Source organism: Microtus oregoni, unplaced genomic scaffold, assembly GCF_018167655.1.
Source record: "Microtus oregoni isolate MIOR12 unplaced genomic scaffold, Mior012 000007F_ref0000211, whole genome shotgun sequence".
Classification (NCBI taxonomy): domain Eukaryota; kingdom Metazoa; phylum Chordata; class Mammalia; order Rodentia; family Cricetidae; genus Microtus; species Microtus oregoni.
Window position 1 is genome coordinate 52556028 of NW_024543066.1, and position 70198 is coordinate 52626225.

General features: G+C 50.0%; 2 protein-coding genes across 11 annotated transcripts; one reads left to right on the forward strand and one right to left on the reverse strand.

Moving 5' to 3' along the window:
* The first annotated feature begins 469 nt into the window (after window positions 1-469).
* On the forward strand, window positions 470-29394 carry Mef2d (myocyte enhancer factor 2D). Of its 10 annotated transcripts, none has more exons than XM_041655800.1 (13): window positions 470-760; window positions 1072-1376; window positions 13099-13276; window positions 13771-13974; window positions 15469-15606; window positions 16564-16774; window positions 16962-17018; window positions 18508-18698; window positions 19133-19153; window positions 20313-20442; window positions 24990-25209; window positions 25509-25815; window positions 26095-29394. In XM_041655800.1, the coding sequence occupies exons 3-13, from the start codon at window positions 13223-13225 to the stop codon at window positions 26104-26106; spliced, it is 1545 nt and encodes a 514-aa protein (XP_041511734.1). In that variant the 5' UTR covers window positions 470-760; window positions 1072-1376; window positions 13099-13222; the 3' UTR covers window positions 26107-29394. The 10 variants fall into 10 exon arrangements, 9 of the variants coding, with proteins under 9 accessions (XP_041511734.1, XP_041511733.1, XP_041511737.1 ...); XM_041655801.1 differs by lacking the exons at window positions 470-760; window positions 1072-1376 and adding exons at window positions 7405-7898; window positions 8284-8360; XR_005974630.1 differs by having other exon boundaries at window positions 755-1376; window positions 25509-25932.
* Window positions 29395-44090: 14696 nt separating this feature from the next.
* LOC121450961 (PEST proteolytic signal-containing nuclear protein-like) lies at window positions 44091-44944 on the reverse strand. The gene has a single exon (XM_041656379.1). The coding sequence runs from the start codon at window positions 44938-44940 to the stop codon at window positions 44404-44406; it is 537 nt and encodes a 178-aa protein (XP_041512313.1). The 5' UTR covers window positions 44941-44944; the 3' UTR covers window positions 44091-44403.
* Window positions 44945-70198: the final 25254 nt, after the last annotated feature.

Here is a 70198-nt window from a genome sequence, read left to right on the forward strand (position 1 = left end):
TTACAATGCAACATGAGGCACTGTGCTAGTCTCCTGGGAACTAAACTCACACCGGATTCACAAGTTAGGTACTGTCCTCACAGCCTTCATCTTAACCAAGAGGATGGAGAGTTAAGAAATGTGCTCTGCTCTTCATAAACAGTGAAAAGATTTGAATTAGACATCTGACCCAAGTTGATGCTTCTACCCCACCACTTGTTGCCTCTCCCAGTCCCAAAAACCCAGAACAGAGACTTTGTCCAGAAAACCAGACTCTAGCTTGTCAAGAGCCTTGTGCTTCTCTACTGCCAGGCTTGGTTTAGAAGTTCAAGCTCCAGGTAGAGCCAGCGGAGGCCTTGGAAGTGACAGGATGCTGGACAGAAAGTCTGAAGGGTCCGTGTTGAGAAGCAATGGTATACACAATATTGTGAGCATTTAAAAATTCGCCACGCCCAGAGGCCACAAGGGATTTAAATTTTTTTTTCTTTTAAAAAGAGTTACTGTTTCTTCTCTACGACGAGGCTTCTGATGTTTCCGGTGAGGTGGTGGTGGTTGGGGTCCCGCCCCTTTAAATTGCCCCCTTGATAGTTAAAAGCGCTGGGGCCGCAGGCACCGAACATTAGGTCACCCGAGAATTATGCACTGTTGCTTTAAATGTCTGGGCGTCAACCGAGCAGAGCCAGGGGAAAGGAGGGGACCTGTCACAGGTAGAGGGAGCAGCGGAGCTCCCCAGGTAACCCCGAGGAGAGAACGCGATCTGCCTTCGGAGCTTTGTCACACAGTAAGTGGAGGAGCTGGGGCCTCCCAACACTCTCGTCTCCCCAAAACTTATCTACTTAGACCTCTGCCAACTCTGGGCCGGGGTGCTGAGGTCCCGCGGCCGCGCTCTGTCCCGTAGGCGGAGGGATCTGGGTTCCACGCGCCGCAGTCGCGCGCCCCGGTGGGGTGGGGCGCAGGCTAGGGCAGGAGGCGTGGCTGCGCCCAAGGCCGCCCCGCAAGGCCCCACCCCTCCCTACAAGGCCCTCCCATTGGCCCCCCGCTTGTCCATCACCCTCCTCTTCCCCTCCCCCTCCACCCCATCCCGCAAGCTAGGGTGCGCGGTGCCTACGTCGGCCTCGAGTCTGGGGCTGGAGGAGTTGCCTTTGGAGCCCGAAAGGAGGAAGGAAGCAAAATATCAACAACCGTCGAGGCGGCTTGGGCGCTCAGCCGCGTCCCCGCCGCCCGCCGCCGCCGCCCCCGCGCACACCAGGGGGTCCGGATCCTGCGGCGCCGCCCAGGCCGCGTGGACGCGGCGCCTCCGCTGTTCCCCGCCGGAGCTGCTGCTTCGCCAAGCCGAGGATACCGCGGGCCGGGCCGAGGCTCCCGGCGCCGTGACAACCCCGTTCCCCCGCGGGCTGGTGAGTCGCGACGCGCGCCGGTCCCTTTAAGAGCCCCTCCCCCACGCCGCGCGGCAGGGCGCAGGGTGGTCTGGAGCGCGAGGGGTGCCAGGGCGCCCAGGCGCGAGAGTCCCGGGCCGGGCGGGGCGGCGGCGGCGGTGCTGGGGTGTCTGCTGTGACAGACGCGCCTGGCACCCGAGCCCCCGCCGCCTCGCGCTCTGGCGGGCGCAACGCACGTGGCTCCGGCCGCGATCTCGCACCCGTGGGGCCCCCGGGTCGGGTGTGTCAGCGATGCCAGCTGGAGCACCCCTAGCCAGGAGTTTGCAGCTGTTCACATCTGGCAGGACCTCTCCCTCCGGGGCCTCCCTTGGTCGGTGCTGGCCGAGCCGGTGCGAGTAGGGTTCGAGTGGTGAGGCTGGCCCAAGGGACTAGGGTGCTCCTGGCTTTCCATGGTGGAGATGGAGCAGCAAGGCCTCCTAGAGATTCCGCCGAGCCCTTGGGGTTCCCAGTGGCCGTGGACTATCCAGGTTGTCCCGAGTGCCAGCTCTGCCAACGACTGACCGGCGCATTAGGGCCAGGCCAGGGGAGTACAGTGGGGTGGATCCGGTACCCTGCCCTCGCCGTGTGAGTTTCCCTCCGAGGCCTAGCTGCTTTGGCTGAGTGAATGGCGGATCTTCTCCCTCCCCCTAACCCTCAGTGGGCCTGAGCTGTCTTGACTGTGGGAAGTTTGCCGCCTGGGACGGTGACCTTGGGCTGCTCTGGCCGGCTCGGGGAGGGGAGCCTACTGAGTGCGCTAGGCCTTGGGAGCTGTCCACCTTCTGTTCCCCTCCCAGCTCTAGCGGAGGTGTCCGCGAAGGGGAGTATTGGCGAGGTACCTGTCAGTGTTCCCAGACACCCAGCTTCTGGCCACTGGCCACCAAGCCCCAGTGCTCAGCCTGGCCGTCCCAGCTCTCATGGTCTTGCCTGTGAATGAATTTCCTTCCTGCGTCTTCCAGGATGGGGGTGGGGTGGGATGGTTGTGGGAGTGGCTGAGAACCTTATTATGTGGAGTGGTTGGGGAATACTGGAGCTTCTGTAGAGTTTTCCCATGTACTCCAGAAATGGACGCTGGGACCTTGGGATCTCAGTAGTCATATTCTTTATTATGACTCCTGTGCCCTTCACACAAACCCTGTGTGTGCTTGCTGCGTGTACTTTTGTAAGAAGATTCACTTGGAAGGCATTCCCGTATATACCTACCAGAGTGGACAAACATTTTACCAGAGATCACACAGCCAGTCTGTATCAGTGTTTGGTTTCCCCTCTTCCACAGATTTCATGCAGGGAGAGACTCTTAAGGTTAGGAATGAAGATATACAAGCCTTGTTCTTGCAGGCATCAGGACCCAGCCAGAAAGTATGGGAAGCTTTGTGTTGGGGGATGGGCACAGGGCTTGTGCCTGGAACAGGGTGTGGGGGACTTGGGCAGGAGGCAGGTACAGGCTGCCTGTCCCCTCTGTGTGGGACCAGGGCTGGAGGACCCAGCTTTCTCCTCTGGCCCTCTGACTTCTTAGTGCTCATAGGCTGGGCGATGTGACAGCCTGGCTGGTTGCTGTTATATAATCTGTCTCCAGTAGGCTTTTTTCTTTCTTCTCCCTGTCTTCCTGGGTTAGTATGATGGGAAAGGCGGAGGAAATCTCCCCAGGTTGGGAGCTAGACCAGGGGATGGGATTAAGCTCACTGAGGCCCCATCTGACCCTGCTCTGGAAAGGGGCCTCTGCTGCAGCATCCTTGGCTCTTCTGTCCTTGGCCTGGACCTCTGCCCACCTTCCCAGCTTTGTCTTCCTTGCCAGCTGAGCTCCTGCCCTCCATGGATGGCCCTGGCCTGACATTGGTCCTTGTTGGACATTTTGCCACACACTGGAGTTGAGTGGGTAGGCTGGCTTTTCTCTGTTGCTTCCACTTCTCTGCCCCCCTGCGCAGACAGTATGGCCTACAGAGGAGCTGCCGGCAAGGAGGACACTTTGTGTCACAAATACAGTTGGCGCTATCCAGGTTCTTAAGGGGGGAGATCTAAGGCAAGCCCAGAGCCCACTGGCAAGGGTCAGAGCAGCTCTGTGGTGGCGGGCTCTTGCCACCCCTTTGGGGCCATGGCTGGGACTTTGTAGACTCTCTGAAGCCAACTGGCCTGAGAAAATTATCTCCCTTTACAGGGAAGCGGGAAGGAGGAATGGTCGCATGCGGTCCAGCCTCCGCATCGCTGTAATCACTGGTGGCTTTTATGAGGTAGTCATGGGGCCAGAGTCCATCCAACCCTCTCTATCCTTCTGTCCCAGTTTGGTGACTTACTCTTGGGGGAGAGGTAGCATTAGCTAGGAGCCGTGCTATAGAAGCGGACATCTGGCTGTGCTGTGGCTGACAGTGCCCTCTACACAGTTAGGAAAGCTGGATGGAGCCTGGATATCAGAAGGAACTTCCCAGAGAAGCGAGGGGGAAATCTCAAGCATTCTCCAGTGACTCTGCTAAAAAGGCTTTGACCTTTGGCCTAGTGGGGCTGGTGCTGTTTGGCTCCTGGAATATTTTCTCATCTCTCCCTTCCTAGGACAAAACATATTCTGAGGTGTTGTCCTGGAGCTGTGGGAAGACTCACCTCTAAGCCCCTTTCCCCAGAAAGCAAGCTGGCGGGGTCCTGCAGCCCCAGCTGCACCTGGCAGTCTGCAGCAGGTCATGGGACACATGCGGGAAGGTGTACAGCGCACCCTTAGGGGTGTGACACCCACAGAGCAGCTGTTGCTCTGCGGGGGTGGGGGCAGCAGTGGTAAAGATGATTAAAGGATTGGAGAGTGGGGGGTGGTGAGGGACTAGAGGCAGGAAGGGAAAGGCAGGCGCACAGACCCAGAAAGCCTGTGCTGGAGCAAGGGTTGAGGTCAGAGCACAGATGGGCAGGCAGGGCCTGTCTGTGGAGAGCATGCTTTGTGAGTCAGGGAGCACTGGCTGACTTCCACCCTCCCTTGCGGCTCTGATCCCTGGCTAGCCACTGTCCCCCACCCTGGCCTTGGGTAAGTTGCCCCCTCCCTCCTCAGCTTTCCAGGTGTGCAGGAGTCTCCCTTTAGGTGACCTGTGTGTTTGGTCCCTGCTGTTGGAGCTTTGTACCCGACTTCCATGAGTGAGGCTGCTCTGCTGCATTTGGGGGCACATTCTTGGTTCAGGAGGCCCCCACGGCTTTCCATGCCCACCTTTCCTTTGTGTCGGCTCAGCCCTCGTGCCAGCCCCGCTCCGGTTGCCAGTGGCAGAACTAGGCAGGACTGCTGGTGTGGCGTGGATTGAGGGGGCTGACTGTGGCTGACAGCCCCTTCTGTGTAGGGTACTGGAGGGAGTGGCCTGCCCCAAGCTTTGGCCTGTGGCAAACCACACCCAGGCGGGACCATATTTACTCATTTAAACTTAGCCTCCCAGGAGGCCCTGAGCTCTAGGCTTGGTCACTGACCTTGGCGTGGTGCCCCCGGCTGTTCTGGGGCCTCTCCCCTAGCACTCGGCAGACAACACGCCACAGGGAAGGCGTGTCCTGCCTGTCCCTAGCTCTCCCCTCCAGCATCACCCATTCACACCCAGTTTAACAAGGTGCATGGTTCAGAGTCAAAAATGAAGACTTTTGAGATCCCCAGAACTGATGTTGTCTGTGAAGAGTCCTAAGCTGGTCAGAAATCTGTCCGCAACTGGTCATTGGTATTGGGGAAACTGAAGGACTAAGGATTTATTCAGTGAAGCCCACTGTGAGGGGTTCAGGGCTCTTGTCTAAGAAGGCATCTCTCTGCAGGAGGGAGGGTCCAGGCCACTCTTGACCACAGTGCAGCACTCAGAGGTCTCGGAGGGTTTGGTGGCACTTTGGGGGTGTATTGCTCTGACTCCGGAGACAGTAATTCCTTCAGATTTCCCCACCAATGCAAAAAGCCCCAAAACAAGGACTAGAGCAGGAGCCAGCAGTACACAGAGACCCCTGGAACTCTGCTTGAAGGAGACAGGAAAGGGATTGAAGGTAGCACAGGGACTGGGCAGCCTTATCTTCCTCCCCTGGCCCTGCCTTTCCTAGAGGAAGAAGGTTCAAAGGCAGGTAGGTGTCACAGCTGCACCCTCCCTCAGGACCCTCAGCCAAGACCTGAGGTGTAGGGATAAGGGCTTGAGAAGGCTTTGAAGACCAGACCCTGGGGTGGCATGAGAAACGAGATCTCCTTCCCCTGCCATGCCAGGTGCCTCCCAGCCTCAAGACCTACCCAGCAGACGGCCTAGGTTCTTTGCTAGTCTTTGCTACTGATGTCCTCCTCCCCCCAGGCTGGGTTTGAAGACTGGGAGAATAAAGACTAAGACATGAGGGTCCGTGGAGTGGGGGAATAGGTCTCTTTTCTAGATTCTTCCTTTTCCATTAGATGAAATATGATGTAGGGGCTGGAGGCCCCTTGGGACTGGCTGCTGTCCTCTAGGTGTACCATGGTGAGGGTGGTTCTTCTTGCTCTGTCTCCCCTTGACATCTGGACCCCTCTCTTTTTGCCCTCACACCTGCCTGCCTCTTGGCAGACTCCCCGTGTGGTCCCCAAGCAGGCCCTTGGCCAGGCATGGAGTGGAAAACAGGTGTCCTGGCCAGCTGTTTCTACTCTTCTCCCCCACCTGTCAGCCTGCAGTTGGGGGTGGGGAGCTGAGGAGAAAGGAAGCCTTCACCTGTTCCCAGGGATAGATAGGTCTTGCTTGTAAAAGCCCCTGTGAGCTTCCCCTCAGAGGAAGGAACCCTCTGGGTCATGCACAAACAGCAATCATTGCTGACAAAGAGGGGCCTCTGCCGCTTTCTGATCAGTGAACCCTGTTTGATGAAGGTGTGTTTCGATGAGAGTATATGTTTGCCCATGGGTGCTCAGGACCCACAGTCTAGGCACCCATCCTACCTAGCCTCTTTCCTTAAAACAGTAAGATAATCCCCCACAAGAGCCACCTTGCCACCTTCTGTTTAGGGCTTAGAGACGCAGCCACTGCCCAAGGCTCCTTTAAATCCTTGCTGCTCCTTGAGGTCACAATACCAGGAGGATTTGCCTTCCCTGATTGGATTGGCCTCTTTCTGGCCTGTCCTGTCTGAGTGTAGGTGGCCCCAGTCTGTGCAGTACCTCCCATTACCCCTGTGCCAAAAGCCCAGCAATTAGGGCTCAGCTCTTGGTCTGTTCCTGGATGCTTGAACAAAAAATGGTGCCCTAGGAGAAAGCTGCTCTGGCCTAGGGCATGCTCAGAGCTCCCTACTGTTTCCATTTCCCTGGAAGTCTCTCCACTCAGCTAGCTATCATCCACTTGTTGCAATAGCAGGCATCCCCCAAACCAGCATGAATGGTGGCATGCTCATCCCAACGCTTGTCAAGATGATCTGTCCTCAAGGCCCAGCTGCAACTTTCACTTCTGTCTCCTGAGACCCCAGGGGGAAGTAGGGTAGGGAGGTGGAAGGTGACACACTTAACGGTCCCAACTGCCCCCACCTCTCCTCAACTAAGGCTTCTGATGGCCAAGGTCACTATTCTTGTCTAGATGACAGCCATGACAGGAGTGGCTGTGCGAGAAGGATGGTCGTTAGATACCAGAAAGAACTTCCCAGAGTAGGCAGACTCAGCGGGGCTTCGGTTCAGAGAGTATGACTAGTAGCTGAGCAGATGACAGACTTCCACATTCTCAAGGGGCTGGTTGTCTGCCCACACCTGTAGTAGGAGCACAGCTCCTTCATGATCCCCATATCTCCCCAGCTGCCTGTCTTGTTTGTTTAGCTTCTGACAAGGTGAGCTTGAACCCTAGAGTCTGCTCTGAGTAGGACCCAGTCTTCAAAGTTCTCTCTGTAATCTAACTCATGCCCACTGTATTGGACTCACTCTGCACAGTGGCGAGTGGACTCCAGAAACAGGGTAGGAGCACCCTGCTGCTGCTCTCCCACCTTGAGTCCTGTTCCAGAGGCTCCTAGCTGGGCTGTGCACTGCTGCCCCTCTGTCCCTTTCCCAAGGGTGGGTGCAGCATGCTGTCCTTGGGCCATTTGTGCACCGAAGAAGATGATGGAGCCAGCTCTGAGGTCCTGAGTGCCACGGTGCTGGTTAGGAGCCTACACTGTGGAGTGGGAAGTTGAGTTTGGAGGAATAAGGGTGGAGACACTATGCAAATCACCATGCAAATGAGCAGCAGTGAGTCACGGTTACTTGGCCTGCTAGGCAGCGCCAAAGCAAAGCACAAGCTTGGGTTTCCAAAATGGACCACTCCAGTGACAGTGACCTTGGGCCAGCCAAGACTAGAACCCTTGGAGGACCCAAATTCTGATCCTGAGAGCTGCAACTGTGACCAGGGCGTCCTGCGCTCTACCGCTCTACCTGACAGGAACATCAACAGAGTGGCCCAGGGTGACGCATCAGACAGCACATCCCAGGAAGTGCCTGGGGCCTTGTTTGTTCCCCTCTGGCCTCAGGAGGGGCCCTCCTCACCAGCTACCAGTGAAGAGGGCTAGACTGCACCCCTCTTTGGAACTACATGGCTGACTTTCTTCCTGACGAGCAGAGTAAGGCCACTGATGGATTTGGGCACACAGCAGGGTCTCAGTTCAGGCTAGAGATGCCCAGACTCTGCAAACCATCCCCTCACTGCCTGACCTCACTCAACCCTTTGCTACCAGGGTGTGTCCTGTAGCTGGAAAGGTTCCTGATACCCAGCAGTGGCTCTAGGAACTTTCTTGTGGGTGGGAGGGGCACGGGGAGCCCCAAGGCCTCGCTGCTACAGGAAGAATGGGAGCTAGACCGCAGGAAGGACAGGGAGTAGGACACAGTTGACAGTCCCTCAAGGAGAAAACAGGATGAGGTGGGAAGCTGAGGGTGGAGTATGGGAGAATTGCTCAAGGGAAGTTAGCACCTGCTGGGTGCTCCTCAAGTCAGTTTCTGTCTCTACAGGTCACAGTGCCTAGGACCACCCCTTCCTGCTCTGCTTTCCTGGACTGCCCCCTAGCCCGCCCTCAGGTCCCCTGTTGGTGAGTTATAATTAGCTCACTGCCCAAGCTAAAAATAGCCCCTGCCCAGCCCCAAGCTGCTGACTGGGGGAGGGGATGATGGGACATGGTGGGAACCAGGGTTTTTGGTAGTCAGCCTGACAGAACTTAGAAGGCGTGGGACCTGCGCTTTGGTGTGCTGTTGGGAATTCTGGAGAAGGGAGTTAGCTTGGGGCAGGGAGGAGAGGAGAGGCCTGAAGGATGCCCCCAGGGCAGGCTGCTAGGGTCCCCTCAGCTGCCCAGCCCAGCTGCTCTCCCAGCCCCTTGCCTTTGCCTCTCTGGCCCTTTTCTGTCTCCTTCCTGTGTCTGTGCATCTGTCCTCACCTTGCCCACGCCTCCTCCCACTAGCAAGCAGGCTGCCCGACTATGGGGATGACAGGTGGATTGGATTGTCGCCCCCTCCCCCAGCGCCTGCTGCTTATTTCATGCCCTGCAGCCCTACGGGGAGAGGGTGGAGGAGGGTGACAGCTGTCTGCAGTGCAGCCTGAGGCCCCCCAGCGGCCTGGAAGGGAGGGGGAATGCCTAATGGGAGCAGATCTCTCCTTGCCTCCCACTCGCTTCAGGAGGAGCCCAGAGCTTGGCCTTTCTGGCCTCTGCTCCATTGGAGTCTGCTGGTATTGGACTCCAGGGTCAGATGCAGCTTTTTAGAGCCTCAGGCAACCAGGACACAGTGCTCAGGGCAGAAGGGTCTGAGAAAGCAGACAACTGGGCTGTGTGGCTGAAGAGCCGGGGAGGATGGAGACTGTGGAGAAAGAGTGCTCCTGCCTGGCCCTTCAGCAGTGGCTCAGGAACCCAGTCCTGACCCCACTCCCATCTCCACCCAGGCCCCTCACACAGGAACTGAGATGCCTGATTCTGAAACCTCAGAGTGGTTTGACTATTGCTCAGGTACCAAGAGGTGTAACATTAGGGAGACAAGAGCCTGTTCTCCCATGATCCTTCACACCAGTGCCCCTTCGCTTTTCACCTATCCCTCCTTTGCGTATAAACAGTGCACAGTTGCCATAGGATCCTAGCTCCCAGACTTCCTGCCCACCACCATCACCCTGTGTTGGCTTTCCTATAGATCCCACCAGCCAAGGCTTTCTTCTTTCCTCTGCTGTTGTCATGTCCTGCTGGGAATACCACCCTGCCCAGCTAGAACCTACTTAGGGGCGCTGCTGTGCACAGCTGTGGCCTGAGGTCGGGATGGGAAGGCCTGGGGCCCCGACACCTCAGCGTGTGTGCCAAGAGCTGCAGACTAGGCTTAGAAGAGCAGCAGCCCAATCCAGGCAGTGGCATGTGCCTTTAGTCCAACCATGGGGAGGCAGAGGCAGGCGGAGCTCTGAGTTCAAGGCCAGCCTGGTCTACAGGATGAGTGCTACACAGAGAGACCCTGTCTCATCTCCACCCTCAAAAAGAAGAAAAAGAAAAAGAAAAAAGAGCAGCCCGAAGGCCAGGACATGAGAGAAGAGGGGCTGACGAGGCCAGGCAGGAGGAGAGCCTGCATCAGGAGAGCAGATGCCCAGGCCTCTGGCTCCTGGCAGTTAGTTAGGTTATTGAAGAGAGGACTGATTAACAGGTCCAGGTGTTTGTTAAAACCTTCTGATGAAGTGGGAAGGTTGGGTTGGTCCTTTGTGGCCATCTCTGCCCAGACACCACCCTTCCAGAACCAGGACTGAGCTCACATCCTTGCCCCAGGGCTTTCAGAGAATCTGTAGCAATGTGCAGCACACAGCAGAGGGTACAGAGCCTGCTTTGTAAAAGAGCTTGTGGTTAGCTGGGAGGAAGGACTGCCCACAGCAGGGTCTGAGCAAGACCTGGGAGGCATGGGATTATTATAAATGGCTGAGCTAGTATAGAGGGAGTGAGGGTTGCAGGGGCTTGACATCTTAGACAGATTCCCTGTCGAAGGATACTCACTGGGTCTCTCTGACTTCCCTGCCTTCTCAGCCATGATCTCTCTCATATCCTAGCTCCCCCAGCATGCGGCATGGATGGGGGGGCAGTATAGGAGATCAGCCAGGGAACTGGTTGCCAGGCGACAGTTGCCTAAGCAACCCCATCCTCTCCATCTCCATGTGCTCAGGGCTGCTCCTTAGAAGACTTAGAGTCTCACCCTCTGCACCAGCCGCGCTGAGTGTAGAGAGGGATGAGGGTGAGAGCGGCAGAGTCGGTTGGAGGGTCAGTGGTTCCCAAGCGGTGGCTTGAGGGCAGCTGATAGAAGGTTCTAGTCCTGCAGAGGACAGTGAGGACAGCAGGATGGACAGAGATTAGACTGCAGGAGGGACTTCTCACAGGCTCATATGTGTTTGCATGGGTATTTTCTGGGTTCCTCCTTCAGGCAATAGCATAGTAAAAAGACAGATCTGGTTCCTGCCTTCAAGAGGCTCCAGCCTTGGGGAGCTAGGCACAGAAGAGAACACAGTTATTTAGAGACTGTAATGCTAGAAAGATGGTTAGATTCGCTGTTTGGAAAACTGAAAATGCTGGGACAGTTCACGTCCCCCCGCCTGAGGAGCCAGCATGGGCCATAAGCAGGAGACAGGTTCTGTCATCAAGAATCTGTTCATGGGCTGCAGTGGTGAGAGGAGATAGGAAAGAGGACCCTGCACTGTGGGTTTGGATTGGAGTTCCCAAGGCTGGGCTACACAAACCCTAAAAAGGCCAATTTACCATAGCCCTTGCCCCAGTGTGCTGCCCTACCTGCCCAGGCCAGTGAGAAGGCAGTTTGTGGATGGTCCTAAGAGTTAGGGGTAAAGTCTGGAAATTCCAGCTGGGCCTCTGCAGTGAGTTGGGCAGGGATTCGTGTTAGAGGCCAGGAGAGGTGACTGCTGCTTGTTTGGATCACGCAGGGCTAGGCTGCTGGCGGTCTGAGGTGTAGAGAGAGGGTGGGCAGTAGGCCAGGGACTATGGAGCTCCTCTTTTGGTGACCTTATGCAGACAAGACACTTTCTTCCAGGGTAAGGGAAGGGGCTGGGATACTCTCTGTTGATATTTAGGCAGAGTTGAAGCTAGACAATGAATCCTGAGATATGGTCATGTGATCTGTGATGATCCTAAGCAGGTCAAGACCTTCCACCACCCCCACCTCATCCTAGTCGGGTGCCCAGTGAACTTCGCTTACTTTGTAACCTCCAGGCCTTGTAGAATAAGCTAGAAAGGCACAGGTTCGAATGCTCAGAATCCGCTGGCACCCAGCTGTTGCAGAGGAATCCCTTACCTCCCTGCCTGTTAGTATGTCTTTTTACCATGTATGTGCAGTGCCCGTGGAGACCGGATGACTGGCTTAGATTCCCTGGAACAGGAGTTAAACATTTGTAGGCCAGGTGGTGATGGTGATGGTGGTGGTGGTACACACCTTTAATCCCAGCACTTGGGAGACAGGCAGGGGGAATCTCTCCAAGTTTGAGGTCAGCCTGGTCTACAGCTAAGGTTCCAGGACAGCCGGATCTGTTACACAGAAAAACCTTGCTCACCCTCACTCCCTCCCCACCCCCAGAAAATAAAGAGACGTTTGTAACCCTCCAAATGGGTGCTGGGAACTGAACCCAGGTCCTTTACAAAGACCAGCAAGGGCTCTTAGATTTGAAGCACTCTCTTTAGTCACCCAGAGCACTTTTCCTGCTGCCCCCTTCAGTAATTTATTTTTATGTTTGTTTGTTTGTTTGTTTGTTTTGAGCCAGGGCTCTCACTGGAGACCAGGCTGGCCTCAACTCACCGAGACCCACCTGCTCTACCTCCTGAGTGTTAGGATTGAAGGTGTGCGTCACCACCGCCTGTTGTCTCCTTCATGTCAGCCAGGCTCCTACCGTGGAGCTAAGTGGCCACAGAGTTTACAGGCTGCAGTGCTGATTTCTGGCCCTTCACAGAAACACTGCCTGGATTGGGGTGAATTCAGTGCTGGAGCACTTACCTAGAAAGTGGGCAACCCTATGTTCCAGACTTAGCTGTGGTGCAGGCCTGTCATTATAGCTTCTCGGGAGGTTGAGTCAGGAGGATCACATATTTAAAGGCAGTCTGGGAAACTCGGCAAGACTTAACTCAGTCAGTGAAAGTGGGGCTGAGGATGCAGCTGGGCAGAGCTCTTTCCTAGCCTGTGCAGGGCCATTGGGTTCAGTCCCCAGTACGAGGTGAGGAGTCAGGGAAAACAAGTTTGCTGCCTCCGACCTAGAGTAGTTAGTTTGTGTCTGAGCAGCAGGACATCCTCCCTTCAAACAAAAACCTACTTGGGCTCTGATTGGAGTGGGCATTCTATAACACCACTGTCCCCAGGTTGGTCCATGTAAGGATCCTGCCACCAACCTTAACTGGGGCAGCAGACATCCTCTCTCTGCCTGCTGCTTTCAGTCTGTTCTCACTGTGGCTCAAGCATAGCAGCCTCCACTGGTCCAGGGGGTGGGGTAGGAGTTGGCGGGAGGAATACAACAGAGTACACCCAGAGTCTACAGAGAACAGGGCATGGGTGCTCTGGACCTTCTGTGTGACCCAGAGCTCAAGAAGAGCAGTGACTTGGGGAAGCAGTCTAGACCAAGTGCTGGTCCAGGGGGAGCCCAACTTACACTTGGTATTGGGGGGGGGGCGCGTTTCCTCTCTCGCAAATATTGCCACAATTTGGGGATGGGACAGAGATGCCACTAGCCTCTTACGGGTGTAGTGAGCCTGGCCCACATCTCAAGCAACAAAGCTGGGGGCTGGGGGCTGGGGGCTCATTAACAGTCCTTATGACTCTCTCTCCTAGGAGCCTGTTCACAGGTGTTCTACAGACCATGAAATAGTCCCAGACATTCATGAGCACAGTGTGAGGCTCCTGACCACCACCCAGCAGCCCTTTCCTTTCTGGCACTAAGGACCCCCCAGAGAAGATGGGGAGGAAAAAGATTCAGATCCAGCGAATCACTGATGAGCGGAACCGCCAGGTGAGGAAATCTCAGAGCCCCATGTGGTAGGAGAGCAAGGGCAGGGAGCCAGCTTCTGTCACCCATGACCAGTTCTACAAGAGGGCTTTCTTGGAAGTTAGGGACTCCTGGAGGCTGTGACAGAGAGGTGGGTCTGAGTGGAGAGAGGGGCACCTTCGTGTGCCTCCTTCCCTCTGCCGCTCTGCAATGGGCCGGGGCCCTAACCCCACTGCCGAATCATCCCTCTCCTCACCTGGGAGCTCTGCTGCTCCTCTCAGCCTGCTGCACAGAGATGCGGCCTCCTGGCCATCGAAATCCTTTCCCATCTGAGGCTGGTTCTGGTGTGTCTTGGCTGTGGTCTGGCCAAGGGATGCCATTTTCTTTTTTAGATGAGGGATTCCCATAGAGAGTGGCTGAGTCACCCTGAGAGTGGAACTCTATGGTAGGGACTATGTCCAGATATCTCTGGGCACAGGGACTCTTGTCAGACCTGGCCGCCCTCTACTCTCCTGCAGGTGACGTTCACCAAGCGCAAGTTTGGACTGATGAAGAAGGCGTACGAGCTGAGCGTGCTGTGTGACTGTGAGATCGCGCTCATCATCTTCAACCACTCCAACAAGCTGTTCCAGTACGCCAGCACCGACATGGACAAGGTGCTGCTCAAGTACACGGAGTACAACGAGCCGCACGAGAGCCGCACCAATGCTGACATCATAGAGGTGCGCCTGTGTGTAACCTCCCTCTTCTCCTGAGCCCAGGCCCAAGGGAGCGAAGGCATGAGACATGTAGCCAGTACCAGGCCTCAGCTCGACTTGGGCAGTCTGGCCTGCTGGGTCTAAGGGGCATCCTGCTGTCTTCTGCTCTCTCTTTAATGCCTCCTTCCTTCATCCTCTGGGATATTCCTTTTTGTGTATCCCTCTTTGTTCCCATATCTCCTTTCTGTCCCATGACTTTATGGGTCTGTGTGGCTCTTGCCTTCTGTTTCAGAGTCAAAATGTGAAATGTCGAAGGGCATGAGCTTTGGGTTCATCCCACTCTCCACTGGCCGCACAGCCATAGGCAGGTGCTTTGACTTCTGAGCTGTGGCCTCCTCCATAGCCTGAGCAGTGCCGGCTTACAAGGGTGTTCTGTGATTGAATGAGACAGCCAGCTCATGCTCTAGGGTGCCAACTTGGAGTACAGAGATTAAGAGCACTGGCTGTTCTTCCAGAGGACCGCAGTTTGATTCCCAGCACCCACATAGCACCCTCACAACTGCCTGTAACTCCAGTTCCAGGGGCGCCAACCTCTTCTAACCCCGCAGACACCAGGCACTCATTGGTAAACATACACGCAGGCAAAACACATATACACATGAAATAAACTAGAAAAAATAAAAATAAGCTGGGCGGTGGTGGAGCATGCCTTTAATCCCAGCACTCAGGAGGCAGAGGCAGGCGGATCTCTGTGAGTTCAAGGCCAGCCTAGTCTACAAGAGCTAGTTCTAGGACAGACAGAGATATACAGTGAAACCCTGTCTTGGAAAGAAAATAGTAAATAAAAGTTAAAGTGAAGCAAGGGCTGTTGAGATGGCCTAGCAGATAGAAGCACTTATTGCCAGGCCTAATGGCCTGAGTTTAATTCTTAGGATCCCTGTGGTGGAAGGAAGAGAACCAATGCCTGCTGGTTGTCCTCTGACATGCACTCATGTGCTATGGCATGTGCACGTGCACACATGTAAATAAATAAACATGATTTGAAAAAAATATAAAAACAGGTATCTTTAAAGTTTTGAGCAACCACAAGTACTTGCGTCTGCTGCAGGTACACTTTAAGGCCATGTGCAAGGCTTTGGTCTCTGGGTAGTTTCCGGTAGTATAGAGCAAAAAACGCAGTAAGTGCAGGTCCTTTGTGCTTTCCTGTATCATCCTTTCCTGTTTCCATCCAGTTCTCTCACCTAAGTAGAACCCGGGGGTTTGGATAAACAGGGTCCCCTGCCCCCTTCTTCCTAGATGGAGCTGTGGAACATACCTGCCTCGTGCCTAGGTTAGGTCCCACTTCACTCAGGGCCCCAAAGAAACATTGTAGGCGGGGAGGATGGCTCTGAGGGAGGGACTGGAGCTTCTGGGAGCCAGGGGAGGACAGGTTGGAGAAGAACTTTGGGATCCTTGGGAGGAGCTTGGAGGAGGCAGGAGGACCATTGCTGGCTGGCTGACTGAGTGGTGCGGTTGCAGACCCTGAGGAAGAAGGGTTTCAACGGCTGTGACAGCCCAGAGCCGGATGGGGAGGACTCACTGGAGCAGAGCCCCCTGCTGGAGGACAAGTACCGGCGGGCCAGTGAGGAACTGGATGGGCTCTTCAGGCGCTATGGGGTGAGCCCTCCTCACCTTTTCTTTGGTCCCCTTCCGGCCCTTCCCCCAGGCGCTGCACAAGAAGCACAGGGAATGTGAGAGCCCTGAGGTGGACGAGGCGTTTGCCCTGACCCCCCAGACGGAGGAGAAGTATAAAAAGATAGACGAGGAATTTGATAAGATGATGCAGAGTTATAGACTGGCCGTGAGTAGTCGCATGGAGGAGAGCCTCCTGTGCTGCATGGTGTGGCTTCACCCAGCCTTGCCCGGCCCTCGGCTGCCTCTCATGGGTGTACTAGGCTGAGCCATCCTTGAGCTGGTACTGACCACTGAGAAACTCCTGACCTTGGTCTTGATAACCCTCTTTTTGTAAAGTTCTTGCCTAAGCTAGAGAGATAGTCAGTGTCCCTTCACCAGCAGAAAGTCTGCAGATATCATGAGTCTTGAGAGGGCGAGGGAGAGTATGATTTTTGTCCTGTTGTTTTGGGCAGAGGCCCCCTTGTGCTGTTTTGGCATCCCTGCCTAAGGCACTCAGCTTTGTTTAAAGGAAGCTGAACTGCTAAGCAAAGGCAGGGAGGTGGGCATGAGCTGCTCCTGAAGCAGGCCGGATGGTGGGTGGCCGTGTAGTGAAGCCATGGTCCCAAGCAGTGTGTGAGTTTGGGACTGTACCCAGGGCACTAACTTGCTCCCAGTGTGTCCTGCCTGGCTGAGGACTAACCCACTGGGGGTATCCAGTCCTGTCTGCAGTGGGCAGAGCCTTGCTCTCCTGCCTTGGACCAGAGCTATACTGCAAGGTGCTCTCACCTTTCTGATGGGAGGTAGGCAGGGCTACAAAGGGTTGAAAGCAGGGAACCCAGGCTGCTGACGCTTGGAGATACAGTCCACGAACCAGAGAACCCTGTGCCTACCCTCTTGGGCAAAATGGGTCCAGGGCAGAGGTTCACCTGGTGTGACCCTGCCCTCCGTCTTTTTGTCTAGTCATCTGTTCCGGCCCCCAACTTTGCCATGCCTGTCACAGTGCCCGTGTCCAATCAGAGCTCCATGCAATTCAGCAATCCCAGCGGCTCTCTGGTCACTCCTTCCCTGGTGACGTCATCCCTTACGGACCCACGGCTCCTGTCCCCCCAGCAGCCAGCACTACAGAGAAACAGTGTTTCTCCAGGCCTGCCCCAGCGACCTGCTAGTGCAGGTAAGTAGTCTGGATGGTGAATTGCTGAGGTGGAAGGGAGGTGCGGAAGGGCCTCTGGGTTTCCGTTTCCCTTCACAGCATTCCTGCATGTTTATGACTCTTGAGGGGAAAAGCCCGGACTCCCCAGGGTCCCCTCTTCTTGTCCAGTCCTGAGATAAAGCTCATGGTACCTCTGCTTTCCTCGCAGGAGCCATGCTGGGTGGAGACCTCAACAGTGCTAATGGCGCCTGCCCCAGTCCCGTGGGTGAGTGGAGCTGCCTTCCACAGGGTGGCAGGGGAGGAGATGGCTGTGCCTGAGCAGGATGCATCAGAAGATTTTTAGGCCCCTGCATTATTTTGGTGTTTACAGCAGTGACTTAGTCCGCAGAGGTGTGGGTCTGAAGAATGTCAGGCAAGCTGAGGATGGATTCATATTCATAGTGCTATTGAAGTGGAAGGGTCAGCACACACACACACACACACACACACACACACACACACTTTTTTTTTTCTTTTAGACAGGTCTCACTATGGAGCTCTGACTGCCCTGGAACTTGCTATATAGACCCAGATGGCCTCAAATTCATGGGATCCTCCTGCCTCTGCCTTCTGAGTACTGGGGTTAAAGGCGTGTACCTCCATGCCTGACCATGGTCCAGCATTTTCAGATTAAATGGGGCATCTTGTTGGGATCAGGACTTGCCTAGACCAATGGTAGGCATGCATGTCCCACCCGTGCATAGGCTCTGTGTTCCCATGGAGTCACCGTACAGATACGTACCCGAGTCACAGAAAGGCTACTGCAGCCTTTGTGCCCAGCCACTTCCAGCCACTCTTGATCTGTGCTGATGTCTGGCCGGTGACCTTCTAATGTCACCATTGACGTCACCCTGTCATTCTTGCCATACCCAGGGTGATCTTGGAGTTGGGACAGAGACAGTAACACACTTTGAGGGTTGTAACCGTATACTATCGGGACAGAGCAAGGTGTGGTTTCATTCTATAGTCACCGCCTACATTCCTGACCCTTAGACTCCTCCAGCTCAGTCTTAGCCAAAGTGCCACCCCTCTCCTGTGTAAAATGGACGGCTATGAGGGTGCCTCAGCATAGTTGTGCACTGGAGTCAAAGATGAGGTACTAGAAGTAAACCCTCCTTTCCTTGCTCATGGGCCCTGAGCCCAGCATTGGGAACTCAGTGAGATGCCCTGGGCAAGTCATCGTACCTAGTGCCATGCTTCCTCCTCTGCCCAGAACTGACTCTATCATCAGCCCCTAGTGCTAGCAACACCATTACCAGCAGCCGGTAGCCTGTCTCCCCCAAGGCTGCAGGCTTGTCTTGTGGTGATGAAAAGCACAGAGTTCCAGCTCCCGACAAGGAAACAATCTAAATGGTTGGCTAGCTCTAATCAGGCTCCTTAGTGAAGAGCAGATCATAGCCTACCACCTATTTCCACTCTGTCATTGTATGTCCTTTGTGAAGTGGATGGAGGGATCCGAGTGCTAGGCATGGTCGTAGGGCTCTTATGTGCCCAGGGCTGGCAGTGACAGTGGTTACTTTTAGTTATACCTTTGGCCCTATCACTTTGACTTAGAAGCTGACTTTGGGCCAAGTGATGGGGACCAAGGCTTTAGGCAGTTCAGTGCACATGTCAAACCCTGGCGTGCCTCTGAGAGCCTCCAAGTGACAAAGATGGGGCAGTTGACAGGGACAGCAGGCAAGCCAGCCTTTCCTTTCCTTTTCTCACTTCTCCAGGGAACGGCTATGTCAGCGCCCGAGCTTCCCCTGGCCTCCTCCCTGTGGCCAATGGCAACAGCCTAAACAAAGTCATCCCTGCCAAGTCTCCGCCCCCACCCACCCACAACACCCAGCTTGGAGCCCCCAGCCGCAAGCCTGATCTGCGGGTCATCACTTCCCAGGGAGGCAAAGGGTTAATGCATCATTTGGTGAGTGGGTTTCTGGGCCATGGCGGGGACTGGGAGGTGGGAAGAAAAGAGTGACCTCTAGCAAGAGAAATGAAGGTTAGGCATGTAGGACTTAGAGAGAGATTGAGAGAGGGAGAGAGTATAGTATTTTGTGAACTTTTTCTTCCCTGAGGGCCTTTGGAATACGGTGGTGCTGGTCAGAGGGTAGAGAAATGAGCAGGAGATAGGAGCAAAGGTTCTATGGTGAGAGGATGATAAAGGAATTCACACTGCAGTATGACAGTAAGGACTAGCTCACAATGTCTGACTGGTAGAGGCCAGGATACAGCATTTTCTGGATATCAGATTGCCAGAAAGAACACTCTGCTCTCAGACAGACAGGTGGATGGGGTGGCTGTGTGGGAAGGGCAGAAGCCATAGCCTGAACATCCTCTTGGTTTTATTTCTGCTCCCAGACTGAGGACCATTTAGATCTGGTAAGTGCGGCTGAGACATAGCAGTGCCTTTGGGTTCCAGCTTTGCCCAGTGTTAGCAGTTTGCAGCATGATGAGTCTGTGTAGCAGTCTTCTCCCTGTGTGTCCCACGTGTGGCCTCAGGAGCTGTGCTTAGAGCTGATTGGGACACTGAGGTGAATGGGGCGGCGGGAAGGGCTGGACAATGGTGTGCATGTGTATGTGTGTGCATGGGTGTTTATGTGTTACTGCATTTATTTAGACACACGTATGTGTGTGCATCTGGAAAAGAGCATGAGGCAATCCCCAGGCCTTTGAGGCCCCAGCCAGATGTCTGGATTGAGCCCTTGGATCCCTCTGGCTACCTGACTCCACATAGGCCCATGTAACATTGGAACCCAAGACTGACCTAATCCTTACAAGAAAATCTAAGAAAGGCCGTTTTCAGGGGAAAGCTGAGGCCTGAGGCAGGACTAGAGTTGTTGTTAGCAAGGACTTTCCTGCCTGCCTGTTTGCTAGCTCCTACCCTGAGCCCGTCTCACAGGCACTTAGAGACATACACAGCCCCTCCCTGTGCTTACGTACGCACCATCAGCCAGGAAAGAGGAGGGTGCTTCCTCCCCAGCTTGCTGACAGGAGGCCAGAAAGGCTGGAAAAGGCAAGCAGGCTTTGGCGGCCAACACAGCGGCAGTTTCGGCCCCAGCGTGGAGCTGGAATAAACAAGTGACTCAGCAGCAGATGGAGCTGACAGCTCTACACACGTGTGCGCATACATGCAATCACATGCCGCCCCAGAGAGCACATTCCATTCTCAGATGCCAGAATACACTTCTGGGGCATCTGCTACTGTAACGGGTGTAGAGGAGACCCCAGTGATCCTAGCCCAGAGGAGACCACATCTCTTCCTTCTGCCCCTCCACCCAGGAGCAGGCAGTGTTGGTATTGAGCTTTGCGCGGTAGCCATGCCTTCCTTTCTGCATGGATGCAGATACAAGTGAATCCGTGTGCATGTTTTACTCTGAGTCTGCGGCTCTCCAAACACACCAACTTGTGTGTGTCTGTGGGCCTTCATGCTATGGTACCTTCCCTCGAACTCGGGGACCTGGCTCAGATGTGGTGTGGTGGACCTCCTTGATGCAGGCCACCCATCTGCCATCTCTTGACAAACAGTTTTCTCCTACAGAACAATGCCCAGCGCCTTGGGGTCTCCCAGTCTACCCACTCACTTACCACCCCAGTGGTTTCCGTGGCAACACCAAGTTTACTCAGCCAGGGCCTCCCTTTCTCCTCCATGCCCACTGCCTACAACACAGGTGAGCGTTCCTATAACTTGGTAAGTTGTCCGTTTGTACTTAGAACAGATGAGTGACCAGAGAAGGAGAATAGAATGCGGGAGGGGTCTCCATTAGTTAGTGTTGTGGTTAGTAGATCAAACAAATAAAAACAAAATGCCAGGTTGGGGGTGTAGCTCAGTCGATAAGGTCTTTACCTTGCAGGCATGAAACCTTGGGTTCCGTTTCTAGCACACTATAAGCCAGATATGGTAGCACTTGCCTGTAGTCTGAGCACTCAGGCAGTGGCCAGAGAATGAGACAGGCAATGTTACCTCAGCTACATAGGGAGTTAAAGTTCAGCTTGAGCTACATGAGACCTCGTCTCATAAAATAAAACAGGAACTAAAGAAAGTACTCAACAATTAGGAGCACTTGCTGCTCTTCCAGAAAGCCAAGGTTCAATTCCTAGCACCTGCATTTGGTACTCACTGCTACCTGTAACTTCAGCTCCAGGGAATCCAAGATCCTCTTCTTGCTTCTCTAGGCACCTGCACACATGTGGCGCACACACACACACACACACACACACACACAAAATCTTTTTTTAAGTATATAAACAGAAATAACAGGTAAATTTGAACTCCAGATAAAGTAAGTACTTTCTTAGTCTTAAATATATCCCAGGGCCTTCTTTGTGCTAAAACATATCCCAGAGACATACTTTTTGTTGTTTTGTATTGTTTTGTTTTTCAAGACAGGATTTCTCTGTGTAGCCCTGGCTGTCCTGAAACTCACTCTGTAGACCAGGCTGACCTTGAACTCACAGAGATCCGCCTGCCTCTGCCTCTCGAGCACCCATCTAGCTATACTTATTTTTTTTAATGTTTTGTTTATCTGAAATTTACTTGCAACTGAGTATCTTTTATTTTTAACCTAGGTCCTTATGGAAGAGTAACCCTGTCCAGTGTGAGGGCAGGACAGAGAGTTGGCCTAAGCAGAGGTGGCCACCAGGATAATAGACTTGAGGTTCGAGCCTAGAGAAGGGACATGGTCAGTGCAGCAAGGCCTCCCAGAGGGGAGAACGAGCGAGAGAAGAGGCTGGGGGTATAGAGTGGATTTGCTAGCTCTTGAGGGGCTGGTTCTGTGAGCAGTGAGCAGGGAGCAGGCTGAGGCTGGTGGAGGCTGGACAGGTCTAAAGGTGAACAGTTCCCCCGGGACATGGGAAAGGCCTCTGGGCAGAAGCACTGTGGTAGGACACAGGGTTGTTCTGGTTTTGTCAGCCAGCACACCTTCCTCCGGAGCAGTGTTTTGCTCCCAGCCATCCTTGCCTGCGTTTCACTCTGTTGCGTCTGTCAGGAAGGACTTGCTAGTGGGAAATGCTTTGTCACCTAGTTCAGAGCTTTTGTGTGTCGGGAGGCTCTTTCCCATTTCCCCCCTCAACCACTGGCCCTCATAGTTGAGTGACCTGTGCTCAGACTGTTTTTGCAGTGAGAATAAACTAAACCAGACGGCCCCAAACTCTGCCACTTCCCTAAGGCCTCAGCGCAGAAGCTTGTGAAGGTATAGACTCCACTGCCGGTATCCGTGATCCCCTTTGTCCTCCTTCCCAGCAGCAGGAGAAATCCTGAGTGCAGGCGCAGCCTGTTCCATGCATCTGTAGGGCAGATTTCCTGCCCAGACATCTCTGTCCCTCTTCTTTGGGGGCTTCACATGCATCCTTTTCCCTGAAGCTGGGAAAAGGCTGCTTCAGAAATGGCACCCTGTGGGCCTATCTCGTGTCAGGGAGTATTGGTAGATGAGAGGATTCTGAGGCTCTGCTAGCTTCCCCACCCCCACCCTCCCCTGCCCAAGGCTAAGGAGAAGTCTTTCTCCTGAATCTAGTGGGAGAATGGGCTAAAAACAGTTCTGATCTCCTTGGAAGCTTTGTTAGAGAACCCATGGTGGTTCTCTGTGCTTTTCCCACTTACTCTTGTGAAGCAGGAAGGAAGTTAGTTTATGTGGTGAACCTGAAGCAGGCTCTCAGTAGAGCCGACCGTGGACTCCTGTGTATCACTGTAGTATGGCTTCAGTTCCTGTTGTCTCAGGAGCAGCTAAGTAGACTTCCGTCAGCACCAGATAGTTGTGGGTACCCCATATGGTGTAGACCAAACTCCAGCAAGTGCTGGGTGGCCTATTCCAGTTATACTGCATAGGAGATGGGCCTGGCCCTTGTGGACACAAGCTTTAGAGGTCTGTCTGTGGTGACCACAAGAGCAGCTTGAGGAGAAACCAGATGGCCTGGAGGTTGACCTGTTGGCCCTTAGGAAATAAACTTCCCTGTAGACCGGTCAAGGGTGGTGGGATGGGGTAGGACTAAGAAGGATTGGATTGTTCTGATCTCTTCCTGCAGGTCTTGGACAAGGCCCTGCCCTGTTCTGGGTCTAGTTTCCTTGTTTATAAAATAAGTGTTAGGTAGATACAGTTAGATAGATATAGTTAGATATATATAGTGTTAGATAGATATAGTATTAGATATATAGTTAGATAGATATACTGTTAGATGGATATAGTTAGATAGATATATAGTTAGACATAGTGTTAGATAGATACAGTTAGATATAGTGTTAGATACAGTTAGATATAGTGTTAGATAGATACAGTTAGATATAGTGTTAGATAGATACAGTTAGATATAGTGTTAGATAGATATAGTTAGATATAGTGTTAGATAGATATAGTGTTAGATATAGCTAGATAGATATAGATATAGTTAGATAGATATAGTGTTAGATATAGTTAGATATAGTGTTAGTTATAGCTAGATAGATATAGATATAGTTAGATATAGTGTTAGATAGATATAGCTAGATAGATATAGATATAGTTAGATAGATATAGTGTTAGATAGATATAGTTAGTCGTAAGGCCCACTTTTGGCTCATATCACTCTGTCTTTGTTTTTTTTTTTAATATTTATTTATTATGTATACAATATTCTGTCTGTCTGTATGCCTGCAGGCCAGAAGAGGGCACCAGACCCCATTACAGATGGTTGTGAGCCACCATGTGGTTGCTGGGAATTGAACTCAGGACCTTTGGAAGATCAGGCAATGCTCTTAACCTCTGAGCCATCTCTCCAGCCCTCTGTCTTTGTTTTTGATTTTTGTTTTGTTTTGTTTTTTGTTTGTTTGGTTTTTTGGTACGTACGTGTTTTGTTTTTTCTAGACAGGGTTTTTCTGTGTAGCCCTGGCTGTTCTGGAACAACTCATTAGTAGACCATGCTGACCTTGAACTCACAGAGATCCACCAGCCTCTACCACCCAAGTGCTGGGATCAAGGTGTGCACCACCACCAGTTCTCTTACACTGCCTTTTAAAAACCAGTAACCAGCTGGTGGAGGTGGTGCACACCTTTCATCCCAGCACTCAGTGAGCTCGAGGCCAGCCTGGTCTACAGTGCAAGTTCCAGGACAGACAGGGAAAACCCTGTCTGGAAAAACAAAACAAAACTCAAACCAGTAACTAGGTGTCTGGAGAGATGGCTCAGCAGTTAAAAGCACTGGCTGCTCTTCAGAGGACCCAGGTTCATTCACCTACATGGCAGCTCACAACTGTCTGTAACTCCAGTTCCAAGGGCTGTGACATCGTCACATAGATATGCATGCAGGCAAAACACCAATGCACTTAAAAATAAGTTATTTTTTTAATTCTAGGGGGAAAAAACTTAAAACAAAAATGTGAAAGAAAAAAAAAAGAAAGCTAGTCACTGGCCAGGCCAGAGTGAGGTTTAAAGGGACTAGAAAAGGGTGCCCATGGTGCTGCACACCTTAATCCCAGCTCTCGGAAAGCAGAGGCAGGTGGATCTCTGTGAGTTCAAAGCCAACCTGGCCTACATATTGAGTTCCAGATCACCCAGAGCTACATATTGAGACCCTGTCTCAAAAAAATAAAATAAAAGGTGGCGAGGCCTGGGTGCAGAGCAGCGTGGTGAGTACTTCCTAGCATGTGCAAGACCTTCATTGTGGAAAACAATAGGAAAAGCACTCGGGGCTCTCACCGGTGCTGCAGCATCTGTCTTATGTGAGCAGTGGGGCTTACTACATCTTGGAGTGTTCAGTACGAGCCCAATGCTGTTGCTGTCCTACATGCCTTCTGCATACTTGCGTACCCTTGGTGGCCGTGCTGCAGGAAGGATTGCTTGCTGTCCCTGCTGTAGACATTATTTGCCCAGGATCTCACAGTGAGTGGAGGTTGCCAAGAATCTCTCATCATAGCTCCAGCTGTGAATGTTGTAGAGGTCAAACCATCTTCCTTTACAAACAGGGCTAGAGCAATTGAGCTTGGGCTCACTGTGGAACATAGGTAGGGTGACTGAACCATGCATCTAGCACCCTCCTCATTTCTGTAACCGTCCTTATAACAGCAACACTGAACTGACTTTAAAGCTGATGCTGTTTTAAAGCCGCTATCCTTCCATCCTGCTGAAGAAAACAGTGCCTTGTTAGACTCTTTAGTGTCATCTTCATGAGTGTCTTCATTCTTTCACATCTGTGGTTAGATGCCGCCTGTCCTCCCCACTCAGGCTGCCCTCACTTTCTCTTACTGCAGATTACCAGCTGTCCAGTGCAGAGCTGTCCTCCTTACCAGCTTTCAGCTCACCTGCCGGACTGGCACTAGGCAATGTCACCGCCTGGCAACAGCCCCAGCAGCCTCAGCAACCACAGCAACCACAGCCGCCACAGTCACAACCACAGCCGCAGCCACAGCAGCCACAGCAGCCACCTCAGCAACAGCCCCACTTGGTCCCCGTATCGCTCAGCAACCTCATGTGAGTCTGTGGGAGGTTTACTGTGGGAATGGTGGGGGTGAAGGACAGAAGTCTCTGTGGAGTTGTCCATGTGCAGTAAGTGAGCTCTTCCTCCTAGCCAGCAGGGCTGAGGGTGCAGGCTTTAGACAATGATGTGGACAGAATGGAGCTAACACTCATTTCTCTTCTTCCCCTTTGCCATGTGTCATGTCTCCCTCTTCTCCCAACTCCCCACTCTCATTGTTTGGTCTTACCCTTTGTCTGGTGACTTCCTGCTTTTTGTGTTACTGCCTCTTGTGTTTCTGGTCCCTGAACTCCAGCCCAGGCAGCCCCTTGCCCCATGTGGGTGCTGCTCTCACGGTCACCACCCACCCGCACATCAGCATCAAGTCAGAACCAGTGTCCCCAAGCCGTGAGCGCAGCCCTGCACCTCCTCCTCCAGCTGTGTTCCCAGCTGCCCGCCCTGATCCTGGTGAAGGTCTCAGCAGCCCAGCTGGAGGATCCTATGAGACCGGGGACCGGGATGATGGACGGGGGGACTTTGGGCCCACACTAGGCCTGCTGCGCCCAGCCCCAGAGCCTGAGGCTGATGGCTCAGCTGTGAAGAGGATGCGGCTGGATACTTGGGTACTGTAATATTGCCCTTCTGTCTGCCGGTGTCTGCATCACCCAGGGACTGTCCCACAGGCACTCAGCCCGCTTTCTTTCCCACCTGAGAGGCCTTGTGGCCAGCATTCCTTTTGGGTCAGTACTCACAGCCCTTGACTCCTTCCATGCAGTATTGTGCCCTGCTCAGTGACCTCCAGCTGGCCTTGCCCTAAAGTTTTACCCCTCGGGAGAGGGTTGGGTGCATCCTGTAGGCCAAGCTGCCCCTCACACCACCTTCTCCGTCTCCTCTCTTCACAGACATTAAAGTGACGGCTCCCACTCCCTCCTCTCAGCCTCCCTGATGAAGAGTTGACAATCTCACCGCCTACCCCTCCCTGTCCTGGGCTCCTCCCGCTCGACCCCCACTTCCTTTCTTCTGCTCCATGTCCTGTTGATGGTTACATTTGTGTATAATTATATTATTATTATTATTATTATTATATTTTTAAATTCGAATTCTCGCTTTAGAGAGAGGGTTGCTCTTGCCCCTTTCTTGGCCCCACCATTTTCACTGGTGGGGGGACTCTCTTTATTGCGGGAAAGGGGGGGACACTTTGCACGTTGTACACATATGCTGCAGGGGTGGGGGCAGTAGGCCTTGGAGAAGGACAGGTGCCGAGCCCTGCATGTGGAGCCCTCCCATCCCATTCCCAGATAGACGTAAAGAACCAAAAACTATCCAACAACAAAAACCCCAGAGCTGGCTTGATGTTGGGTTTGCGTCTCAGGGACAGGAAGGGACAGAGACTCTGCTTCGGGCTGTTCATGGCTAATACCCATCTTGGTCCCTCCAGCTTCCTGCGTACACACCACACTCACTGGTCCTGTGTGATGCACCCCAAGATCTGGGTTCTAGGAAGGCTGCCTGGGAATCTGAGGCCAGGGCAGGGACTTGAGGTAGGAACCTCTTTGGAAGTAACATTGGAGAGACAGCTGTAGAAAGAGGGCTGATGAGGGCAGAAGGACTGGGTGTGGCGAATCGGGACCCTACCCCTGGCTTTTCCTTTAAGATGTACAGTGCAATAGCTCCCCATCCTTTAGCCTACCCCAGCCCTAGAAAGCTGGCCATGTACTGGAAGAGTTGGGGAGAGGACCTTCAGTGGAGTAGCTCCAGGTTGGACCAGGGTCATCCTTTGGTTCCTTGGGGCACTGAGGGCAGGAGGCCTGTCAGGGGCAGGCATGGGGAGGGTACCTCTGCTATGTGCACCACACCCAGAAGAGTGCACGCGGGGCGCACAGCATGGTCCATGGAGCTAGAGGGCCCTACAGATGCGGCCCCTGAGGCCCCTCCCCAGTCCTCCTAACTCCTGCCCCTGACCCGCTACCTCCTGTCCCTCCACCTCCAGGCCACGCCCCAAACCTGCCCTCTTGCTACTGTAATTGTAAATAGCAACCTTCCAAAATGTTAGTGGTTAACAGTCCAGGAAACTGTTGTGTTGTTTGTTGTTGTTGTTGTTGTATTGATATGAAATGAGATTCTATTTTTGTCAAAGTATATTGTAATAATAATGACTCAAATGGCCCGTACTGTACAGATGGGATTCTTCTGCTGTTCTTGCCTTGCTCTCCCAGGCTTGTGCTTTGTCGCCTCCTCAGTGGGGCTGCAGGCAAGCACCCAGGGGAGGGGAGGGGAGACAGCACACACTCCGTGGGTAGAGTAAGACAATGCTCAGTGCTGTAGGAAGATGGTCTTTGCCCGCCTGTGACCCAGCCTTTTGTAGTATTGACACTTGATGCAGGGAAGAAGCCAGAAGCAGAGGGGTGTGAGCATGCTCGTGGGGGCGTTTCTGGGTGCACCCTGTATTTATGAGATTGTGTGCAGCTGTGCGGATGTACCTTTGAGTGCCTCTGAGTCCAGTGGGTGTATTCGTAAATCTTAAGTGACTCAGGCTCCAGGGGCCTCTGTGTCTGTGTGGCTGGGTGTATTTACACAAGGATAGGTGGCTTCCAGCTCTGTGCTTCTCACTGCCCTCTTCCCTGGGCTGCTCTCAGTCCTGAAACATTTGTACTAAAGTTATAGGGAGTTGCTAGTTGACCATCCCACCTCTCCCTACAGCCTACCTCCACCAGGGCCTCACTCTGGGAGCTCTGCCTCCTTATGGCTGTCCGCTAGTCCTAGCCAGACCAGTTCTGACCCTGGAGTTCTGATTTGTTTGTGGACAAACTCAAGTTCCTCCTCCTCCTGGGAGCTCTGCCTTTTCAGGCAGGCAACCCTCTTTTACCCAGGGTTTTACCCCAGTAGCTGACCAGGTAAGGGGGTCAAACATGTGTCCTGCCTTCCCACCCCTCCTCACAGTTCCTAGAGGGAGTTTTTAAGACTTGCCTAAGGCCTTGACGGGAGCCAGGGTGTAGTCCTGTACACATACACTCCCCTTGAAAGCGGCTGGCACATTTTAGGCCCTCAGCAGATGCTGAATGGGCGAATGATAGGTGCTCAATAAACATGGAATCACTGGCCTCTTTTCAGGCTGAGCGTGGCCACCATCACACAGAGCTGCGGTGAGGCCCCTGACGTTCACAGCGTGCTACTCATCAGTGTGCAGTCTGCTTCCCGAATGCAAACCTGGCTTCTGATTGCCATGTATGGGTGTGTGTGTGTGTGTGTGTGTGTGTGTGTGTGTGTGTTCATCCCTGTCCCTGACAGTAGGGACAGTCTGTGAATGAATATGTGATATTTCTGCAGTTCAGTATCTCCAGGATTCTCCTGGGGCTATGTAGGGGCTTCTGGCTGGCCAGGTAAATTGATCCCTGGGAACCCAGACCTCAAATAGGGACTTATTTTCTTCCTCTCACAAGCCAAATTTGCCTCCTATTCACTTCCTCTGCAAAACTGGGTATTTGCCAAAGTAGCCTCTGGCGCCATCCAGTGCCCTTCCCACCCAGATCTCCCTCGGCTTTCAGGGACAGTGAGACCGAGGGCCACCCCCACATGCCTCAGTGGAACACATTCCCTCCACCCCAGCAGTGCACTCGACGTCCCTCCCCACTTCGGACAGGAAGGAAGAAAGATGCACCTTCTCTTGCTGATTATTTATTTGTTCGGAGAGACGGAAATGATGTGAAAGTGTCTAAAAGTCTCTCTATCTCTCTCTATTTTTAACTGACTCTCTGGAACCCCCTGTGGGGGAATGTAGGCTTTCCTGGAGGCTGGGAGTTCCTTGTTCTGCCCCCTTCTGCCTCCTGCTTATGCAGAGGGATGAGATTTAATGGGGCAAGAGAGCTAAGATTCCCAAGGAGAATCTGAATTCTCTACCCCATTCAAGTCCCAGAGAGAGGGAAGTAGGGAGGGGTGGGGCCAGCCAAGAGGCGACCCATCCCCAAACTTGACAATCACCCACACTCCTGGCTCCTGGGTCTTGGGCAGGGTGAGCCCAAGTGTGTGGCTGTTGATTTGTTTCATTATTTCTTTCCGTGCTGTACGGTGATGCTTTCTAGTATTCTGCACATTAAGAAAAGACAAAGTCCTCGAGATTCTTACGAGTTTGGTTTGAAAACTCTTTCACTATATTTGTTGTAAAGAGGTTTACTATTAAAAGAAAAAAGAACACGTTTCTGATACCTCAGCTTGGGCTTTGATTTCTTTGGTGCGGCGAGTAGGGAGGAAGCCCTGGCAGAGAGAGTGATTATCTGAGGGTGGGCTGTGAGGAGTGATGCCAGGCTTCCCAGGCAGCCCCAGCAATAGAGAGAGGTGACACATGCCCCTAGGCTCAGGTCCAGCCTTCCCACTCCAGGCAGTCTTTTCGCTGACTTCCCTTGGCACGGTTAAAACAGATGGAGCCCACCTTCACAATGCACCAGTGTCTCTGTTCACAGACAGCCAGGCTGTCTGCAGATGCAGCAGCCGTGGAGGCCCCAGTGCACTGCTGTGCACCTGGTCCATGTCATGCTGAAGCAGCACAATGAGTGAGGGGCCTTTGCTCAGGGGCTGCTACTGCCTTACAGTGCTTAAGATGGCCCGCTGTCCTGCTAAGGCTGCTGTGAGAGGCCAGGAGTCGAGTCAGGCCAAGCACAGAATGTCCTCAAGCCTCAGATTTCCATATTGCAAAATACTTGCCATCTGTGTTGGCCTGCGTGTCTCACAAGGTCACTGTGGATTCCACCTCATTCTTCCTCAGCAGTGGCAAAGATGGTATGTCCTAATCAAGAAAGGGTTAATAAAGATATTGTCCTCCAGGCTGGAGCTTGCCTAGTTTAGTCTCCAGTACCACATAAAGGCATAGTAGCACACACTAGTGATTCTAGGTAGAGGAAGGAGGATCAGAAGTTCAAGGTCTTCCTCAACTCCACAGGGTTACATGAGACTGTCTAAAAGAAAAAGATATCACTGTCCTCCAGAGGCTGTCAGATAGCAGCTTCCACGATGGGCTCCCACTATCCCTGCCCACATCCATGCATGCCCTTGTTCCCACACTGAGTGACCAATTTAAAAAGGCAGTTAATGGTATGTCCTTTCAAATGGGAAGTGTGGCTTCTGCTTCTCTTGTTCCTGTCCTTGTATTATGCTGTACACCAGCCCTGTGGAAAGCCCACATGCCAAGGACCCATACACTCCTACCAGCTGCCATTTGAATGAGGTCATCTCTCCTAGCAGTATAGTTGCCTGACTTTTCCAGACGTTGCTCCAGGGGAGAACCAACAGGTAAGATGGTAATGCCCAGCTCATCCATGCCCACGGAAAGGACTTTTTCTCTGAGGTGACCTCACAACCCAAATCCTTAGCAAAACCTTTCTGCTCAGTGTATCTCCTGTTTGCCTCTGACTGTCTAACCTCCTCCTCCTTCCTGGGAGGTACCACCTGCTGGGGTCTGGGATAAGCCTTACTGTTGCTCATAAGCCTTCTGTTCCCGCTCTCTTCTGGTGTTTCCCCAGTCCCTGTGTGGGATCATGGGGCTGGTTCTGGCCATTGGACCAGAACTGTGATGTGTGTCCCTTCTGAAATACAGGTAGTTGACTGTCTAACCTCCTCCTCCTTCCTGGGAGGTACCACCTGCTGGGGTCTGGGATAAGCCTTACTGTTGCTCATAAGCCTTCTGTTCCCGCTCTCTTCTGGTGTTTCCCCAGTCCCTGTGTGGGATCATGGGGCTGGTTCTGGCCATTGGACCAGAACTGTGATGTGTGTCCCTTCTGAAATACAGGTAGTCCCTGCCTTTCCAATGCTGTTTCCATGTCTTGAGCATTGTGAAAGAGCATGTCTGTGTGACACCCCTGGGTTGGGGGGTCTGATGCCCTTTTCTGGCCTCTACAAACACTGCATGCAGATGGTGCACAACATATATGCAGGGGAAACACCCATACACATACAGATTTAAAACAGCCTGGATTGCTAAACCACCTCAGAGTGGTGTTGGCACCAGGGGAACTTTATGTGAATAGAAATGGAACCTGCACTGTCACTGTTCTACCCTGGCCAGTCACAGAGCCCTGATGGTTTAAACCATGACAGTGTGACGCAGGGGTCTCTGGACTCGGCATGGTCTCAAGGATGCTGTAGTTCTAACACTTGCTGGCTGTTCCTATACAACAGTGCTAACAACTGCCTGTTTCCTTTAACTTCACCTGCCATTCTGCCAAGTATCCGTCCATCTTCAGCCCTTTTGATATCTGACTCCTTCATGGTCCCCCGTCTCACCACATAAAGTGCAGGGGCCTTGCTGGTTCTCAAGGCCTTCAGAGGGCAGCACAAGCCCATTCCGGGCATAGTCCGTGCGGTTTCTTGGAATCTGGATGTACTCTAGAACAGTAAGAAATTGGTTGGTTCCTATTTCTCATGGGAACAGGAGACAGAAGAACCAGCAGCAACTGGGCATTTGAGATGAGAAACCAGGCACACCTACTGCAAACTAGTTGTCTGTGAGGTGTCTAAGAGGAGCTATTTGAACTGAACTTTTGCAGTTAAGTAAGAATTTCCTGGGCATATGGGACCTTAAGGAACTCAAACTTCACTGAAAGCCAAAAACGAATAGCATACGCAGCTGTAGGGTAGGCCGGGTCTGTGGGAAGGGCTTTATTCTACACAGTTTAGGTCATCAGAAGAATTTAAGTAAAGGAATGAGTCAGGTCAGTCAGCCAGGAGCTGGAGTGGCAGGCAGGATGATGGGGAGTTCAAGGGCAGTCTGGGCTACACAGGAAGATAAGACCCTGTCTCAAAATGAACAAATAAAACTAAAGCAGGTCAGAGGAGTAGAGGCAGGAAGATCAGGAGTTCAAGGCCAACCTGGACTATAGAGTGAACTAGAGGGCAGTCTGGTCTACATAAGACACGATGTCAAAATACTAAGTTAAAAAAGTTTGCTAGGAAAATACTTCTGATGGTGATGTATTTGGGAGGATCGCCACACCAGACAAGAGGCCAGTCTAATCAGGAACCGTCACTGTTTTTTTTTTTTTTTTTTTTAAAGGTTGTTTAAGAGATTGCTCTGCATAGCCCTGGCTTTCCTAGAACTCACTATGTAGGCCAGGCTAGCCTCAAACTTCCAGAAGATCATCTGCCTCTATTGGGATTAAATATATGCACCACCACAATTCACATGGCCTCTGAAACTTTCTCACAAACTAAATTCTCTTCAGTTGAATTCATAACCTGGATATATACAGACCATGAAATATGCAAATCAAACATTAATGGAAATTATAAATTTTTGTTTTGTATGTATGTGTGAAGGGTATGTGTAAACCAGGGTTCAGTGGTGTCTTCCTCAGTTGTGTGTGTGTTGCAGGGTATATGTGAACTAGGGTTCAGTGGTGTCTTCCTCAGGTGTGTGTGTGTGTGTGTGCAGGGTATATGAGAACCAGGGTTCAGTGGTGTCTTCCTCAGTTTCTCTCCATGGAATCTGGAGTTTGCCATTTCAGTCATACTGGCTGATCGAGTCCTAAGGATTCTCCTGCCTCTGCCTCCCCAGTGTGGAATTACAGGCACTCACAACTGCACCCAGCTTTGGTGCAGGGGACCTGAATGCATGCTGTGCTTTCTCCACAGCCTAAGAAGCTTATTTTAAATAGTTTTTTAGTTTTATGTATTTATATTTTGTCTGAGTGCTCTGCATGTACACCTGCCCGCCAGGACAGGGCATCAGATCCTACTATAGATGCTTGTGAGCCACCGTATGGGTGCTGGGAATTGAACTCAGGACCTCTGGAGGAGCAGTCAGTGCTCTTGACCCGATACATCTCTCCAGCTCTAAAATTCTTTAACAAGGATTGAAACATACAGTCTAGCCAAGGCTACATAATGAGACCATATCTCAAAAAAATCAATTTTTCATATCAATGAGATGGATTTATCTTATATAAATATTGGCTGGATATTTGATAGTTTACAATGTAGATCCTCTTCAATATTTTTCATAATTAATATTTGATTTCATAATTATCAACGTTGAGTATACTGCTTCACATAAATATGTAGTACAAAATGGTAGGTGTAGCCTGGTCAGTTTTGTCAACTTGACACAACCTAAATCTGGGAAGAGGCAGCACCACCAAAGAACTGACTACCTAGGAGCTGCAGACACTGAAGAACTAACTCGGGAGCTGCAGAGATGGTACAGTGGGTAGATACTGGCTGTTCTTCCAGAGCACCCTATGGCATCTGACAACTGTAATTCCATTCCCAAGGGATCTAGGCTTTCTGGCCTCCATGGGGACAGCATACATAATGTACATGTGTACATTTAGGCAAACAAATATATATGTAAAATAATTTTTTTAAAGAATTGCTTCTATCAGGTTGGCCTGTGGCCATGTCTGTGGGACAGCTGTCTTGATGCTAGTTAATGTAAGAAGACTTGGTCCGCTGGGCTTTTTACAGTGCTGAGCATAGGCCAGGAAAGGAGCCGGTTAGCAGCATCCTCCCTGGCTTCTCCTCAGCTCCCGCTGTTCCTCCCCTCAGTGATGGACTGTGACACAGAAGCGGAAACCAAACAACCCTTTCCTTCCTGAGTTGCTTTTAGTTGTAGTGTTTGTCCCAGCAGCTGATCAAGGAATGAGGCTATTTTGGGAATGCTAGGAACCCTGCCCTACAGTGGCAGTAGTAATACCCAGCAAAAGAACTGCAGGAAGGAAGGGGTTTTGGAATCGTGAGGTAGCTCCTCACCTTGCATCTGCAGTCAGAAGCAGAGCAAGGGATGCTAGTGTTCAGGCCACTTCCTCCTTTTATCTTTCTGGGTCCTACTTCAGTCATCCTAGTGAAGAAAAGCCCCACAGGTCCTGTTGAGTTGGCAGAGTAACCATCACATCCACCAAACCAAAGTGCACTTAACCTTTCTTTTAAAATGGAACTCAAACTGGCAAGTCAAGTAGCAGCTTTCAGAATCAGGCGTTTGGAGACAGCGATGTGGCTGAGAAATCTTGCCCAGCACACAGGAACCTCTGGGCTGAACCCTCAGCACCAGGGTGTGTCAAGGGTGGTGCCACACATCTGAAATGCCAGTAAGAAATGGAGACATCAGAAGTTCAAATTCTTCCTCTGCTATATAGAGTTCAGGATAGCAAGGAATACATGAGACTCCGTTCAAAAAGAAATTAGTAAAATGAAACAATATCAAATATTCTATGATCCCAAAGATCTTAAACTACTATTTGGAAAAAGACGAGAGAATGGCAGTCTGGCACAATGCTTACACAGGGGCTGGAGAGATGGTTCAGTGGTTAAGAGCATTGCCTGCTCTTCCAAAGGTCATGAGTTCAATTCCTGGCAACCACATGGTGGCTCATCTATAATGAGGTCTGCTGCCCTCTTCTGGTCCGCAGACATACACAGACAGAATATTGTATACTGTGTACATAATAAATAAATATTTTTTTAAAAAAACAATGCTTACACAGGACATGGCCGGGAGGTTAAAATGAGGCCGTGCAGATGAAGTACATTTTGGTTATGTTGGTTTTTACATAATTTAACCTTCATGTGTGTCTGTATGTACTTACTACGTGTACATGAGCGTCCGCAGAGGCCAGAATAGGGCATCGAGTCTATTGAAACTAATGTTACAGGCAGTTGTGAGCTGTCTGGCAAGGCGCTGGACCTGAATTCAACTTCATCCAACACCCTTTTCTGGCCCTCCGCGGGCCACACATAATACACACTGCTTTTTTTTTTTTTTAAAGAAGAAAATTAAAAATACTCCAAGTTGCAACTTTTTGCCACTTCTCTCCTTTTTAAGCTGTTGAAGAACAGGCTCCTTAAGTACTGCCATATAAAATGGGACTAAGGTCAGGGTTTCTTAGACTTAACTATCAGGTCAGTAGTTCTGGGCCAGCCCATTTATTATGTTCTGACTCACCCTTCAGTCCTATGGGCTAGCTTTTCCAGCCCTGTAATTGTGTGGAAACTTATTTAAGGAACAGCAAATGTGGAAGAGACCCAGGGCAATCCCATCTCAAGCTCTAAAAGCGGCTCCTAGTCGAGCCAGTAACTCGGACTTGAAAGTTTGCAGCCTGAAATCACTGTGTTTGTCTGCACAAAAAGCAAGTCCATTCTCCTGCCGTTTACAATCGTGGGTCCCAAAAGGAAGAGACAGACTCCCGTGCTCTGGGTAGGTGCGGCGGTGTCCGAGCTCACGACCACTACTATTTAGGACGTCAGCCGCCGCGTGCACAAAACTTGCTGGGTGACCCTGGGAGGGGAAGACCTGCCGAACGCCGGGTCATCCGCCCTTCAGGCACCGCCCCGTGTGACCCCGGTGTGCTCCGGAGGGCGACGAAGAGCTTCCGGGTTTCAAAGCAAACCTCCACTCTCGGGAGAAAGGGGGGAGGTGCAGAAGGCAGGCCGTAGAGTCCCGTAGCGTCCTTTTCCGCACGTTTGGCCCCATAGGCGTCACTGAGCGCTGGGCTACTGTTCCCTGGCTTCACGGGTGGCACAACACACGCCCAAGGCGCTTTTCAAAAAACAAAGGCCTCCAAGTCACGCCCGGCACCGCCTACTTTTCAGCAGGAAGTAGGTACCGAGGCTCACTCATTGGCCCTTCGAGTGATTGATGGAAGCATAGGCCAACCGCTGCCTGCAAAAGACGCGCGCTTTCGGCGGTCTGGGGGGGCGGTGTTAGGGAAGATACGCATGCGCAAATCGCCTCTGTCGCCTTCTCTACTTGAGAATTGCCGGCCTTCAATTCTCTTAACAGTTTTTTGTTGTTTTTTTTTGTTTTTGTTTTTGTTTTTTTTTTAAAGATTGATAGGGTACCAGGTCTCATTACGGATGGTTGAGAGCCACCATATGATTGCTGGGAATTGAACTCATGACCTCTGGAAGAACAGCCGTGCCTTTAACCTCTGAGCCAGCTCTGCAGCCTCCCCCTCCCCTCTTGGCAGTTTTACAGAGATTGTCCTCACTGAAAGATCTGGCATTGCCTGGACAGTCCAGAAGAAGCATCTGAGAGATGAATGCAGCCGTTTGTCATTGTCAAAACTGTTGTTACCTACAAAGTTTACGCCGAAGAACTGTGCTGTTGATTTACAAAAAGAACAGAAGAAAAAAAACTCGCGGGGCTGGAGACATAGTTCATTTGCTAGAGTACTCCCCTAAGCACGCATAGCATGGGGTTTGATCTGGTATTGCAAACTCAGATGTAGTGGTGGATGCCTGTAATCCCCGGCCTTGGGAGCTAGAACAAGGAGGATCAGGAGTTCAAGGCCAGACTATGTAGAGAGTTCGGGGATACCTCGGAATATACTAGACTTTTGTCTTAAAAAAAAAAAAAAAGATCTTGTGTTGGGTGTATTCATAGAAACTCTTGACCTTAATAGGCACAGGTTGGACACACCTGTCTGTATTTTTCTGTCCTCTGGCGGTAAGATAATAGTCTAAATAGCTTGAATCTGCAGAAGCCCTGCGATAGTAAGAATTATTAAATTGGGGGCCTCACCCCAGCCCCCCCATCCATCTTTGGAATGTTGAGCATAAAACTTCATTTCAAGCCCCCTCCCCTGAGAGTTGCCTCAGTCCAAACTCCACCTCTCCAGGTAGGGTTAAGGAAGCCCGCCAAAAGGTGACCCTTCCCCAGGGAAGGTCAAGACCACTCCCACAGGCTACTTAAACTGTCCCCAGAGAATAAGCACATGGTCTCCCCTCTTCCTCTTTGGTGGTTGTGTTGGTTTTCTGTTCCCCCTCCTCATGACTTCCCTGCAGACATGTCTGTTCAGTTAAACCTGGATATCTTTTAATTTGGTCTGATTGAGATTATTTGCTTCGGTGGAGAGGCTCATCTTTAAGAAAAACCTAACAAGAATAATGGTTTGGGGAGACCATTTCACAGCGTGTCAACTGCCTTCTTTCTATCAAGAGGTCCTCACAATCTCTCCATTGGGTTGGAGGTGGAGCTTGATGGCAGAGTGCTTGTCTAACAGAAGTTCCATCCCCAGACTACAATGACCAACAAAACTCTGTAGACAGGTGAGTAGCCGGTCACGAGTTTAGGATTATGATATTGGAGCCGAAAAACACTGTCAAAGTGAAGCAGTCTAGCGCCCCCACCTTCCCATTCAAGGCTCTTTTACTATTAGGAACTACCTCCCAGCTCTCTCTCTCTCTCTCTCTCTCTCTCTCTCTCTCTCTCTCACACACACACACACACACACACACGGAGGGGGAGGGGAAGAGGAGGAGAAAGAGAGAGCAGAAGATGTTGCCTCCAACTTTTAAGGACTGCCTAGCGGATGCGCACAGGGGATGGCGTGGTTACGTCATAGGGAGATGCGAGGGCTCACACAGCTGCATCACATGTAGATGATGCAACCATGCTGCACGTGGGTCACATGGGATTCTCAGGGCCATTAGGCATTTCTGCCTGAGGGCTTGTCTGCACATGCGTGGCCCTGGAACCCAGAAGTGTCAGCCATGTTATGTGGCTGAATCATTACAATGGTGACCCTTCAAGAAAGAACACAGAGGTACAGTTATAGTCAGAACCCTGGAAAGGTGGCTGTGTGTCTGTGATCTAAGATGCATCTGTGAAGGAGATGAGGACAGAATGCACTGGAGGGGTCCAACTTGGTGATCCAGGAAACCTCGGAGCACGGCAAACCCTGAAACCAGCTCTTACAGTTCAAAGATAGCACAATAACAAAAGCTTTGGAAGAGTAGAGCAATGGTAATAAACATGGGATGTGTTGATAGTTAACCTGGAGAGATAGAAGCTCAAATGAAAAAAGAACACAAGTGGATGTTACTGGCAATGTCCTGGTTACTGGGTTAAACGCTGGGCTTGTGGCTGTTTTGTGTGTACAAGATCCCTGGTGACAGTAGGCAGCAGAAATGCTGTAGGTCCCCAAATGGTGGTAGCGGGCCATGTGGCAGCAGGCAGCGGGCCCTGGGAGCAGCCAGTACCAGGCAGAGACGCTGCTGATCCCTGAGCAGTGGCTGGTCCCAGGCAGGGAGACCCATGGTGGGCAGGTTGGTCCCAGCTAGCCCAGTGGTGTGAACAGGCGGCGGGTAAGAGGCACATGGACAGACACATCGTACAGAATAGAATTGGATATTTATTACTTAGAGGAAAGGGGGAAAGAAGGAGAAGAGGACAGAGAGAGAGAGAAAGGGGGGGTGGAGAAGTGGGGAGAGAGGCAAAAGCGAAGCTGCCTTTCCAAGAGGAAGACGGAAAAGAGAGAGAGCTCAGGCCAGAAACTGAAGATCAGCCTGCCTCAGGGGATGGGGGAGGGAGTGGGCATGGCTTGTCTCTTAAAGAGATGACAATCATAACAAAAACTACTTGGGAAGCTGGCCTGGACTGCAAAGTGTTCTACTGTGCTTTCTAAAGTGATGAGACACTCTAACCAAAATCAGCCTGGTCAGGAAATGGTTTGTTTCAGCTTATAAATTAGCCATTATCAAAAGCAGCTGGGATAGGCCCTCAAGGTAGGAACTGAAGCAGAAACAATGGAAGAATACTACTTACTGGCTTGACCATTGATGTAGCTGGGTCTTCTGTCTATGTGTTACTTTCATTGGTCAAATAAAGAGACTGCCTTGGCCTTTGATAGGACAGCAGCTTAGATAGGCGGAGTAGACAGAACAGAATGCTGGGAGAAAGAAGCAGAGTCAGGCAGATGCCATGCTTCTCCTACCCAAGATTCATCATTATAGCTAAACATCTCAACATTCATTGTATGCTGAATCCATTCATCCATAGGTGCTGATCTAGACCTTAAAGGCCCAATTATCTTTTTGCATTCTATATTTGCATTTTCAAAAGCCAGAGATTCAAGAAGTATTCGTCTAGCTTCTGGGTCTGTTACCCCTATATCCAGAGCCTTAATTAATCTTTGTAAAAAGTCAGTAAAGGGTTCTCTCTGTCCCTGCCTAACCCTGGTATATGATTCGACCTGAGTGCCAGATGAAGGTGTAAGTCATAAACAATCCCACACCAGTTTGGAATTATGATTAATAGAATAGTTATTTATTTAAAGGGGAAAAACTTACAGATCACTGTCCCAGACAACAGCCCTCTGCACAATCAGGAAAGGAGCCTAGTCGCCGGAAGCGGAGCCCAAAGCAAAAGAGAGAGCAGAAGGCAGTTGCTGCTTTTTTTTAGAGAGACCACACCCCAATGGGCTGGTATCTCAGCGGCTATTGGCTGAAGGAGCGGAAGGAGTCCTGCAACAGATCATGGCTCCCTTTCAGCTACTATTTTTATACCGTTTTAAAGATCTCTTTAGGAACTGGAGAGATGGCTCAATGGTTAGGCACACTTGTTCTCTCAGGAGACCTGGGTTCAGTTCTCAGCACCCACCTGGTGTTTCAGGAGATCGGAAGCACAATTTTGACCTCAACAGGCAGCAGGCGCAGAAGGGGTACACAGACATGCACTAAGTCTCAGGAGACCTGACCCCCTCCGTGGGCAGCAGGCACAGAAGGGGTGCACATACGCACAATACACTCATATACACAAAATAGAAAAACCTAAAAACAAAAACTTTATTTAGTGTGTGCATATGCATACACAGAAGAGACCACTGGACGCTCTGGAAGTGGAGTTACAGGCAGCTGTGAGCCACCTGATGTGAGTGCTGGGTTCTTCGCCAGGAATCTTCTACAAAAGCATTAAATGAGTCCTCTCTCCAACTGCTACCTTTTCCCCCCTTTCTTCCTTCCTTCTTTTCTTTCCTCTCTCCCTCCTACTTTCCTTCCTTCCTTTATTAATTTAACTAACTATCTGGACAGTAGTGGTGCACACCTTTGATCCCAGCACTTGGGACACAGGCAGGTGGATCTCATTGAGTTCGAGGCCAGCCTGGTCTACAGAATGAGTTCCAGGACAACCAGGAATGTTACACAGAGAAACCCTGTCTTGAAAAAAAATTTTTTTAAATATCTATTTATTATTATGTATACAATATTCTGTCTGTGTGTATGTCTGCAGGCCAGAAGAGGGCATCAGACGTCATTACAGATGGTTGTGAGCCACCATGTGGTTGCCGGGAATTGAACTCAGGACCTTTGGAAGAGCAGGCAATGCTCTTAACCACTGAGCCATCTCTCCAGCCCGAAAAAAAAAATTTTTTTAACTTACCTAGGTAGTGTATTTATTAGTGGTGCTGGCAATAGAACTCATGGCCTCACTGATTCGGGACAAGCATTCTGTCCCCAGCCCCCGACTATCTTTTTCCATACAGCCCAGGCTAACTTGCCTAGTGATGACACAGTGGCCTGGGCCTCCTAAGTTAATTAGCAAAGAAGAAAATACCCCACAAAAATGGCCACATGCCAATATGATGGAGTCAGTTCTTCAACTGAGGATTCGTCTTCCCAGGTGTGTCAAGTTGACAATAAAGATTAGCCATCATGGTGGGTCTGGGGAGTTTATCAAGACTCTGTCTCAAAAATAAAAGATCACAGTGAGCTAGACAAGGTGGCACACACCTGTTCTCCCAGCAGGAAACTGTCTGAGGCCAGTCAGTTTGCTATAGCATAGCAAGTCTTTGTTTGCTATGAGGGCTGAAAAGATTCTTAGAAAAAAAGAGGGAGCAGTCTTAGACTGCTCATCTGGGATATCAGGTTTAGTTCCCAGCACCTGCATCATGATGCATAGCATCTCTAAATCCAGTCCCAGAGGATTTGACACCTTCTGGCCTCTGAGGGCACTGGGCATGCACATGGTGCATAGACATACATGCAGGCAAAACACCCATACATAATATTAGGAAAAAGAGAGAGCAAGAGAGAACGAGGATAGTAAATTGCTATCTACTACATACGCTTACTCAGTATGTGCCAGTCCCTGGGTTCAATTCCCAACACTTTCAAAATAGAACAAATTAGGATACAGGGAAAATTTTAAGTAAATAAATGATAACACAAAGCAAAGTGCCCTGTATAAAATCAGGTGCTGACCCAGTGTGCTGCCCTCTCCACCTTAGAAACTCGCATCGTATGAAGCTTGTAAAGGTCTCCAGACTCCAGAGCGCATTGCTCTGGGGTTCACTCCCCAGGAAGAGGGAGGGAAGGAGGCAGCGGCAGCAGCGTGAGTGTGAGCCTTGCGCGTGCTGCACTTGGTTTATAAACACTATATCAAGAGATCCTCTCACACACAATTTTTTTGTATTAGATTTATTTAGCTTTATGTGTAGGAATGTTTTTCCTGGATGTATATATTGTACCATGTGTGTGCCTGGTGCCCATGGAGGTCAGAAAACGGTGTTGTATCTCCTGGAACTAGAGTTGAGATTGTTGTGAATCGCTATGTAGGTGCTAAGGTTGGAAACCAGGTCCTCTGAAAGAGCAACAAGTGCTCTAAACTGAGCCGTCTCTTCAGCAGATCTTTAAAAAGACAAAAGAGGGGGTTTGGCACCAGCTGGGGGTGCCAGTAGTAACGGACAGGTCCAGGAGTTGCGCTGAAATACACCACTGAAGGTACCTGCCCTCAGAGCATCCTTCAAGGAGCAGTGGCTCATGCTGCCCATCTTTCAGTTCAGTGAGATGCTAAAATATGGAAGATACAGTATTGATCTCTGAGGAGAGGGGTTCATTGGGACTATGCCAGCTTGTTATGTTTGCAGCTGCTCTGAGAGAGACCCTCAGGAGTTCCTGATGGCAGGGGAGTGGTTTCTGGTGGGTTTGGCTGGGGCGTGGCTATCAGTCAAGGATCTATATATAACCGGCTCTGGTACACAATAAAGGGGCATTCTTGTTTCAAGGATGACCCGTGTCTCTGTCTGTGCCTCTACCTTCCCACGTGCTGAGATTAAAGCTACCATGTTTTGCTGCTAAGTGGGTTCTCACTGAGCAAAGTAGAATGAGGGGATTACCAAGGGGCTGAAGCCCTGGAAGGGTTGGAGCTGCTGCTGACCACTGGCATCCATAGAGTAAGCTTGTTCTGTGGACTCATTCTCCGGTACCTGCTCCCTTGCCTGCTGTGCCAGAGATGGCACACACTGACTGAGAGCTGTGGTGTATTTGACACAGCTTTTAAATAATCTGACTTCAGTGGGGCATGGTGGTACACATCTTCAATCCCAACACTTGGGAGGCAGAAGCAGGCAGATTTTGAGGCCAGCCTGGTCTAAAAAGTGAGTTCTAGGCCAGCCAGGACCATATAGTGAGACACTCTTTAAAAAGGAATCTATCTAAATTGGTTGCTAACATTTAAAAATCTTATTTCAAGTGCTGGACACATGGCTTAGCAGTCAAGAGAGTATGCTGCTCTTCCAGAGGACCTGAGCTCAGCTCCCAGAACTCACTGCAGGCAGCTCACAACCGCCTGTAACTCCAGCTCTAAGGAATCTAACCTTTGCAGCATCTGAGCTCATGCATAAACCCACACACAAACTGACATACACATAATTAAAGATAAATACAAATATTTCAAATCTTTGGATTTCCAGATACTTCATAAAAACTGGAAACTGCGCCCAGCACAATGGCACACACTTTTATTTTATTTATTTTTTATTTTTTGTTTTGTTTTTTTTCAAGTTTGACAAAATTTATTGTAATTTTAGTAAAGACATTCAGTTCAGTCGTCTCTCTCTCTCCTCACCTTGACCTCAGGTTAATGTCATTTGAGTCAAGTAAATATGTAGGAGAGATATTATTTCAACAAACAGTAAAATGGACAAATGAACAGTTTGCCTACATAAAAGTTTTGTAAATAAATTTATTTTAATTTATGTATCTTGATATACTTAAACCACATAAGAACTAACAGTGCTATGTACATTTCCATTGTTTTTACTTGGGGCTTATTAAGTAAACTTAAATACAGTGAACAAAGTGTTATGAATATTTGCAGGCTGCTTCTTGGAAGTTATTACATTAAAAATGCCTCGTGAATAACTGCCACCAATGAAACCCACTGAAGCTGCCTCCAAATTCAACATTGTCATTTTCAAGGAAACCTCATCATTTATTTTGTCTGTGACTGTTAAAAATGCATTAACTGTCACACCAAAAAAGCCTATATACAATAAAAAATACAAACACCAGCAATACACAAATTTAAGAGTATTGAGAGACTTCATAATGAAAATGTGTTTGAAGAAGCATTTTCTGTCTTATTTCAGTCATTAAAATGTGCTTTTGAAACCACTGGCCAATATGTATATACTTAAAGTGAGTCATGGAGTTGTACAAATAAATCTTGTGAGTTCAATTCAAATTGGAGCTAATGAGTTAGTAACTTAAATGTTTCAAAAGTCACAGAAAGTGCATTGCCTTATCTGTCTTCATACAATGTTATATCTTTCCCCCCCTTTTTTGGTATTTAAACCTTTTAAAAATAAAAACCAGTCAAATACTTAAAGCAGTATGTACATTTATATTTTTGGTGGGATTTTTTACTTTAAAGGAAACAGCTTCCTAATGATTTGCCTCAAGTTCTGGTGGAAATGCTTATAGGAACTAGAATAAAAACCAAGAGAAGCACATTCAAAATACTGATTTACTTTGGTAGCAAAAGACTCCTGAATGGAGACAATTTCCATTAAAGTGAAGTGGGCTATTTTTAGTAATACTTCATATAAGAATTTTTGACAAAAAATGTTTTTTAAAGAGCAAAGCGTCTATACTCACTGATAGCGATGCAATACTAGTATATGACAACCCAAAACAAAATGAACTGTCCATAGGAAAAGGTTTATTTATTTTAATTTTATCTAAATTTACTTTCAGTTGATAGTCCAGGAACGTTGTCTTCTCAATCCAATACTCCCTCTCTACAAGGCTGTTCCTGGTAGCCAGACAGTTCAGGTAATGAGGGAGTGGACACAGGAGAGGAACTGCTCAGTTTCAAGTAGACAGTGACTTTTGGCTTCCCTCTTAATGTGCTAATAGTTGTGTCTAAAAAAATATGCAATTCTTAGAAAGGTACCACTTCTGATTTCTTTATTATCTGTAACCTTTGGAAACTAATCACGTGAAACTACAAAATTAGCAAAGGTCTTGAAATCTGTATATAAAACATAAATTACCTCTAATTTCAAACTCTCATTTATTAGTGTACCACTCAATCTTAAAAAATAAAATAAAAAGAAGAAAAAGGAAAAGAAAAAATGGCTCCAAAGCTAGTCTTACACCATTCTTTACAAAAGGAGACTGTTCCTTCTAACTGCACCCACCCACACCCCAATCGCAAAACACTTCATTTAATTGTCTTGGTCATGTACATTTCCAAGATGAGATTTTATATTTCGCTCCCATAGCTTCTGATTATCGGGAAAGCCATGCTTTCCTTTATTAAAGGAGTTTGGTCCAGCTGATGTTGGTGTGTTCCTTCTCATATTCTTCATCCTCATCCTTGTTTCTGGAGGCATTTCTTCTGGCTCACTATCTTCATCCTCATTGAAAGCTGCTGCTCCTGAAAGGGTTTTTGGAGCAAGAGTTGGAACCGCTTCCTTAGGCTTACTTGATCCAAGTTTGATGGAGATGGCTGATGCTTTCTTTGTCGTCTGACCACCTATGGCAAATCCAAACTTGGAGATCTTTGTAGGCTTTGTTGGGAGGTCTGCAGCTTCTTCGTCAGCCGATCGCTTTTCAGCGCTGCGACTGGAACTTTCCCCTCCATTACTGGAAGAAACAGTCTTAGTTTTCACAGGTTTTTCTGCTTCTTCTTCAGGTCCTCCGGCGGCTCCGGCTCGCTGCGGCTTCTCTGGCTTGTCCTCTCCCGCCTTCCCGTCCGCCATCTTCCCCGCCACAGCCCCACACTTTTAGAGACAGGGTTTCTCAATGTAGCCTTGGCTGTCCTGGAACTTGCTCTGTAGACCAGGCTGACCTCAAACTCACAGAGACCTGCCTGCCTCTGCCTCTGGAGTGCTTGAACTAAAGGTGTGTGCCTTTAATCCCAGCACTTGGGTGGCAGAGGCGGCAGATCTCTGTGAGTTGGAGGACAGCCTGGTATACAGCGTGAGTTCCAGGACAACCAGAGCTACACACAGAGACCCTATCTCAAAACAGCAAAAAAGAGGCAAAAAAGAGCTGGGGTTGGTAGCACAGGAGAGCTTGGCTATACTTTTGTACCAAAAGTCCTTATTTGCCATAAAGGGTGAGAGTACAAAATTGTAGCCTTCTAGCAAGTATCTTGTCCACTTGGTACACAACACTGACCCACACCTGTGTATCCAGCCACTGGGATTGTGCCCCAGTGCCCCAGTGTACAGACCACAAACACAGCAGCGCCAGCACTGAAGGCATCAATTTCTCCTAAACTCTGTGTTGGAGCCAATGGTCAACTGCTTTTTTAAATGCTCAAATTATGTCTGTCTATCTCGCTTTGCAGATGTGAGTGTGCAGAGAAGTGTGCATGCAGGGAGGGAGGTATTTCAAAGACTAGGAACAGAAGCAGTGAGGTGGCTTGCTGTGCAAGCCCGATGACCTATCTGATTCCTGGAACCCACATACGGGTGGAGGGAAAGAACTCAGTGCAGAATCATTCTGAGACGTACACACACCAATTCCCCCTCTCTCACACTCACACACAACCCAGTTCTCTCTCACACACACACCCCAGTTCTCTCTCTCTCTCTCTCTCTCTCTCTCTCTCTCTCTCTCTCTCTCTCACACACACACACACACACACACACTCACACACAAATACCAGAATACCAGACATCTCAGTGGTTAAGAACACTTGCTGTTCTTGCAGAGGACCCAGGATCCAGGTTTGGTTCCTAGCACCTGTATCAGACAGCTGACAGCTTCCTCTAACTCCAGCTCTCGTTCCAGGGAATCTAATGGTGTCTTCTGACCTCTCTGGGCATTAGATCCATGTGGTGCACATACAGACAGTCAGGCACCGATAACAGTAAATTTAAGAGCAGTAACAAACATCTGTCATGCATTTCTTCTCCCTTCCTGATGTCATGTTAATAGCTACATTTCTGCATTTTTTAATTGTATAGGTGTGAGTGTTTTGTCTGCAAGCATGCTTGGGCACTACATGAGAATCTTGTGCCCACGGAAATCAGAAGAGGGCTTTGGATCCTCTGGGACTCCAGCTATCGATGTAGGTTCTGGGAATTGAACTCAGGTCTTCTGTGAGGTCTTCACCACTGAACCATCTCGCTAGGACCTCTGCTTTCTTTGAGATGTTCTGTCCCTCTGTCCCTCCCCTGTCCTTCACCACAGTTCCTTAGGTCAGCCTCAGTGTCAATTTTTATGAAAATTATGAAACTTTCTTAATTATCAGTATGATTTCTGTTTAAAGCATATTTTTTCCCTCAGTTATGTGGATTTTGCTTTGGTTTTTTTTTTTTTCATTTTGGTCTTTTTTGAGATGGGGTCTTTCTGTGTAGCTCCTGCTCTGTGTAGATGAGTTTGCTTCTCCTAAGTGCTGGGATTAAAGGTGTGTGTTCAGTTCTGTTTAGTTAATCTACAGCACTCTCCTCACCCCTGACAGCTTTCTCTTCATCGCATGTTTGACACCCTCATAAACCTTTGACCTCAGCCAGGCAGGCATAGTGGCAGGCACCTTTAATCCCATAACTCAGGAGACAGAAGCAGGCAGATCTCTGTGGGTTTGAAACCCGAGTTTCAGGACAGCCAAGGCTACACAGAGAAATCCTGTTTCAAAAAAACCAAAACAAACAAACAAAAACCTTTGGCGTCTAAGCTTGAGCATGGAGCTTTGCTCCTTCAGTGATGTGCTGTTCCTGCTGGAGTGCATTCTGAAGTTCTTGTGAAGAAAACTGAACCCACCACGCCTCTGTGTAAGCCAGCATCTCTGTCAAAAGGCACAGTGCACTTTCATATTTGACCATACCGAGCAGTGTTCTCTCAGCTCACTTAACACTGGGGTCCAAGGGATTTTTCTGATAAAAGCAACAAGCCAATGGCTACTGCTATGCAGAGTCATAGCCCCTCTCACTGTCCAGACAGCCATGCTGCCGCTACCACCCCTCCTCCATGAGGTGGGTCACACCGAAGTCTTAGCACCTGGGAAGCTGAAGCAGGGTTGCTGTGAGTTTGAGGCAAACCTGGGCTAAAGAGTAAGAACATCTCTGAAAACAAGCAAACAAACAGACAACAAAACAAGGGGTTGGAGAGATGACCTGATGGTTGAGAGTACTTATTGCCCTTGCAGAGAACCCAAATTCAGTTCCCATCACCCCCATCAGATAGTTCACAATCTCCTGTAACTCTAACTTCAGGCAATCTGGTTCCCTTCTGGCCTCTGGAGGCACTGAATTCACATGCACACACACACACACACACACACACACACAAAATCTTGTATGTACACACACACACACACACACACACAAATAAGTTAGGATTTCTTTTCTTGCAACAAAACACCATGACCAAAAAGAAAGTTGAAAAGGAAATAGTTTATTTGGCCTGCATCTTCATATCACTGTTTATCAAGAAAGTCAGGACAGGAACTCAAACAGGAACCTGGAGGCAGGAACTGATGCAGAGACCATAGAAGGGTGTTTCTTACTGGCTTGTTCAGCATGCCTTCTTACAGAACCAGAACCACCAGCCCAGGGATGGCACTACCCAAAATGAACTGAACCCTTCCCCATCAATCATAACCAAGAAAATTCTCTACAGGCATTTCTTTTGTGAGACAGGGTTTCTCTGTGTAGACCAGGCTGTCCTGGAACTCAGTCTTTAGACCAGGCTGACCACACACTCAGAGATCAGCACTCTGCCTCCCGAGTGCTGGGACTAAAGGTGTGCACCCCCACCAACCAGCCAATCTACAGCCTAATCTTAAGGAGACATTTTCTCAACTGAGGTTGCCTTCTCTCAGATGACTTTAGTTTATGTCAAGTCAACATAAAACTAGCCAGCACACGTATATAATATCTAAAAATACTCCCATACATATTTAAAAACAGACTGGGTGGTAACTCATTGCAAAGGGTACTTGCTGCATAACTCTTAAGAACTTGAGTTTGGGATAACCAACATCCACATAAAAGCCAGGCATGGCAGCAGCTAGGAGTGGGATTCTCTGAGGTTCCCTGGTCAGTCTAGCAGAATCTCAGTCTTCAGGAGCAGTGATAAATAAGGTTATGTCGAATGGTTATATGAAGATTCCCGACATCGACTTCTGGTTCCCACCACACACACACACACACACACACACACACACACACACACACACAAAGAACACTAGATGAACATCACTCCTTGTTAGTAAAAGTCTGCCTTAGTTACTGTTCTATTGCTGTGAGGAGACACCATGACCAAGGTAGCCTATAAAAGAAAGCATAAGAAACCATTGAATTGGGGATTTGCTTAGTTTCAGAGGGTTAGTCCATCATGGTGGGGAGCATGGCGGCAGTAGAAATGGAACTGGAGCAGTTACACCCTAATCTGCATGCAGGAGGCAGAGAAAGAGAGACTGTAGCACATTTAATAAAAACCCAGAGACAGATATTGGGGTTCAACCTGAATATCAGAAGAGCAAAGTCACTGGCTCTTACCTCTATCTCAGACTGAAATGGCGATCCTGCCTCCAGGATGAGACTGACAGAGAGCTGTCTCCTCCCGTTTTATATTCCTCTCTAGCTCTGGGATTAAAGGTTTCTATGGCAAACTAGTGTGGCTACTGGGATTAAAGGTGTGTGCTTGTAAGACGGACCAGGGTGTCTGTTTTACTCTCTAATTTTCAGGGAAGCTTTATTTATTAAAATACAAATGAAATATCACTACAAGAGACATAGAGACAGAGACAGGCGGTCAGATGGCCTGTTGTGGGCTTTTGAAGCCTCGGAGCCCATCCTCAGTGACACAACTCCTCCAACAAGGCCACACCCCCTAATCCTTCCTACCCAGTTCCACAATCTGGGGACCAAGGATTCAAACACCTGAGCCTATGGGCGCTGTCCTCATTCAGAACATTGCAGTCCTAAATGAGTCTTGTTGAGGACTGAGTTTCTACCTTTCAGTCCAACTCCAGAGTGCACCAGTCTTACCTCCAGACAGTGTTTACCATCTTCTAATGCCAGCCTCTGGTTTCTGTGTAGCTCAGTGGTGGGCGCTTGTCTGGCAATGTGCAAAAGCCCCAAGTTCAATTTCAGTCACAAGGCAAAACATCCAGCCACACATCCTACAGTGTCTTTGTGAATTATAAGTCCGTTTAGCAAAAATGTGCGTCTTTAACAAGCATGTTGTCCTGCTCTGTTCTCGACATCGCTCACTTCTTTTTTTAAAAAGAGACTTATTTATTTATTATGCATGCAATATTCTCAGTATTCTGCCTACATACATGCCTGCAGGTCAGAAGAGGGCACCAGATCTCATTACAGATGGTTGTGAGCCACCATGTGGTTGCTGGGAATTGAACTCAGGACCTTTGGAAGAGCAGGCAGTGCTCTTAACCTCTGAGCCATCTCTCCAGCCCCCATTGTTCCCTTCTTTAAGGCCCTTCATCCCAACTCTTACTGTCAGACCAATCTACTGAAACCCTACAAGCGACAACCAACATTCTGTCCCTGGAACCCACATGCTGAAGGTAAGAAATTACTCCCTCAACTTGTCTTCTGATTGCTACATGCATGAAGTGGCATATGGGTATACACAATAAGGAAATATATGTGTCACAATTTTGTCTTGTTCTATTTTTTTGAGGTAGGGTCTCACTATATAGCTGTGGCTAACCTGAAATTATGCAGACCAGGATGGCCTTAAACTCATCAAGATCCACTTGCCTCTGCCTCCTGAGTTCTAAGTTTAAAGAAAGAATTAAAGGTATGCATCACCATGTGTTATAATTTTTTAAAAAAAGATTCATTTATTTTTATGTGTGTTGGTGTTTGTCTGCATGTGTGTCTGTACACCACATATATGCAATACCCACAGAGGCAAGAAGCAAGTGTCTTGCCTCAATAGCTGGAGTTATAAATGGTTGTAAGCTGCCATGTCAGTTCTGGAAACGAAATCCTGGTCCTCTGCAAGAGCAGCAAGTGCTCTTCACTGCTGAGCTGCCTCACCGGCCCTGCTATTTCTGCAGGAGTCCAGTCCACGTGCCCCCTGGCCCTCAACTCCTTGTCAGACCTCCTAGTGCTCCCACCTTCCCTTCCACAAACACCTCTGAGGTGATCTGTAACGTCCTTTCTCTCTGTAGTGCCCTGCCTTCTCAGAGGACAGGCGCTGCACTGTGTTTGAGGTGCACAGTATCCGCAGGTGCTGGTGATGGTCGAGGGCACAGCTCAGTGACGAATGTACACAAAGAATTAGATTTAGACCCCAGCAGAACACAGCATAGGAATGTAGCCATGCATGATATCTACCTTTTAATTAATCAAGGAAATGTCTGACCGTTCTCATTAACCTGTTAACATCTGCACCTGGGCTCTATAAGGTGAGCTGTGTTTCCCAGGGTGTTGGGATATACCCCTAACAAGAGGGGTTAATTTTCTTTCAGACTCTGATGTTAATAGCTCTTGTCTGTGGTTTTTAATTTTGATTTTACTATATATTAGTTTTTGTGTTAAAATCTTATGCATGTGGGGCTGAGAGATGTCTCAGAGGTTAAGAGCCCTGACTGCTTTTCTGAAGGACCTGACTTCAATTTCCAGCAACCACATGGTGGCTCACAACCATCTATAATGAGATCTGGTGCCCTCTTCTGGCCTGCAAGCATATATTCAGGCAGAATGTTGTATACATAAATAAACAGATAGATAGATAAATAAATAAATAAATAAATCTATCTTTAAAAAGACTTATGCATGTTTTAACTGCACATACATCTGTGCACCGCTTGTGTCTCCCAGAAGAGCAGCCAATGTTCTTAGCCATTGAGCATTGCTACAGGTCCTAGTTCTTTTTTTTAAAAAAATATTTATTTATTTATTATGTATACAATATTCTGTCAGTGTGTATGCCTGCAGGCCAGAAGACCCCATTACAGATGGTTGTGAGCCACCATGTGGTTGCTGGGAATTGAACTCAGGACCCTTGGAAGAGCAGGCAATGCTCTTAACCTCTGAGCCATCTCTCCAGCCCAGGTCCTAGTTCTTGACTAACTTAGCTCAGTGATTCTGCTCTGAGCTCCCGGATAAAATCCCTAGCTCCACCATGACTTCTTGTCGGACTCCGTCGGGTGCTTGGAATCGACAAGGACTTCACAGAGTGAAAATAATTCAATACGAACCAGGTAAAGATGTTAGAACAATGCCCAGTAAGCAGAGGAGTTTTGAGAACTCTTAGGAAGGGCATTAGTAAGTGGGAGAGGGTGCTTTATCTCCTCCCCTCCGTCCCAGGGTGTCTGTCCTCCTGGAAGCCCACGCTGATGCACTTGTTCACTGCTTCCTAGTCTCTACCTCATTGGGCTCACACCCCCCTTACCAGAGGACAGTGCTCTTGGCCACTAGGAGGAGCATTTGTGCCACAGAAGGCACAACTGTCCCACAAGGAAAGCCAGCCTCGGATTTCCAGCCACCTCTTATCCCTCTGGAGAGAAGAGTTTGGGATGTTCTGTTTTGGGATGACAGCCTTGGCACCTTCTCCCCACTAGGGCTCCACCAGCATGGAGCGCTCTAGGTCTAGGTTTAGCCCACTGAGCGCAGGATGGTTTTTCCCCTGTTTTGCCTATGTTTCTCCTTCTACATGAGGCTTAGTTGGGCACTAATAAGAAAATGAAATACCCTGACATAAGTCTGGTGCTCTAGTGTACATCCGCAATGCAGCATTTAGGGAGCTGTGGCAGAATTGCCAAGAGCTTAAGGCAGGCTTGTGCAGGCTCCATCATTAGTTCTGGGTCACTCTATCTCAAACAAACAACAATAAACAAATTCACAGATACAAACCAAGCCAAATCACCCTGAACTATGAAGAACCAATAGGTCAAACTCGTGTTCTCTCACCCTGTGTCCCCTTCCTCCGTGGACACTCGTGCCCAGAGCCTGTGCCGTTGCTGGAAGGAGAGTCCCAGAATACCTTGTCCCCATTGAAAACAGGAGACAAGCACGAACCATACACAAGAGGTCAGGTCTTTACAGAAACATCGGGAGTGCTAAAATGCCCCTCATCACCAGAGGGAAAGTTTGATTTTTTTTTTCTGAAAAGTTGAGTGATTTTGTAAATAAAATAATGAACGGAGTTGGGCGTGACACCATAAGCCAGTACTGAGCAGGTGGGGGCAGAGAGCCAGGAGTTCAAGGTCATCGTTACCTACAGAGTAAGCTCTAGAACAGCCTGGGCTGTATGAGGTCCCCTCTCAGAAAATTCATAAGGAAATGTGAATGAGAGAATGTATGGAGTATCGGAGCGTGAGCCCTCCCTAGGGGACACTTTCAGCCTTGGTACACTAGGTGGCAGCACGAAGCAGCAGAAGGGGAAACCAGACTGGTCCAGGGCTGCCCCAAAAAGGGGCCTCCTTTGTGTTCCCCTGGCTTTGGGCCCTGCTTCTCTTCCCACAGAGGGTCTTTCACTCCTTTCCAGTGTTAGGACACCACATCCAGCAGGGCAAACACCTGGAGTTCTTCTCAGAACCCCTGAAGTGAGTTCCGCAGCTCTCAGAAGGAAAACTCGGATCTGGCATGAAAAATGGGGATAAGAAAACACATAGGTAGAAGCCCGAATCTACGCTGCTGAGGCAGAATGAGCAACAGGAGATTTTAAAATCAAACAGGGGCTCCCTGAGAAAGTGTTGCCTGGCCAACCCTGCCTCAGAACAGGCTCCAGTGAGCCTCTCTGATGTCTTCATACAGCTAGAATACAGATAGCCGCGTTCTTCGGGGAGCTCCATTTTCCTCTCCATCCCATAGTGGATCGAGCACAGAAGCCACGGCCACTGAGTAAATCATCACAGTCAGAAAACTGGGATCTGGCCACACAGTGCTCCTCGGCTTCACTCCCTTTCTGCTCCAGACAGACAGACGGCCATTAGACAGTTTTCTAAGCACGCACTGTGTGCTCAGCCATGCATTAGCCCCTTGATAGAAGAATGAACCAAAAAAGGAGCATGGCACCTGCCCACACTCTCATCCATCAAAGAGGAATTCCTTCTTCATACCTTGATTGGCCGTGTTGGTCTGTCTTAATCACTGTCCTATGGCCGTGAAGAGACTCCATGACCAAGGCAAATTCTTAAAAAAGAAAGCATGCAGTTGGGAGTTTGTTTACAGCTTAGTCCACTCCCGTGATGGCAGAGAGCCTGGCAGTAGGCAGGTGCGGTGCTGGAGTAGCTACTTCCCAATTCACACAGAGAGATTAAGACTGGGCCTGGAAGGAGCTTTTGAAACCTCAAAGCCTGCCCCCAGTGACACACTTCCTCCAACAAGGCCATGCCTGTGTGAACCTTGGGGGCCATTCTTCTTCAAATCACCACAACCTCCTACTTTGCTTTCTATTGCTTTGTTAACATCCTGACCAAAAGCAGGTTGGGGAGGAAAAAGTTTATTTGGCTTACACTTTCCCACTACAATCCATCACTGAGAGAAGTCAGGATGGAACTCAAGGCAGGAATCTGGATGCAAGAACTGAAGTAGAGACCATGGAGAAATGCTATCTACTGGCTTGCTTCCCATGGCGTGCTCAGTTTGCACCTCAGAACCCCAAGTGGGCTGGGACCTCCAACAGCAGCCATTAACTAAGATAAGGCCCTGCAGACTCTCCTACAGGCCAGTCTAAAGAGGTATCTTCTATACCTCTCCTCAACTGTGTCGAGTTGACAGAATTAACCAGCACAGAGGATGATTGTGAACTTCTGTCCTTTCTGCCTCCACTCTCCAGTCCTAAGATCCCAGACCACCACAATGCTTGCACGTTGTCCTGCACACCTCACCCAAACCTACCTCTTTCCCGTTCCTAGTCACAAAGGCTTCTGTACTGTTAGGTAAGTCTGGCCCTCTTCTTCCTGGCAGCTGTCTAACAACTAAAGACAGACTCTTCCTCACAAGTCTTCAGCCCAGGAGACACTCTCTTTTGCAAGAGTCATTTGAAGTATTCCTCCCATCTGCTAGGCGCCTCACAAGGTCGGGTCATCTCATTCACTGTCCACCATGAACTCTATTCTAAGATACAGACAATGGGCAGGTGAGGTGAAGTAGCTCCTCTTGGTGGTGCTGTCTCCTCAGTCAGCCTTCTGTTTGGATGGAGCTAGGCTCAGCAGCACTTGTCCCCTCTCTTGGTCTGATAAGGCCATTCATTCATGGAGCACCACAAGCAGTCACTACGCGAGTGCTCATCATGGGCTGATGGGTACCTAGATATCTGAAATCTTGAAATTGGCCTCTCAGGCTGCCTGCTTTCTCCCATACCCCGTGCGTTCTGTGTCACACGCATCCTTCAAAGACATTCCAGCTCATACACCGTCTATGACAAAGCCATCCTGATTCTGCTTGGCTCTAACTGGTCTCTCTCTCCTGGCTTATAGCCAGGCCAGCCTTGAACGCTTTGTCTTCTTGCCATAACCTCCCATGTGTTGGAATTACAGACATGTGCTAAATTTTCTCTACAGAATTTCTACCTATATTTTGTGAGCAATAATTTATGTCCCTGTTTTCACTCCTCAGCCATGACACACCCCCAGATCATTGTTTTTTCCCTTGCTGCCTTATATATGGAGGTACCCAGCAAACATTTGTCAAATGAATTAACTTAGGAACTAGGAGTTCATCCTTTGTCTTGGAAGGCAAAACCTCAAAACTTCCCATCAACTCTCTCGAATGGATGGATACCTCCTAACGTCTGCCCTGGGCTCCTTCCCTGCCCCACTTCGCAGCAGGAATGGTATGAAGTCTCAGGCAACTTCAGAGCAGCCCCGGGGACAGGTTTGACCTCTGGGGAGTTAGAAGGCAAAGGGCACCCTGAGACCACACAGCTGGAAGGAGCAGAGCACAGCTGGAAGGAGCCCACCAGCCCGAATCACCACTTGTTTGGCAGAGCTGGAAAGACTGGCTTCTTCAGATTGCCCCTTAAAGTCCTTGAACAGGTAGAAAGCAGCTCGCAGGAATGGCTGGATAATAAAATGAGGTACAAACAGCCTCAAGGGAAGACAAGTGGAGAGCCAGACTGTTCTGAGATGTGCACTCCCTGACCGCCTTTTCAGTAAGGCCCCACCAGCTCTGTCTGTGCTGTTTTATATTTCTTCCCACCACAATCACTATCTTTATTTTTGTTATTTCTTTTTTCTGTCAGTGTGTTCATCACTGAAGGAAGTCAGCACAGAAACTGCAGCAGGGCTGGAACCTGGAGGCAGGAACTGACGCAGAAGCCATGGAGGGTGCTGCTTACTGGCTTGCTCCCTATGTCTTGCTCAGTCTGCTTTCTTATAGAACTCAGGACCATCAGCCCAAGATGGCTCCACCCATAGTGGGCTAGGCCCTGCCCCATCAATCACTAATTAAGAAAATGCCCTACAGTTTTGCCTACAGCCCAATCTTTTGTTTTGTTTTCGAGACAGGGTTTCTCTGTGGCTTTGGAGCCTGTCCTGGAACTAGCTCTTGTAGACCAGGCTGGCCTCGAACTCACAGAGATCTGCCTGCCTCTGCCTCCTGAGTGCTGGGATTAAAGGTGTGCGGTGGCACCACCACCACCCAGCCTACAGCCCAATCTTATAGAGACATTTTCTCAATGGAGGCTCTAGACTATGTCCAGTGAACATGAAACTAGCCAGCACATCTACGGTACCCGTCTCCCAGCACAGCTCCCTGTCCGTCCTGTATAGATTAGGATCTCATTCCCAAAGGCCAGTTCACATGTCTACCCTCCAACTCCAGTAGCTTGCTCCCAGGAGACTGATGAAATATTGTTCCTAACCTCCCCTCGGCTTTACCACGCCCTTCTAGACAAGAGTACTAACCAGGTGACTGAGCAAGTGGGAAGAAATGAGTCAAGATAAAAACAAATTAGTGTTTATTGGATTTTTGTGCCTCTTTCCCCCTAATTTTGCGCAGGGATGGATGAAAGCCAGATTTCAGCAATTATGTCCCAGTAGTGTCAGGTGGGAACAATGCGAAATGACTAGAAAGAACCCAGAATTGGCCTGGGCTAAGGTGGCCTCGGGCAAAGACAGCAGGACAGCGGGGTACTGAATAGCCTGTCCAGTACTTCCACAGGGGGCTGATCCTGAGAGACCCCTGGAGCCCTGGCCCGCCCCTCTCCCCATTCCCACCAGGGAAGGCTCTCTGGGAAGAAGGCAGGTCAGGCACACGGTGACCTTTCACACCTCAGACAAGCAAGTTTGTTTTCTGCCTTTCTGTCTAGGGCTCAGCTGGGGGGTGGGGAGGGTGGGGTGGGCCTTTTCCATTCTCCTGGTACAAATACCCCAGAGGAGTTGAAGTGGAGGGAGTAAAGGATCTATTTATTTTGGCTCAGGAGGGACAATGTAAGCAGATGGTCTTTGATGGGATTAGCGGCGTAATCTCTAAGACCCTGGTAAATTGGAAAATGATCCATTATATTCCAGAACCTTTGGCGGCTTCAGCCCCTGGGGAGGGAGGGGCCAGCCGAGGGGCACCTTGTTAGAATGGACCCCTCTGGGAGCGGTGGAATCCCGCTCTGGAGCGCTTGGGGGGGGGGTGTTAGACCCTGGCCCTCTATGCTCCCTTTTCTTCTGCTTGTGTCCCCATACCCTCCTAGCAGCCCAGGGTATATGTGTGGGGGGGGGGGGGAGGGGTAATGTCACCCTTGGAAGGAAAGAAAACTCTTAGAATTCAGTCTGTCCGCCTCAAGATTTCCATCCATGTCCTCCCCAGCATCTCCAAAACTATAGCCCAGGCCCATCTCCTCTTCCACGCTTAAGGGCTGTACAGCAGACCCCAGGGAGAGCTCCGCTACTGGGGCATGGGGTTGGGAACCGGAAGGGCTAGAAAAGGCAGGCGTGGCAAACTGCCCTAGCCTGGAAGAACTCCGCTCCTTATGGAGGGCCTCCAGGTGCCAGGCATGGTGGGGATTGTGGGTGCTGATGGAGGTTGTGACTTCTTGCAGTTTATACAGAATAGTAGAGGTACAGAATTTCAGGTCTGGCGCTGAACGAGGAGCCAGACAGGGTGGGTGATTAGCTTGAGGTCATCCAGGTCAGTGAGAGGATTGAAACAACCTCCGCACCCATGACTTTCCTGCTTCTCTTCCTGTCATCTTCTCCCTGCCTCAGAGCTCTTCCTCATGGTCCTTGTATTTTACTCTCTGTCTTCCTAATACAGGAACATGCTAGGAACCATACCTCTGTCAATTCCAGTGGAATCTGTATCTGTCTCATCAGTTTTAACCCCCCCATCATTAGAACGCTATGCTGGAAAGTCAATTCAAGTTGATAAACAAGTCTGTATTTTCCCTGTACTGAATAACATCTTGTTTATCTATTTTAGCATTTTAAGACATTTTTCAAATATCTTTTTTGTTTTTTGTTTAAGACAAGTTCTTCCTATGTACTCGAGCTAGCCTGGAACTTGTTATATAGACCAGGCTGTCCTCAAATTTATGAACTGTCTTCTTGTCTCTGTCTCCCCAAAGCTAGAATTACAGGCATACACACCATGCCTGGCCTATCTTTCCCTGGATAAGTATCTGAGGAACTTAGTTACACTTATAGATTTTACTTTGACTATGAAAAAATTAAAGCATGTTGGGCAGTGGTGGCGCACGCCTTTAATCCCAGCACTTGGGAGCCAGAGGCAGAAGGATCTCTGAGTTTGAGGCCAGCCTGGTCTACAAAGTGAGTTCCAGGGTAGCCAGGCTACAAACTAAACAAACAGCAAAAACAAAAACGAAACAAAATCTAAAGCATAGAGCTAAACATAGTGCCAGGTGCATGTAACCCCAGTACTAAGAAGGTAGGAAAATGAGGGTGAGGAGTTCAAGGCTAACCTTGAAGGAGTTTGAGGCCAGCCTGGGCTATATGGACATTATCACAAACAAAGAAGCAAAAAATACAAAAAGAAAAAACAAAACACAATAAAAGTATATTCCATCTTCACAGTTCTCTGTAAATAAATTCACAAATAAAAGAAGTGAGGGCTAAGGATATATAGCTCAGTGGTAGAGTGTCTGCCATGCACGAGGACATAGGTTCAATACCCCCACACACACCCAAAGGAAAGAAGGAACAAAATACAAATTATTAAGCCAGAAGAGTTGCAGTGAGTTCAAGGCTAGCCAGGGCAACAAGCAAAACTCTGTCTCAAAATAGTAATGCTGCTGCCGGTGCTAAACACAGTGCAGACTCTATTCCCAGTAGAAGATGCAGCCTGGACTGGCTGCGTGTGCGGCTCCAGTACAGTGCTTGCTTAGCAGGCTTACCTCAGCACCTCCGTGACGAAGAAGAAAAAGCCCAGTGTTTTAGAGTGTCATTTCTAAAAGATGCCTCAGGCAGAGGCCCTGAGAGGAATCTGACTCGTACATCATTTTCTGTCAGGCTATTTCAATGTACTGTGAATTGTTTTATTTTACGTAATTTTTTTTTTAAAAAAAAGAGCTACAGTATGCCATATCTATTTATTTGAGAGAAATAGACGGGATTCAGAAGTAGGGTACAGGCAGAGAGGAAGGGCGGCAAGGAACAGTCATCCACCCAGCCGCCTTACCCAATGGAAAGTCCACGCGACACTCCTGAACGAGTGAGAAGAGGCACCACCACCTGGCCAGCCACCCCGGGAAGCCGCTTTCTCCCACTGTTTTGTCCGGTTAGGAAGAGGATCTATGCAGTATGGCCCTTCCCACCTGCGCGCCGCCGGTCACCCCAACCCAGGCCCCTGCGGGTTCCCTGAACCCTCAGCAGAAGCAAGAGAGTGGCCCACACCCACTCGCACTAACATCCCTCGTTTTGATGAGGTCCAGAACTTTCTGGGAACAAGTCCACTGACCTACCAGCTCAGGGTTGGTCTTATTTAATGTCACATTTATTCATTTCTTTCTTACAGGAAGGGCTGGAGGAACCTCAGACCAGACCCCGGGGAAAGTGACTAGAGCCTGCTGTGATGGCAGCCCTCTCACCCCACAGGAAAAACCAGCCCCCCCCCCCCCCCCAGAACGTTGCTCGGATTTCGGGGAGAATGGAATGATCCAGCATTAGAGTCCCGGCTGCAGAGTGCAGGGACCGGGACACCATCTGCTCCTCCAGACCCGAAGCAAGTTGGCAGAGCCACCTCCCGGCGTCCGCTCGCCAAGCCTAGCTTTGGTTTGCGGCCAGACCCGCCGCGGAGGGCGCAGCGTCCGGGAGAACTGGGCTGCTGAGGACAAAAGTGCGGGAGCGGCCGCGGTCCCGACCCCACGGCCTTCTCTCGGGGCCAAGCCACTCGGTCAGAAACCGCGGGAGCCAGCGACGCTTCTACTAAGGGTTCGAGCCTCTGGCCGTCCTTCCGCACCCCACCGCGCCCTGGGCTGGGGCGCCCCTGGCGCTCTGTTCTTCGCCTGAGCGAGGTCTTGGGTGCGGCTAGCGAGCAACTGGACTCCGGCTCCCGCGGCCTCCAGCGCCCTGTCGAGGCTCTTTCCGGGCAGGTGCATCGCCCGCCCCCTCCGCCCAGCCCAGCCCAGCTTCCAGCCTAGACAGAATGAACAGAACCCGACAGAACGAAGGAACGAAGGAACGAACGAACGTGTCTTTGTTCGTTTTTTCTTGCTTCATTTAGCACTACTGTCTCTTTTGTTTTAATGTTTTATTTCTTTCTAAGTAAATGTTCTGCTTTTTTTTAAAAAAAAAAATCCTTTTCCAGGTGATCACCACCACCACACACATCTCTCTCATCCGCTTGCTCCTAAGCCCCGGCTCTCTGACTTTTCTCTCCTCCCCACTTCAGGGACCGGACTCTCTTGGAGACTGACATACCAACATACCGCAGCGTCTTCTGTGAGTGGCAAGGGAGAGCAGGTCAACGAGGGACAACCTCCTCCCATCCCCACCCGCGGCCTCTCAGTGCTCCCGCGGCCTCTCAGTGTTCCCACATGTCACTCTTCCACCCAGAGCACCTAGCACATCCAGGCCAGTCCACTCCATGCCACACTGCTCCATTATGAGGACTTTGCTGAATGCGGAAGACTGAACCACAGGGGCCCCCTGCAGACTAGTCCTGCCTGCTCTGGCATGCCGGGTAGACAGAGATAGCAGAAACTGGGCAAAAATTGGGACCCCTCGGGGTGGGGGCTAGAGGGGTGGAGGGTCTTCAGGCCCACAAGCCCTTGCTCCTACATCTAGCTACCTGGGAATGCCACAGCCAATACAAGCCAACTTTCTGCACACACACACACACACACACACACACACACACACACACACACACAAGATCAACACATTACATGAAGCCCCAAACTGTACACACAGAACCTGACTGCATTCTATCATGATGGAGAATATAAGCGAGGCACAGACAGCTAAACCAACTTGCTCACACCCAGTAAGGGACATGTTTCAGTGTTAACTTAGTGGTTATGGTGACACTAGGGGCAGAACTTAGTAGGAAAGGGACAAAGCACCCACATATAGCCAACCAGATTCATTTCCTTTGCCAACACTGCACCAAGACAGTCAGTGGAAAACCATTGCCTTTGCCTGAAGGAACGCTATCCTACCTGTATCAAGTACAGAGCTAGTGTTTGACCAGGACCCCCCACGATGCCTATGGCTCTAGGAATGAAGTCATGTGTACAGATGTATGGATCCTGACACAGGCGGGGAGATGGAGAGCAGGAAGCTCCTCTCCAGCTTCTGGGGACCAATTACAAGCTCGCATGCTAGTCTTTGCTTCTCTTGCTCTAGGATGTAGGAGACTATGTGGTTATGGTGGTTTATCATCGATTCTTGTAGAGTTAATATATATAATCAAGCTCCCGAATTTGGGCAGTTTGAGGGAGGGTGAAGGGCTGTCTGAGCTGAGCTCCAGGTCAGTGGCAGTGAGGGTAGCTGGACCTGCCTGGCTGATGTGTATAGATGCCACTGGATAAAATACAAGCCTGGTCCCAAGTACAGGAGCACCTGCTTTGCAGAAGCCCTGCAGAAGACCAGCGGGTGCAGTTCCTGCTGTGCCATAGGAGTGCTGGGAGGAGTGCTGGGAGGGAAGATAAGCACAAGGCATCTTCTCACCTGTGCAGCTCCAGAGGTTCACATGGAAGAACTAGACCCTAAGCTAGCTGACCCCCCTGTGTGAGGCCAGTGTGGGAAGGCATCCTTCCAGCATCAAGTGATCCAGGTGAGTGCAGAATAGAATATGCCTGATGTCATTGCAATCTGCTCCCCAGTTTCTGGACAAAACAGAAGAAGGGGTCCTCTCTTGTCTCTCCTAAGGGGTGGGGAATGAAAGCTCAGCACCCCCCTGGCTGGGCTTCAGCTGCCTCCCAGGCTCTCCCTCTCATTCCAGGGCAGTAACCCGCCCCAGTTTTGCATGTTTCTCTTGTTTTCCTGTCCTCCTGCTCTTCAGCTCTTTCACTGTGCTTCTGCAGTGCTACAGTTCTTCCACTCAACATGACCAGACAGAAACTGGCTGGCTGCAGGAATGAAGGCAGCCAGATGCTCAAGTCCTGAGTGACAAGCCCTGTATGAGCACAGGTTCACTTTCTGCATAAATATCTGATTAAAGCCCCGAGGTTGTTTCCTTTTGCCTCTTTTTTGGCTCCTGGTTTTTTGAATATTTATATGCATTTCTCTCAGGGACATTCCAGACCCTTCCCTGATTTCAGTGACTCCTCTCCTGTGTTGCCTTTGTAGAATGTGACTTCATTGGCAAAGGCTCTGTAGATGCCAGATGGATGGGTAAGGAAAGGGAGAGGGAGGAGAATTTGACAGGTATCTCTAGGGATGTCAAAAGAAGAATGGGAGGGGCGCCCTGAGAGGGCACAATAAGTTAAGACACTTGCTGCACTTGCGGAGCTGATGACCCCAGCTCATAACTGGGATCCATGGGATAGAAGGAAAGAACCCACTCCTTCATGTTGTCCTCTGACCGTGTGCATGCAGGGACAATCCTCACTATAAAAAATAATGAATAGAAAATATTTAAAGAACTTTGGAATCAGTCGGAGTTAGAGGCTCCTTCTGAGCAGAGTGGGAACAGGGTTTGATGCCACTCTGGGTGCTCCACAGCCATCCAGGGCCAGCAAGGCAGAGGAAGACAAGTCCCATTCAGTCCATCAAGTCCTAGAAATAACAAACAGGGAAATTAATAAAACCTGGAACAGTCTAGTCTGTCAATCTCGGTGGTGTGAACCCTGAGTAATGGGTGGGGAGTGGAATAAGAACTGGGCCGGGGTGGTGGTGGGATAGTGGGCGCCTCTGCAGAGACTGAGAGTTCGGGCACAGAGAGCTCTCCAGCCCAGCCCTGGTAGGAAGGCTCTCAGGTCAGCCTTGGTCCTGGTTTGTAGGGTGTCCATGGAGCTACTGCTTGGAAGTCTTAGCCACTTACCAGGTATAGAAGGGAAAAGGGTTTGATAAGGGATGGCTCTGGGGGTGCAGTCTCCAGGCTTGCAATGAGTGGAGGTGTACCCCCCAGCTCAGCCCAGATACATAGATTTTTGTGTGCTCCCCAAATCAAGATGGTCTGTGCCTGGCCCCCACATGCTATGAATCACTCCTCTCTGTCTTTGCCTTAAGGCTATCCCTATCTCTCACCCCCTTTGTTCATTCAGTCTCCACACCGATTCTGTCCCTTCTTTCATCATTTGTGCTCTTCCCCTGCCGTCCCTACCTCAGTCTCTTCCTCCAAGGCTACCTTTCCCTCTTACAATGTCAGACAATTGCTAGTGTGCAGCTTCACAAGAAACCAGAGCTTATGCCAGGAAGGAGAAAGGGAAGAGAATAAATAATAATTTGCCTCCATTCAGTCTATATAGGTTGCCTGATTTGCATATATGCTAATGATGCTACAATTACTCTGCTGTTCTGGCCTAAGCTCAAGTTCTATAAATACATATGATAGCAGAAATAGGCCTTGCAGCTCCACCCCACAGTGATCAGGCTTGTCTATGTGTCTGTGTACTCTAGCCTAGGAGCCTTCTTTGTTATCCTGTGCTCTCAGGCTTTCAGCTGTCCCTCCCTATGCTTTGAGGCAATTCAGGGGAATGAGAAAACATTCCGAGTTATAGTTCATTCTGAGTATCAATGCCATTATGAATATGATGACTATTTTTTAGGAAAAGCAAAGATTCCCCCACACTCGTGAATTGGTTTTTCTCATCTGAATGCCCCCAGCTCCCATAGATCCACCTTTTGAGGTACAGGTTATGATCCAGGAAGAGGAAGACAGTATTTCCTGGGCCTAAGAAGATTTTCCAAAAAGTGTCATTGGGAGAGAGGAGTGGAGTGGCCTAGTCCTATGCCTGTCTCCGCCAGCAGGAGCTAGGACTAGGATAGCAGGGGGCAGATTTCTGGGTGATGGAAGAAATGGGGCGGAGGCTTGGAGCAACATAAAAGACAGGATCCACAGCTGTCTGCTTTTAATTATAATTATCCCCCTTTGCTTCCTTTCTGGCTAATGAGGGGGGATTTAAATTTTTCCCCTTTTTTTCCCTGGAATCAAGGGTGGGGTGGAATACAGGGTCCTCCCCTTCCTTCCCTAGCCCCTGGTTACTGGGGGAAAGGAAAGCTCCAGAGGGTGGCGATGGTATGAAGAGATTGTAGGAACAAAAGAAGGACAGGTTTGGATTGCTGGACACGTCCTCCTGGAGTTGGAGAGACCCCCCCATTTCATTGGCACCCCCTCCTATCAACCCCCCAGCTCCCTAGACAAGGAACTCAATGTCTTCCAGCCGGTGAGAAAGGAGCTAACGGGAGCCTGGGCAAGAGGAGAGGGGAGGGGAGGGGTGGGGTGCAAAATTAGTCTCAAAGGATCTTTATTCCTGAGCTAGTGAAGCAGAGGTAATCAAGGAGTGAAATAATCATGATGGGAAGGTGGGGGAGGGGCGGTTGCCCTGGAATGGGGAGACTGAGCCAGACAGGGCTGTGTTGGGGATAGGGGACTTGGAAGGGGGGCCACAGTCAGAAGACTGTCCCTTCAGCCCTCAGAATTCCTCCTTGGGGCTTAGTGAAGCTTGGGCCAGAGGTGGCTGGGAAGGCGCCGGAGAAGAAAGCCCTCTCACACACTCCCCATTTGGGGAAAGTGGTGAGGAGAAGGGGGACTGAGAGAAGAGGGGGAGGGTGAGAGAGGGGAGCCAGCCGGCAGAGACTCAAGTGGCCTCCAGATCTGTGGGACAAAAGTTGGAGGGAGATTTGTGTAGGAGAGAGAAGGGAAGGGGCCATGGGGAGGGGGGGCTTTGACAATGAACTTGAGACAAACTTCATTAGCATGCAGGCCTGCTGTCTATCACTTTGAGCTCAGACCGAGTTCCCATGCAGGCCAGGAAGAGAGGGAGGGAGAAAGGGGGAGGGGCTGAGAGTGGGGTGAAAGAAAAGAACCCCGACCATTGTACTGTGGGGGCCTCACCTTCTTCCACCAAATATTAAACCCCAGCCCTGGAAACCAACCTCCAAATCGTTCTTGTCCTCCAAGAACAAGATAATTTATTTCCGACTTTGAGCCTGTGGTCCCACCCCTCCTGTCTAGACATCCAAGAGCTAGTGGCCCCTGTCCCTAGTCCAGCCTTTATCTTCCAGTGGCCAGTTACTCCTTCACAACCAAGATCTAAATGTGTGATCGGTCCAGTTGTTGGGGCTAGCCTCAAACGCAAAGGGTGTCTCTGTGAGTCTCTGTCAGTCCCACATACACAGCCAATCAAAGCCTTAAGTTCAAAAGTGAATTAAAACTCAAAGAAGCCTGGGGACAGGGACAAGGGTACTTCTGTCATTTATTCTCTTTTCCTTGCTTCCTTGGGGACAGGGGTGGCTTGGAGGAACAATAGTGTCCCTTGGCCCCTTCTTCCTGCATCTGGTTAGAAAAGCCAGCAGAAAGCAGTGAAGATGACAAAGAGGGGGGGGGGGGACTTGAGAGGGAAGGAGGAGGTGACGCTGGTGGGGCAGGCTGTTATTTTGGTGGTGGTCATGGTTTCAGATAGGGCAACATCCTCTTTTTTCCTGGCTTTCCAGGGAGAGCAGCAAGAGAAAGAAAGAGGCAAATGAAAATCCTGAATGGATAGAATATGCTACGTCAGCGGTACCCAGTCGCATCCTCCACTCCACAAGAGGAGAAGAACTGGGAGAGACCCGTGGCCGCCCAGCGTCGTCGCCTCTCCTCCTCGCAGAGGCAAGGTAAGTAGCCCCTGGGGCCCAGGGAGAGTCCTAACCCTGGCCGGTATCTGGGCTAGGGTTGGGGAGCGATATCCTAGGTTTGGATGCGTAGGAGTCCCAGCATCCAAACCTAGCCTTCCTCCTGGCTAATGGAGGCTGGTACCACAATCACAGAAAGAAAAGCTGGTGAAGATTTAGGAGGGTCCATAGAAGGAGGCAGGCGACAAGGAGGCGTGTGTGGAATTGGCCTTCTGCCCACAGGTTTTCACCCCTGGGCATCCGGGCCATCTATCCGGTGCTGGAAGCAAGGACCCAGCCTCAGGCCAAAGGCCCCCCCGATCTCTCTCCCTACCCAGCCCCAGCCAGCCCAGAGCTCAGTAAATTAGTCAATGAGATTGGGGTGGGAGGGTGGGGAGGGTCACAGCGCTACTGATCCTATTAATCCGCCCCTCCCTTCAGTCCCCCAGACGCGGCCAACGTCTTAATGCAGCCGGAGCGGCAGGAAGGAGAGTGCAGAGAGGACCTGGGGAAGAGGGAAGGGCTCTGAACCTGGACTCCAGGTCGGTCCTCTTTCCCTCTGCCTAATTCCTCTCTGTCCCGGAGACTGGGTTTCAGGGAAGAACAAGCCAGGAGGGACTTTGGGGTGAGAGGAAAGGTATCATGTTTCTAGGAAAGTGGACGCCAGAATTAGGAAAAACCCCAAAACCATTTTACAGAATTTATATTAATTTTATTCTTCTTCACCGTGTTCCCATGAGTAGACGGGCAGTGAAGGCAGATGCGGGCTGGGGGGCTCTCTTCACTTTTATCCTAATGGGGTGGATTTTGGATTTTGTTTTTAATTTTTTTTAAGACCAGGATATGAGGAAGAGGCACTCACTCTCATGCCCCCAGTCCTCAGCGACAGGCTGTTTTTGATACACAGAGGAGACTAGGCTCCTAGAAAAGACTGTCAGCTGCCATACACGCGCACACACGTGTTCTGTGAACACTGGGCTGGCTTCTAACCCTACCCTGTGTGAGCCTGGGGCAGCCATGGGTAAAGAGAGGGACCGCTGAGTTCTCTTTGAATTTGGTCAAAAGAGCAGGAGGTGCCTCCCTGCCCTACTACTTGCCTTCTCACAGGTCAGTAGAGAGGGGAGGCAAGGCGGGTACTTTATCACAGTTGCAGATAGAGACCTCCAGTGCAGTTGAGCTGGGTCAGCTGAGCACCCCTGAGTGTGGGAATTAGGAAAAGTGCATGCAGAACACTCCTAGAAAGCCGACTTGGTTTAAGGCTCATTCTTACTCCCAAGCTCTCTTTTATTCCTCTCCCAAATTCTTCTGTATTTAGGTTCCTTCCTGACTTAAAAAAATAGAATTCATATAGAATTGCATCTGTTTAGGAGTTAACTATGCTGTCCCTTAAACCCTAATGTAATCTAAGTGTAAAGACCCGGAGAGACACTGTGAAATATGTATGGAGCCCCACACCAAACATTGAATAATAAGCATTGCTTTATATTCATGTCTTTTGTGTACACGAAAAAGAAGAAAACTGACATTCATGGCATGTCTTTCTGGATCCTGAGAGACAGAGATGGCAGGGAAAGGAAAGGAGAGAATATGGCTGTAAAGATCTTGTTTCATTATTATTTTTTAAGGTGTTGAACTTTTTTGATCCTTTTGCCCCATTTTATTGTGTGCTGGAAATACAGGTGTGCACCACCAGGCCTAGCTATGACTGAGAATGTTTATAGTGCGGACAGAAATAGATCCCTAGCCCAGGCCCTTCATTCCACCTATACACTGGCATAGCCCAAGAAAGACAGCAATCCGTGAGGAGAGGGCGTTGGGTTGGGTGGGCTTTTAGTTGCCTTGGGAGAGCCCCTCCAGGTAGGCTCACCTCGGGCACTGGAGCTGTAGTAGGGAGGGACAGGCAGTGAGGGCAGAGCCACTCAGCAGAAATGAGCTGAAAGACCTGGAAGTGCCCAGTCCTTTGTTGGCCCAACTGGGCAGAATTGAACCCTGAGGATTGAATTGGGGAGATTGCTGGTCTGGGGAAGAGGACTAAACTCTGTATTCTCCCTTCCACAGGAGCAGCGGCCCTGTTCACTTCATCCGTTCATCGATGTCCTCATAGGCGGCCAGCATCTCTGACTTTGGGTATTTATTTCCTTCCTTGCTTTGAGGGTGGTGTGGGTGGGGAAGGAAAAAAGAAAGCTAGTTCTGTTCCCTTGGGTGCTCTCCCTGCTCGCTCTCTGCCCTACTTGCTGTCTCTCCCAGACTCCAGCCTTTGGTTTTGGTCTCTTCTGTAGTATGACCTGCATTGTCAAAGCTAAGAGGCAATGCAACAACACAGCCTGGGGACAAAAGGCCACCCTGTATCTGGTTCTGCGTGGAGAGGGAAGGTATGGCTCTATAGGGCACCCTCCCTTTCTTCCACAGCATCCAGAGGGAAGAGAGGAGGATGTGGGGGAAGTGGTTAGTTTGAGGAGGCGAGGATTGCTACAAGGGTGGCAGATGAGCCAGGAGGGGAGTGCAAGTTGGAATGAAAGCCCCCCAGGCCCTTAGCTGAGTGAGTGGGCATGCAAGGTCCTGTACCTTTAAGAACTGGGAGGTGATACTGCTAGGCTTCTCCATGGAGTCACCACATAAGCTATCTGAGTTAATGGGGTGTGAGTGTACATGCCTGTGCCTGAGTCGGTGGGTGTGCTACACCTTTACACACCCATGCTTATGACCATGGAAGGTCTTAAGGAAAGATCCTGATATGGATGAATAAGCTAACCCCCTCATCATCTCTGTCACCTTGTCTTACCTCCCTGACATTGTAGGAGCAGGACAATAGGTAAGTGAGACTGTGGAGGGACCAGGAGTACCTGGAAAGGCAGTGTTGTCACAGGCTGGGTTCACAGTTCCACTCCCACTCTTATGAGGAGGAAGGTTGGGTCCTCAGTGGCCACCTCCTCAAGATCAAGCCTCCAGGCATCCTAAATCATCTATGCATATGGCTAGACCTTTTAAAAAACATTATTACCATTTTTAACTGCCAAGTATTACTTTAATTTGCCACAATTCTACAGACATTGAAAATATTCAGTACCAGAATACTGTTTAATAGTGGTCATAATAATAACGTCTTCCTCAGAAATAAGTTTACCCTCAGATAAAGCTCTCACCTGTATCTTCAAAGCAAACCCGCCTTGCGAACAAGGAGAAACTATGTTTTTATTTAACTGCCTATTTCAAAAAAGTGCTTTAGTGCCAAAGTATACATAGACTCAAAAGGCTGTATCCAGACGGCATAACCATGCTCCTTTCTCTGTGGGCCCTTCAGACACACAGACAATAAATGGGGGAGCAGCTGTGGATGGGGTACATTGACTTCAGTTCAGCTGTGGCTCAATGCTTGGGCACTTGCCTAGTCCCAGGTTTGATCCCAGGGACCCCCCAAAATGAAGGCTTCTGGGACACTCAGATTGTCATTAGCAAAAGGAGTTGGGGTGCTCTCCCCAGAACCTCCTGAGAGAGAAGGACTCACAGTGAGGTTCACAGGCCACAAGAGACGAGGCTGCTTTGTGTGGAAAGAGAGAGGGCTCTGCTCCAGCTGAGGACTCTTTGAGGAGACTGGTGAATCATTCTCACCCTCTGGAATGATTGTGAGTTCTGCAGGTCTGCTGCTTCTCGTGGGTAGATGGTCTCCTCTGACACAAGCATGTTTCTCAGATATTCTGCATGAACCTTACCTACCTTTTCTTTTTGTGGATGAAGAATATGTCAGAAAGCCTCCTCGCTCTTGAGGGACACTTTTGAAGGGGCATCTTGTTTCCAGCTGGAAGAGCATGAGCTATTCACAGACTGATCCCAGTTAAAAGGAGCCAAGAGTCCTCTGCTCCTCTCCAAGCGCAGGTACATTTTGCACTGGCTGGAAGATGCCTGCACTCCTGAAAGGGGCTGTGTGATGCTGGCTTGTCCTGTGAGCCAGAACAAAAGTCGCTTCCTCAGGCTTTGGGCAGAGGTGGGCATTCTATGTGCAGGGGCCAGGTCAGCTAAGACTAGCTCCATATTCTTTTGTGAGATAGCGTCTCCTCAATTTGGATACCATTAGACTAACTGCTCTTGGAAAACTCAAAACCATCATAAAGAGGCAGCAGGGCTTTTGTCTGTATCTGCTGTGTGGAGATTTTTCAGAACCAAGCTAAGTGTGCTCATTTCTTCCTTAAGGTTAATTTTGAGGAAGCCCAGTTGAGTCTGAATTTGGCCATTAGGAGTATGGGAAGGGAGTGAACATCGGGCAAGGAGGTCTTTGTGTATTCTCCTCTTCCCAGCAAAAGCACAGCTATGGTTGAGAGGGAAGTTTGAGTGGTCTAGTTGTCTGCAGGACTCCAGGGCAAGGGGCTGTGCCCTGTAGAGGGCAGGGAAGGGGGAAGTTGGTGAGAAGGAAGGGGAACATTTGAGCTAGGGAACAAGGCTCTTTTCAGCACATTGTTAGGTACAGGGAAGGGAGGGAGAGGGGAAAAGGTGCATTAGGGGCTTTTAAGTGGGTTTGTAGGAAGAGCAAATGTTCTTGGGGTGCTTGGCCAGTATGTAGAGAAGTTTAGTGTGCATGGGATGTGTGTGTGCATGGGATGTAGTGTGCATGGGATGTAGTGTGCATGGGATGTGTGTGTGCATGGGATGTAGTGTGCATGGGATGTGTGTATGCATGGGATGTGTGTGTGTGCATGGGATGTAGTATGCATGGGATGTGTGTGTGCATGGGATGTAGTGTGCATGGGATGTGTGTGTGCATGGGATGTGTGTGCATGGGATGTGTGTGTGCATGGGATGTAGTGTGCATGGGATGTGTGTGCGCATGGGATGTGTGTGTGCATGGGATGTGTGTGCATGGGATGTGTGTGTGCATGGGATGT

Bases quoted from the DNA above. Each gene is read 5' to 3' on its own strand.
- Mef2d (XM_041655800.1), top strand. From the start codon at position 13,223: ATGGGGAGGAAAAAGATTCAGATCCAGCGAATCACTGATGAGCGGAAC. The intron at 19,154-20,312 runs GTAAGTGCGGCT...TTTCTCCTACAG, and splicing joins CTGAGGACCATTTAGATCTG to AACAATGCCCAGCGCCTTGG. The intron at 25,210-25,508 runs GTGAGTCTGTGG...CCTGAACTCCAG, and splicing joins GTATCGCTCAGCAACCTCAT to CCCAGGCAGCCCCTTGCCCC.
- LOC121450961 (XM_041656379.1), bottom strand. From the start codon at position 44,940: ATGGCGGACGGGAAGGCGGGAGAGGACAAGCCAGAGAAGCCGCAGCGA.